General features: G+C 49.0%; 12 protein-coding genes across 12 annotated transcripts; 7 read left to right on the top strand and 5 right to left on the bottom strand.

Moving 5' to 3' along the window:
- Positions 1–761: 761 nt before the first annotated feature.
- Positions 762–2,037, bottom strand: UCRPA7_3588 (putative cytoplasm protein; the record flags this gene model as incomplete). Its single annotated transcript, XM_007916104.1, has 4 exons — positions 762–1,453; positions 1,529–1,715; positions 1,773–1,846; positions 1,920–2,037. The coding sequence occupies 4 exons, from the start codon at positions 2,035–2,037 to the stop codon at positions 762–764; spliced, it is 1,071 nt and encodes a 356-aa protein (XP_007914295.1).
- Positions 2,038–3,974: 1,937 nt separating this feature from the next.
- UCRPA7_3589 (putative 7alpha-cephem-methoxylase p8 chain related protein) lies at positions 3,975–5,228 on the top strand (the record flags this gene model as incomplete). Its single annotated transcript, XM_007916129.1, has 4 exons — positions 3,975–3,988; positions 4,390–4,587; positions 4,646–4,847; positions 4,902–5,228. The coding sequence occupies 4 exons, from the start codon at positions 3,975–3,977 to the stop codon at positions 5,226–5,228; spliced, it is 741 nt and encodes a 246-aa protein (XP_007914320.1).
- A 5,601-nt stretch (positions 5,229–10,829) lies between these two features.
- Positions 10,830–12,869, bottom strand: UCRPA7_3590 (putative tat pathway signal sequence domain-containing protein; the record flags this gene model as incomplete). Its single annotated transcript, XM_007916136.1, has 1 exon — positions 10,830–12,869. The coding sequence occupies one exon, from the start codon at positions 12,867–12,869 to the stop codon at positions 10,830–10,832; it is 2,040 nt and encodes a 679-aa protein (XP_007914327.1).
- A 4,969-nt stretch (positions 12,870–17,838) lies between these two features.
- Positions 17,839–19,602, bottom strand: UCRPA7_3591 (putative tannase subunit protein; the record flags this gene model as incomplete). The annotated part of the gene is made up of 1 exon (XM_007916080.1): positions 17,839–19,602. The coding sequence occupies one exon, from the start codon at positions 19,600–19,602 to the stop codon at positions 17,839–17,841; it is 1,764 nt and encodes a 587-aa protein (XP_007914271.1).
- Positions 19,603–29,243: 9,641 nt separating this feature from the next.
- UCRPA7_3592 (hypothetical protein) lies at positions 29,244–30,392 on the top strand (the record flags this gene model as incomplete). The annotated part of the gene is made up of 5 exons (XM_007916059.1): positions 29,244–29,263; positions 29,313–29,543; positions 29,591–29,648; positions 30,254–30,277; positions 30,327–30,392. 5 exons carry the CDS (start codon positions 29,244–29,246, stop codon positions 30,390–30,392), a joined length of 399 nt encoding a protein of 132 aa, XP_007914250.1.
- A 2,909-nt stretch (positions 30,393–33,301) lies between these two features.
- On the top strand, positions 33,302–34,592 carry UCRPA7_3593 (putative integral membrane protein; the record flags this gene model as incomplete). The annotated part of the gene is made up of 3 exons (XM_007916160.1): positions 33,302–33,469; positions 33,528–34,006; positions 34,067–34,592. 3 exons carry the CDS (start codon positions 33,302–33,304, stop codon positions 34,590–34,592), a joined length of 1,173 nt encoding a protein of 390 aa, XP_007914351.1.
- A 1,614-nt stretch (positions 34,593–36,206) lies between these two features.
- Positions 36,207–37,229, top strand: UCRPA7_3594 (hypothetical protein; the record flags this gene model as incomplete). Its single annotated transcript, XM_007916058.1, has 1 exon — positions 36,207–37,229. One exon carries the CDS (start codon positions 36,207–36,209, stop codon positions 37,227–37,229), a length of 1,023 nt encoding a protein of 340 aa, XP_007914249.1.
- A 771-nt stretch (positions 37,230–38,000) lies between these two features.
- On the bottom strand, positions 38,001–39,391 carry UCRPA7_3595 (hypothetical protein; the record flags this gene model as incomplete). Its single annotated transcript, XM_007916157.1, has 2 exons — positions 38,001–38,879; positions 38,936–39,391. The coding sequence occupies 2 exons, from the start codon at positions 39,389–39,391 to the stop codon at positions 38,001–38,003; spliced, it is 1,335 nt and encodes a 444-aa protein (XP_007914348.1).
- Positions 39,392–48,535: 9,144 nt separating this feature from the next.
- UCRPA7_3596 (putative rhamnogalacturonase b protein) lies at positions 48,536–49,537 on the top strand (the record flags this gene model as incomplete). The annotated part of the gene is made up of 2 exons (XM_007916172.1): positions 48,536–48,582; positions 48,646–49,537. The coding sequence occupies 2 exons, from the start codon at positions 48,536–48,538 to the stop codon at positions 49,535–49,537; spliced, it is 939 nt and encodes a 312-aa protein (XP_007914363.1).
- A 2,478-nt stretch (positions 49,538–52,015) lies between these two features.
- On the top strand, positions 52,016–52,411 carry UCRPA7_3597 (putative cytochrome p450 protein; the record flags this gene model as incomplete). Its single annotated transcript, XM_007916176.1, has 1 exon — positions 52,016–52,411. The coding sequence occupies one exon, from the start codon at positions 52,016–52,018 to the stop codon at positions 52,409–52,411; it is 396 nt and encodes a 131-aa protein (XP_007914367.1).
- Positions 52,412–52,813: 402 nt separating this feature from the next.
- Positions 52,814–53,604, top strand: UCRPA7_3598 (putative cytochrome p450 protein; the record flags this gene model as incomplete). Its single annotated transcript, XM_007916155.1, has 3 exons — positions 52,814–53,137; positions 53,194–53,360; positions 53,445–53,604. 3 exons carry the CDS (start codon positions 52,814–52,816, stop codon positions 53,602–53,604), a joined length of 651 nt encoding a protein of 216 aa, XP_007914346.1.
- A 1,398-nt stretch (positions 53,605–55,002) lies between these two features.
- UCRPA7_3599 (putative alpha beta-hydrolase protein) lies at positions 55,003–56,284 on the bottom strand (the record flags this gene model as incomplete). The annotated part of the gene is made up of 4 exons (XM_007916057.1): positions 55,003–55,081; positions 55,148–55,729; positions 55,785–55,898; positions 55,959–56,284. 4 exons carry the CDS (start codon positions 56,282–56,284, stop codon positions 55,003–55,005), a joined length of 1,101 nt encoding a protein of 366 aa, XP_007914248.1.
- Between the last annotated feature and the right edge of the window lie 1,836 nt (positions 56,285–58,120).

Consider the following 58,120-nt stretch of genomic DNA (forward strand, 5'->3'; position numbering starts at 1 on the left):
ATTCGTACGAACTATATCTCAATATCTTTAGCACACAAGTCGGTTGTATGGCTGACACGCAGTTTGTAAGTGTACCATAAGGCTAGTATGTGATACGCTGTGATGGCAGGTGTTACGGGCCGAAACGAAGGCAAGATGGATGTGGGCTTTGCCCCAAGGGAAGACAATAAGAACTTTACTGCTGGTTGTTTGGCCATCATAAGCTCTCTCCTGCGTTGGCGGGGATTGTCTATCGGCTACTTTCCTCACAGAGCCTTGCCCTATTCCCGCCTGGCCTCGTCACCTCTGTGATTCCGGGGAGATGGAGGCTGGAACGGTGGTAGACAAATCAGACGCAGACGGCTCATACGCTCGGTGGTCACGGCTAGGGCACACGCTCTAATAGAAAATAGCATTCGAAGCACCTCAGCTCAGGTGTTTAACAGAGGTATTGTAACAAGGTCTTCCTGATCTCGCAGCTGTGGTTCGAGTTGCTGCTCTATGTCTATATCCCGTCTGGAAGTAATATCTATTCCATGATAATCCCAGCTTTCCTGTTTAATCGTCCATACATATCCCTTGACGAGCCAGCGGCTTGTCCCAATACTCGTAGCCGAGGAGTCCATCCCTTAACTGTAGTAACGCCAGTCGTTATTTGATCGACGATGATTCCGAATATTCTGCCCATTATCATATTTGTCCATCGAGGATCAAATCATTTGCCTAATCCAAAACACAGAACTCCAAACGCCAAGCAAATACACTAATAAAACAGCTGAGAATCAAATGAAATTCTGTGGATGGTGCGTCGGTCCAAGGTTCGGAGCTTCGTCGTATCGCCTATGATTTGGAGGGTACGACGGCATGTCGAAGTGACCCCGCCCATCGTAGGGCATCGGGTCTTGCGGATACGGTGGAGCTCTCAAGCTGGCAGACTCGTCATACGACTCTTCGTTCTGGGAATATTGAGGCGGTCCGGGATTCGGCGCTTGTTCACCATACGCAAAGTCTCTTTGGGGTCTCTGCGCGGCCGCTTCGGCCTCCTTCAGACGCTCCATCTCGAGGTTGGCTTTTCTGGCCGCCTGCTCGTCGAGCAGGATCTTCTTGATGGTCTTCATCTTGAACCAAATCCAGACTGCCAGGACAATGGTGATGAGGAAGGTGATGCCGAGGACGACGTCTTTGATCAAATCGCTTCCGCTCTCCTGTACTAGCAATACTCCGAAATAGACAAGAATAATCTGCTTGGGCAATGTCAAAAACGTGGCAATAGCGAAGTACCAGAAGTTGACGTCGCAGGTCGAGAAGACGGCCGTGGAGAAATGCGAGGGAATGACTGAGAAGCGAATGACCAGCACAATCCAAAATCCGCCGTCACGGGTCAGTCGCGCAAGTGCACCGTAGTTAAGATTCGTCCTCTCGAGTTTCTGTGCTCTCCTCCGCAACGCATACTTGAATGCAAACCATGTCCCAACTGCCGAAATGTTAGCATATTACACAAGGTAGGGGTTGTGATGGCAGGGGTGTTGGGGCAGGGGAAGAGTGTTACCTTCGCCAAAGAAAGTGCCGGCAGCGACGATGCCGAATCCAATCCATAGCCCATAAATCACACCGCAAAGTAGCGCGATGATTTCGTGGCCGAACAGAGGCGGGAATGATATGACAATTAGGATGGCGATCGGAATCAACCAGCCTGCTGGGATATCTCGAACCTTTTCGCCAAATGGCCGTAATTTCTGCAATCGCATGAGCTTCCTGCAACAAAAACTCCCCAAAAGGCCTTCCAAACTCACATCGACGACCTGATCGTGGTGTATTGTGATTAGAACGGTGATCACGGCAATGGCGATTCCGAGAATATGCCATGCTGTTTGCCTTTGTCAGCCAAATATCCCTCGCACATGGGTCTCCCCACAAGGAAAAAGAGATGGTATGCATACGTATGTATTTCGGTGATAGCAATAACTTCTTCCAGTTAACCGGTCGATATTCTGTGTCCTGCAAACTCTCTTCCTTCTTTTTCTTCTGATTCCTGTCTCCCATTTCGAGGTCCCCCATCTTGTCCGGCAGCTGAAACCCGTTTGTATGGCGGGGATGCTTTAATCAAGGGGCAAGTGTGCTGCAAATGCTCCCTAGCAAAAAGTGGCGGCGGCGACACCTTAAATGGAGTGAAGGGAGCCGTTTCTGCAGCGCTCTTCTCTTCACTTTTTGGCGATGGAATGTCGTCGCGAGAAATGCTGTGTTGAATGGGAAAGAAGGTAGGCTGGTAGGTAATCAAGGAAGCGGCAGATTGGATGGGCAAAAGACAGGAGGCAAGAGGCGGCAGATCCCAATGACATATGTGCTTGTCTCTGCGCTGCGGATCTGAGATCAACATGAAACCGGGTCGCGGGGCTCATTCGCTGGTGGTGACGGGCTCTCAGGGGCAGCGCACTTCAAGACGCCCAACTCGGCCACTTGGCAGCGCCTTCTGGCCCGCTTCGGAATGTTCCTGGCGCCTCTTTGGGTCTAAGTCTTGCCATCCCTTTATTCGTGGCACTGTATCGCAAAGTGATCCTCGCTTTTTCTTTCATTCTTTTTACCATACTGCCTCTTCATTAGGCACCTCATGCAGGTCCTTTTACACGGGCCCTACGTAGGCGCGGGCCTTAACTGTTGCTAATAAAAGGAATGGTGTTAGGTGGTAAGGTCGGTGGCGAAGACGCCTCAAAGACGCCCCCTCGTCGTGCCTTGATTCGACGGCAGGCCTCAAAAGGCTGCAGTCATCGAACAAATGCTTTGGTCGCTGTCGTAACTGACGCCAGCACTGCCACTGCCCCGCCAAGTACGAGGGTGTTTGACAGGGCGTTTCGAGGACCCGATTTGCTCACCGATTACACTCGCTCTCATTGGATGCATCTTCTGTAACAGATCGACCAGACATTAGGTACCGGCACTACCCGGAGACCAGGGTTATCACTCCCTAATTCAAAGGCTCTTTAGTGTTAGGGACAGGGTCGTAGATGCAGTAAGCCTTAACGTGCCTTGGGGGTTTGAGTGAACATCTTTCTATAAGTCATCCGACTGATATAAAGGTACTTAGTCGCAAGCAACTTAAGCAGGTGAAATAAGACTTTGTCCTACCTTGCAAGATACCTCATCTGCTTCTGTAGGACCCGAGGGAGGATTGGGTTCGATATTGAGTCCGAAGCATCTGTGCGGACCGACCGATGCGGATCGTGTGGAGCAGCAACACTCCGCCACGGATCCGGCTTCCTTCTCGGGCTCTACCGAAAACGGGTGACCGGGCCGGCGTTTTTACTTCGTTGAACTTATCACTTGCTACACCACGATACTACAACTTACGTCCTAGTCTCCAAAACATAGCCAAACATTGCTCTCTCGGCTTGAAGCATCCATCATAATGATTAATCAATTAGAATACATCTCGATGGTCGAATGCATTTATGCCTACTAGGCGCGCAGGAAACTATATAATTGTCGACAAGATCCAGGAATATGACTCGTTAATCTCAAGCATGAGAGCGAAATCATATCCTTATAAAGTCAAGGTAGTGCTGGAGGATAGACTACACCAACCGAGGCCAGTAAATTTGCAAGGACTTGGAAAACAATCTTACGAAAATCAAAGACCCGTGTAAGTGATGTAAGACGTAATGACAATAAGAAACGCAATCTACATACTGTCTATTGGATAAACAAGTGAAAGTAGTTCTTGTTTTTAAACATAATCATCCGAATTAGACCCATGTGATGTCACGTCATACTTGCCGACGGTTATGCTGCATAAGTTACCATCTTATTTCGCCATGAAGTCTATAGATATTGCCACAGATACTAAGTCTTGGTACCTTGCGCCGAACTACTTGTGGAGCGGCTGTTTCCTTCGAAGATGAACCAGACGAGAACTGGATTTGACTCTGTTCAAGGTAAATCCTATATTTCAATCGGCCCAGAGTTTGAAGTATAATTGATCAGCCGAAAGGCGTCAAATGATGCTTCTTCAATCGTAAGCTGACAAATGTCGTAATGGCATGCTCGCCGAAATCCATTGCGTGCTCGACCACGATAGGATGATCACCAACCCACCCCGCACTACTCGGGAGGTGAGGAAGTATAAATCAACGGTACGCAACCCGCGTGGCAATTGGAGGTTTTATGCGACCTGCATGCAAACTTCATAGATAACAATCACGGACATGGCTACTGCAGCAGTACAAACCCCTTCCACATCTACACACGGGACTTTTGTCGAGGCGGTTCCTCAACAGTCGACCCAGAAGCACGACGTCGCCGCAACCTTCAACTATTATAAGGATCCCGGCGACGGGTCGCCTCCTGCACCTTCAATTGTTGGGTGAGTTTGGCACAGAATATTTGGGCCTGCACAACTAACTGATGGCGAGATAGTCAGCCCGAGACCTATGACCGTCCTTTCGTTCCACAAAATGTTATTGTCACAGACATCACCGGAGACGAAGATAAATACGGTCTTGACAGCCATGGCTTCAAGATTTATAAGCACGAGAGCTCAGAGAAGGATTTCCTTGATGATGAGAAAATCAAGGCGGAATATTACCCAGAGACAGAGCAGCTCTTGAAAGATGCGTAAGTCGTTAGGCTGGCGACTCTTAGCCTCTCAGCTATTTACTGACACCCACTCCAGGACCGGTGCTGTCCGTGTCTTTATCTTTGACCATACGATTCGAAGGCAGCCCAAGGATGAGCGGACCCCTGGTGCTCAACTGAGAGGCCCTGTATTCCGCGTGCATATCGACCAATCATACTCTGCCTCAACGAACCGAGTATCTTACCATCTCCCAGACGAGGCAGAGGAGCTTCTAAAAAAGAGATATCAGATTATCAATGTAAGCCAGAACATACTTTCCCATGAGAATTCATATACCAACAAAGCTTTCTAGGTCTGGCGCCCAATTAAAACAATCTACAAGGATCCTCTGGCCATTGCAGAAGCCCACTCTGTTCCAGACTCTGATTTAGTGCCAGCAGCACTGGTCTACCCAACTAGACGAGGAGAAACATACGCGGTCAGGCCGAACCCCAACCACCGATGGTATTTCAAATATGCTCAGCGCCCAGACGAGGTCACTCTCATCAAATGCTTCGACTCTCTAGAAGACGGCCGAGCAAGACGCGTACCTCACTCTGCTTTTGTCAACCCTAACGAAGAGAAGAACGAGCCAAGAGAGAGTATCGAGGTTAGGGCTCTTGTATTTTATGACCATTAGAGAGGAGGTCCTAGCCGATCATATCTTGCCAGGACAAGTTTTGTTGGCAAATGTGCACTTATTGTAAGCTTGACTTAGAGGAATCAGATTGAGCAGATAGCACACAACAGTAACAGAAACATAAGTATTCACCGTACACCTCTGCCAAACATGGTTGGCAAGAGTTTGAAACCAGGATTGGCTGCCCAATTCTACTGCATTTCCTATGCCGTCTTGGCTATTCTCGTGACTTCATAAGAGAAATGACTATGGTATCTCATAAATGCTTGTTTATAGAAAGGTAATGGCTCTTTGGACAGAACGTAGCCTTACTGATTGCTCTAAAGAGCTAGACTAGCACATGAGCCTGTCCACTGTATGAGTGCCTATCATGTAATTCCTTGAATTAAGCATTGATTCTTGTGCAAGGTGACACGTCGGGTTCAAATGGAAGTAAGACGCCTTTGTCCCAAGTTTGAACATGCGGGAGCTGATGTGACTAATTACTTTTCCGATCTAAGTTTTTTGTACAGAATTCGGGCTCCTTTCTAGTTTACAGCCTCGAAATGCCCATCTCTTGTAATCTAATATTACTTGCAGAATTCAAGCAGGATATTGAAGGTCAATACATCAAGCGGAATTATCTTTTAAACTACTAGGACTGTATCTTCCGATCAAACCTTGACTTTCAGTGTCAGCCCAGATCTCATTATTCGAACACAGGTGTAAATCAGCCCAGCTACGCAGACTGTTACACCCGCATAAACCCATAGACCTGTCCAATTTAGTGGTTCTGCAGTCCCAAGGACACCGCCAGCACCAGCACCGCCAGCCAATAGGCCAAGTCCGCCGATAGCGAAACCCTGTCCGATACGAGTGCCAATCATGGATTTATTCTCCGTAAGTACTCGGAAACATACAGGTGGTAGAGCCACAACTACCCCACTGAAGAAGCCTGTTACAATGGACTCCACGATCATCCCGGCCTTATTTTGTACGCCAAGGAGGCAAAGGATCGTGATGCCCAGCAGCATCGTGAATGGCGCCATTGTGTTAAACACGCCAATGCGGTCGGATAGCGCGTTGGGCAAAATTCGACCAAAAACTGAAGCTGCATTGAAGATAGCCGCCGTATAGAACGCCAATGATGTGTCGGTGTAGCCGCGGTCGGCTGGATAGAATGAGATATAGAAGAGAAGAGCGGTTTGTCCAATGAACGTGACGAGGACACCCAATGTGAACACCATAAAAGGCGCATCACGGAATGCGGACCAGTCCACCACAGCTCGAGGTTTCGGTACACGCACTCGGACGCGGAACACGGCAAGGGGAATCATAAAAGTTGCAAGGGCAATGAAGCCTACACACCGCACTGCCCAGGGGAAACCGACTTGTGAGATGAGTCGGTAGACCACAATTGGGTAAATGACGCCGCCGAGTGATGAACCCGATGATGCAATGCCAACGGCAAGGCCGATGCGTGTGCTAAACCAAGTCGGGATGAGCGACACCGTGGGTACAAACAGTAGACCAGCACCAATACCGACACAGAACGCCTGTGCGAGCAACGCCTGCCAATACTCTGTACACAAAGAGAGCATCATGTGGCCAAACACGATCATAAAGCTGCCGGTGACGAGTAGAAGACGGACGTGACCCCTGTCGTAGATCGGACCAGCGACGAGACCGGTAATTTGAAGTAGGAAAGACTGAATAGAACCGATCCAAGATATGTTCGCCGAGGACGTTTCGAAGAGCTCGCCGGACTCATAGTATGTCTGAAAGACCGAGAAAGCGCTGATCATTCCCCAGGTGTTGAAGAAAAGTGTGAAGCCCGCGGCCACTTGTAACCATGCAAGGAGTCCACCATTGGGAGGTGGAGGTCCGCTTCTGGGAACTTGGAGATTTGTCGGCTTTTCGAAGTCGGTCTGGTCTTTTGCCTCCGTCTCGGATGCGCTCGCGTTCGCCGTACTATTTGGGAGAGTTGTAGGTGCCGGATCTTTTACGCCTACATCGTCAATCTCTAAGGGAGACATATCGTTAATTTAGAACAGAGATTCTTGGAAACAATTAACGATTGACTGTTGACAGGCTTGTGCAAGTCGTCCTCCTATAGGAAATGCTTTTATTTTAAATATACAACAGAGAAGGATCTATTCTCTTCATGAGCACGGAGATAAATCATTCATAACGGGCAGAGGACCCATATTAGGGTGATGGATCGTGATTGGCCGGTCAGTCCGCCTTCACGGAAGTCAGCCAATTAGAACAAGACTTTCAGACCAATCAAGAGTTTGTAAGCGGACTTAAGGTCAAACCTAGCTCGGTTAGACAAGAATTATGTTCCGCCGTGAAGGGCGAAACCTCACATATCATGTCATGTTCACGCGTCATCATTTATGCCCTCGAACCAAATACCAACAGGTGCATGTCAGATCCGGGGATCTGATTGATCAAATCGTGATTCTGGCGAAGAGCCTTGACAAAGCATCTCGGTGATTCGACTAGCATCGGAAAGAATTCTGACGGGTACGGAGCTATATCACAAAGACCGCAAAATAAAGTTCTTCGCCCGTCACGGCGGTATCAGCGTTGCCAACCCCTTTCAACTTCATTGCTTTTGATAAGAATCTTCAACCTGACCAGGCTAATTCCTCCGCCGTATAGGAGATTCAACAGTAACTAGCATAAAACTAGACACGTGTTGAGTCTACTGTAACCAGTGATGATCGACTCGTTGGGTGATGAGTCGGCCGAGGTAGGACCTCCGGCGACAGAAATCTGCCACGATGGCGTCCTTCTTAACAAACAGCCATCGACTAAGCGCAGGAAGGTTCGCAAGGGAACTAAATCTTGCTGGGAATGTAAACGACGCAAGATCAGATGCATTTTCCCGTCGTCTGATGATGGCAACTGTCTCAGCTGCCAGCGGCGGCGAGCTCCATGTGTTAGCCAGGATCTGCCAGAAGACCTATCCCCCGCAAGGATAGGAAACCGACACCTCGGAGCGCGGATTTCGAAGGTCGAGGACTTGATGAAGGAGATTCTTGCCAGCAAAGATGGCGAGACCGCATTGCTTGAAGGGGCCCCACATGAGGGGCCGAGGCATACAAGACCTAGCAGTGCAACACTACGTTCAAATATCCCGGAGGTATCTCCAGTTCAAACAACTTCTACTCCTTCTACGGTAAGTTAATGAGCCTGGCGAGTAAGCTTGAAATAATTTCCTGACTTCACACTTAGGGCTATGCGAAGTTCGGTGTATCGTTATCAGTTCTCACGCCAGAGTCTCAGAGCACATCGAATTCGACAAACACTGATCTGACTCTTGCTCATCTGCTTGCTGCATTTCCTGTCGACGGCGATGCCAAACTATTGGCGAAGGAGAGTTCGAAAACCGTGCTTTATAATGAGACTGTATACACTCAACCTCACAACAAGCTCACTCATGAGACATTCGAGAAGCTCTGCTCCGAATTCAAGCTTCCTAGCCGCAATGCACATCCAGTAATCATTGCTAGATGCATGCTCATATTTGCGATTACTCTACAGAATCCGGCTAGAGACAGGTTTCTTGGCCTTTCCGAGCCACAAGATGCGATCATGCATCGGCTAGTCTTCGCCGCAACGACCTGGGTGACGACCAAAGAGGAGATGCAGGGAACTGTCGAGGGTCTAATCTGCATCATTTTAGAAGGCATATTTGAGATAAATTGTGGAAATCTTCGACGTGGGTGGGCCGTGTATCGCAGGGCAATGACTGCTGCTCAATTATTGGGGCTTCACCGGTCAATAAGGCCTGTCTTAAAGTATCTCGACTCACGGACCACTGCGCAACCAGAGGCCTTGTGGTTCCGTATAATTCATATGGATCGATATCTCAGTCTCCTTCTTGGCCTTCCTCAAGGTATATCTGAAAAGAATGTGCCGCCGTGGTCGGTTTGGGAAAACGAGCCGCCTCTTGGAAGGTTCGAACGTATCTTGACAATCATGGCATCTCGTATACTCGACCGTAACGAGAGTGCCTATCACCATAGGGACCACACGACAACTCAATCAATTGACTCTGAGCTCCTGAAACTCTCGAGAAGCATGCCTGCGAGCTTCTGGCGTCCGGTAAACTTCCATGGCTTTGCTTTAGGAGAGCCAGATACCTACTTGGAAACTCTACGACTGGGAGCACAAGTTTACTACTACAGTCTATTGATTCAGCTTCATCTACCGTTCATGATCCGAACTGGTGATAATAATGGGCACGCTTATGCCAAGAATGCATGCGTCAATGCTAGTCGAGAAATATTGGCACGTTTTATCGCTCATAGGAGTTTCAATCCTGCGTCATCCTGCTCTCGTCCAGTCGACTTCTTCGCACTCCTAGCGGCAATGACACTTTCACTTGCTCATCTAGATTCTCATTATCATCGCACAACAACCAACTCCCTAGCCCATCAACGCTCAAGCGACCGCGCCATCCTTGATCAGGCCTTGGAGACAATGGATGCAATCAGTCACATGAACGAAGACAAGATAACCGAGAAAAGTGCCATTGTTGTCCGACGATTACTAGAAATGGAAGCAGATGCATCTGATGGAGGCGATTATATCACGAGTGTTGTTGGAGGAGATGTTAACAGGACTGAAGGCGAGAAAGAAGGCAACGAGCTTCGCCTAAATATCCCCTATCTCGGTACCATCAAGATTTCTCGACAAGGTTTTATCTCCTGTGAGCCTACACATCGACCTTCGTATATCGAATCCATCATCGAAGTGTCGACTCTCGGTCGCGCATCAACCTTTCATGAACGACCGATTTGCCCTTTGAACGACTCGGATCCAAATTCAATGATTCCGGCCAGTTCTATGTACTCGAAACGACCAACAGCACAGCAGACGCTCAGGGATGAGAAGGCCATCTTGGATTATCCCAACCTTAGCCAAGATATGACTATTCAGCAGCCAGATGCGCTTGCTCCCATTGTGACTGATGTCGACGACTGGACCTTTCAAGGCGTCGACGTGGCATTCTTCGATAGTTTGATGAGAGGGACGTCTGGTATCGATGCTGAATTGGAGCAACAATGGATCGAAAATCCATTATAGGCTTACGGACATGCCACAAAACAACTCCGCGAATCGAATATGACTGTGCAAGTTGATTATTGTGTATCACTTCAATGCAATTTTCAAGGCTCGTAGTGGATCGGGTTGAAGAAATTTGTTCTTTATTGTAAAGCGTATACAGAAAACTTCCACTGCTATGATGTACATTTCCTGCTTCCGGATTCCTGCTCCCAGTCAACGGTGCTTATTGGCTTGTCGTCAGCCACATTGCTGGGTTCTTCGATTATTGGTTCCATGCTGCTCTCATCCTTGCCGCCTGTCGAATCAGACTATTCTCCAGGAAACTCGTCGCCTCAACCCAATCCATGTTGGACAAATCAACCACATCACTCCCTACAGTCTCGACAGCCACGTCTCGGGATCGTGTCGTATACAAAGTAAGGCCACTTTCGCTCTCAGGAAGATATCTGCTGAGGCCTGAAATGGTAGACATACGAGCCGTACTCGTCACTGACCTAGAAGCTCCCGTGTCCTCGTCATCCTCTTCCAAGGCGGTAGCAACTACTCAAAACCAGATCTCCAGACATATATGGGCATTGAATCTTCCCACATGCTATCCGTCAACATAGTCTTATTAGAACCATCGGCGTTCATCACGATAATCTGCCCATAGGGCTGGAACGTGTTGTCGTACAGACTGCTCTCATCCCGAAAACCGTACATCCCACTGCTATACATGATTCGGCCGTCAAGAGACCACACAGCGTGTGCGTCATTGGCTTGCGACTCGGTCAGAACCTTTAAGTCAGTACCATCGGGTTTGATAGTGCAGATGTCAAATCGATCAAGTTCCCAACTGTTTCCCCATGTCCAATTTGTCTGCCGTGTAAAGACGATGAGCTTCCCATCGGGGGACCAGCCAGGCGTATTATCCCAGCCGTCAGTCAGACGTGTTGTGTTGCCTGTTGCCAAGTCCATGATGTACAACCCAAGTGGGCCGTTGTTCCAGTCCCAAAGCCGATAGACAAGCTTGGTGCCATCTGGAGAGAATGATGGAAATCCAGCGTTGAGGCTTCCATCGGTCAGGTTCTTGTAGGTGCCATCACTGTTGGCGTCAAATAGATATAGCCTTCCAGGATATAATACGCGGTTAAAGAACCAGGTGCCATAACCAACCGCTAGTTGTGAGCCATCAGGTGCCCAAGTCGGCTGGAAAGCGCCTGCTAGACCAGATGCATACATGGCTTGTTCCGCAGCGGTGCTGTTGATGTCATAGACGTCGAAAGCCCTGACAAGGTTGCTGTAGTCAGCATCCGTTAGGACAATTGATGACGAGGAGTTACCGAGTTGCTTTTCCGTTGTAGCAAGTCGCTTAGTCGCGTTGTTGAACTGTGGGAATACATCCATGAAACGGTATTCCCATTCATTATCCCAACTGAATAGGGGTTTCTCGGCTTGTCGTTGACCCCATATATACTCCTCGTACACCACTCGGGTCCCGTCAGGAGACCACGACGGGTTCCGCAACGTACTATTGTAATATTGATGCGTGCCATCGGGGAGAGTGTAATTGATACCTTGCTTCTGGCCAGCCTTTACAACAAAGCCGATGTTTTCATTGCTAACATAGTGGCCTGCAACTTTCAAAGAAGCATCGAAAGTGTGCTGGATGATATCTTTTCCACTTGCTACATCAACACTGAATATCTGCGACACAATGGATGCTTGCTGCCCACTAGTTCCGTGAGCATTGTATGTAGCCTCCGTGGTCATATTGTAGTATGCCAGGCGTTCCCCATCGGGCGACCATTGAGGCGAACCGAAGCAGAAACCATCTGCTCCCAGAACTTTACGGAACTCGGTCCCATCCGACCGCACCACATAGAGCGCAAGCGTTTGAGTATGCTCCCACCCCGTACCATTACTGTGACCGGTCCACTCAGTGTTGGCATCAGAACTGAAGGCAAGCCACTTGCCATCAGGCGACCAAGATGGCCGGTAGAAACTATGTGGACCCACAAAGCTGCCAACCGTCTCATCACTTCCGGTTACATTGACAACTGCGCCAGTGGAGAGGTCTTTGACAAAGACGTTGGTGGTATAGTTTATGGCGGTTGAAACAAAAGCAAGTTTTGCACCATCTGGAGACAAGCTGCCGATATCTTCGAAAGAGTCGGTAGACATAAGTGTCTCCAGACAAGTTCCGTCAGGTCTGACCCGGAATATATCAGACTGGCCGTCTGCACGCCGCTCGCTGGTGAATACAATCCACTCGCCATCTTGAGACCAGCTGGGATGGTAGTCGAAGGGCTCAGACTGGTTGGCCATCAGCGGCGTAGCATTGCTACCATCGGCATTGGCGATATATAACTGCGACCCCGATGGCGCAATGCGGTTCAGGTACATGACACCAAGTTTGTCAGCAGCTGGTGGCTCACGCTTGATGACAGCACCAGAATCGCCGGCGTTGTTCTGCGTATCACGAGCAAGCTTGTTGGCGTACGGGCATGCGCGAGTGCCTCTGTTAATGTCGGCATAAGGGCAACCAGCCAGCGCAACGCTTGCTGTCAAGCCTAGCACTGATGCGATAGTCGCACGCATTTTGGCGGATTTGCTTGGTCGTCTCGGCTCATGTGCTATCAGCTTTTTGTAACTTACGATACCAGAAGGGTCGTGACAACAACGACAAAGGAGAATAGCTCTGAAAGACAACACAAAAGACAGAGCTGCAGCCGAATTATACTCTATTCATTATAAGCATTGCATTTGACTGGTCCATCACAGTAGTTCAAAGTGACCGCTTCCTACACGCCCAGGCGAGATGGATAGTCGCATCGCATCTCATCAAGCGGATCCTTCTACTGTGACCCATCTTCTAACCCAGAAGCATGGATATAGTCCTGTGCTATTCGTCAAGGATGGCTATGATCGCCGGTGCTATACACAGAGGTGGAACAGAGTCACATAAGGACGCAGGTCATATTCGGCCGAGCAAATACTGCTCCACAAACGACACCTACGGGGAATAGCATTCGGGAGCCATGTCCTATCGGGAAGGTAGCCTTCCGTGTTACTCTCTCATGGCAGGCACAGCGTAGCATTCATCATGTATGTAAAACTCCCCTATATTAGACAGCACGAGGACATCGTAAGGTCAATGGTAGTGTTATTAGAGTTAATCGAACTGAGTGAAAGTGTTAGAAGGATTGATATGTGACATATGTGCCAATCAAACGGACTGCAGTCAAATATCAAGTTGTTTCATGGAAAACTCGCAATCTCGAATGTGGGTGGGCTCGGCGGAGTGGGTAGGGGCTGTGTGTTTCTTAGGTGCCCCTTAAAGGGCCCATTTTTCGCTACTCTCGGTTCGCTCGCTCCGGTCGCCTCGCTCAGTCTACCGATATGAACACTTCGAACTTGGACTTACGATTCATTTTCATTGCAAAGAAAATTCTGCTCGGCTTGGATTGCGAGGCTCTCCACTCAATTGCGTAGGGGGATTGATGAGGGAGTTATGTTTTCAAAGCAGGTTCACTTTCGCACGGGGTGAGTGCACAGCTGGACATGCCTAGTGTTCGAGGCGGTCCCTTTGTCCACTTCCAAAATGTTATAACATATTTCCTCTATACTGATTTGGCGAACCTGCTTGGTAGATGTACGGGGAGTTTAGCGCCTAGAGCGTCGTCTTATTCTGGGAAGAAGATGTGGCAGATGCGGCAGATGTGCCGACTGCCGGGACCTTAGGCTACGTTGCTCCATTAATGGGTGATATTCTAGTCCGCAGGCACTTCGGGCGCTATCTCGCCTTTACCTCGCCTTTACCAAGCCGGCTTTGATGGTTCCCGTAGTCCCATATGCCACTTATGCACCAGAGAAGATAGTGCGGGGGGATCTTGCTAAGGCAAAATGGTGCTGCGTAAATGAACAGCTCCGAACGACGGACTCTACGGAGCGTGGCTGGTTTGTATTCCCACTGATGACTTCTTGTCCTTTAGCACGAGCTTCTTCAAAGAGGACAGGGTATCGAGGACTGACCACTACCAACGGCCCTTTTCAGGAGAGTCCGTAGGATTGAGTCTTGCAACGTAGTACGTATTGGATTGACTGACAGCACACTGTGAATGACTATTGCTTAGATCCTGTATAAGGCCTAGAAACCATTTATTCATGGCATCTATCAAGGCCAGACGCCACAAAGGTTAAAGAGTGCGATCAATAGAGCAATTGTCCCTTCGACCGAGCTAGCGCAACTACTTGCAACATACATTCATAATGTTTTTATTCTTTATCATCGCCCATCCATTTGAGCGAAGCCACGTAGTTCATCCTCTAGCCCATCGGCTACCCAACCGCCCATCATGCCAAAGTTGGCAAGTCCTGGAATCACTTGAGCTTCGCCCCACCCGTTTGGTGGAAGTACAAGGTCATTCGCATATTGTACATCGTCTCCTTGATTGAAGTCAAAGTCCATACCCTGTGGAAGTGAATACAGAGAGGCATCATTGACAGGGAGGTTTGCGAGATTCATGCCCGCGTGGTTGTTGATCTGGTTGGTATCGGTGGATAATGGCATTTGTTGTGTATGCGGTGCGATCTCTCCAGCAATTCTGCTCATTTGATTGCTCGTGGTTTGGCCGCTCCCGGCTTTCGCGTTTTTGAGGCCTTGGATGCGCCGTTGCCATGGATGGCTTCCGGCATCTGTGCCGCCTAAGTCACTGCGAGACTTTAGTATTTACCTCATAGTAAGGGGGGCAGTGATGTAGGAAAAGACCAATGTGGTCTACAGGCACATAACCTACTTCAATTTCATGTCAGCTAGTCCGGGAATGGTGATGTTGTGACGGTGCAAAAGCTTCTGCATTTCTCTGAGCTGAAGCCTATTATCAGCATTTTTCTGGGCACGCGAGTTGTATAACCTTACCAGCCACTGTGCTTGCCGAAAGTACCTTGACATTCTTTCGATGTAGCCTATCAAGATCTTGAAGCTTGACTTACAATCCTCTTTGCGTTGCTCAAGTGATTCTTGTGGTAACATGAAGAGCCCTTGAAGTCGCACGCACATACTCTCGAATACACACATAGGTAGACTCGTGTCGAGGAAGACGAAGTTCTGCATGTCGACCAGACTACCGACTCTCTCGAACAACGAAGCGATGTTGCTAGCATGGCTCACGCACGCTGACTGGTGTTGTTGGACCCAGCCCGCAGGTGCATTTGACAACATGGAAGCTGGCAAAGTCTCGGGAAACCCTGGCATGACGATCCTGTAGAGATCTGACATGCATTGCTCGAACCAAACATGCAGCATGATTAGTGGCGAGAGCTGGTCCTGTGACTGGCGAATGTAGATAGTGTCGGGGATCAATTGGAACTGGGGAAGTAAAGTCTGTTTCCAAGTTGACATTTTCTCTGCGCATTGTGCGAAGGTTGATATCGGGTCCCACGGCGGCTTCTCCTTCGGGTCTCCAGGTTGATTGCGCACGTATCTTGCAAGTGAAAACATTGTCAGCACAATCATCTGTGCTAATTGCATTCCGAGAACCGAAACTTACTTCAATATAGAGTAACGCATCTGCATGACCTGGACGTATTGGCCAAACATGCCAATGTCACGCTGGGCTTGCGACTGTTCTTGTCCCACGTTGGGCATCTCAATTTCCAGATTTACCACAGGTGTCCAGCACGGAATACCAAATAGGTACTGATGCTCCTCGCACGGAAGCTGGAGACGAATGTGTTCACTGCGCAGAACAACGAGTTCAGGCGATCCCGTCGACATCATGCGATCGAGGCAGTAGCATGCCCAGAAAAGCCGACGCTTGGTCTCTTGTTCGCTGAAGGGTAAGTTGTCCGTAGCACTACTCTCCTTGTTCAGACCCAGGGCTAGTGCGGCTCTTGTCGCAATTGACGATAGCATCCACGCCGATGAATAATTTCCAGAGTTGACTTCATGTCGAGCTAGTAGCAAGGCTGCTGCCACTGTGTCCGCTGTCATATCCTCTAACACCAGAAGAGACTTTGCCTCCTTTGCCCATGCTTCTGCTTGGGCTTGCGTTGTACTGGATGCGGAGTTCGTAGTATCTTTAACGAAGCGCGAAGCCGCAGTACATATCGCCAGCAGTAATTTTCGGTCGACGCGTCCGGTCTGGAAGTTTCGCAGTAAGGTTCCGCGATGAATGAACCCATTTGCCTGGCAGGGGTAGATGTTGGTGAAGAAAGCTTGAATGTGATCATATTGGATGCTTTTCGGAACTAGATCGATGTCACTATCACCCGTAAGTCTCGTCCATAAGAGTACAATGCCTCAAGTTATTTACTTCTCAACAGCAGAGGTATCAAGGCGGTCGGCGCCAGTGGATGTCTGTGGGGACAACGTCTCTGACGGGTTTTCGTGCACTGACTGGTCGACTGTGCTACTGATGGGCTGGTATGTGCAGGTGATACCGAGCTCACGACACCTTGCGCAGAAAGGGCGTTCTTGCGTGCAGCGACATCTCGCAGCACGACAGCCCGTGCAAGCAATTTTGCCGTTCCTCCGTGTCGGATTTGAAGAAGGATTGTTGGATACTATGGGAGCATGATCCCGCGGGCGGCCGCCCGCATTGCTGGGAGAGACAACTAGAGCAGAATGGTTTTCCCTCAGTCGAGTCCTCGAGACCAATGCATCCTGGACCACTGGCCATTTGCATTCGTGGGAGCATCTCTTGCAGTTCTCGCATGTCGGCCGTGACTCGTCGCACTTGACCTGGTCGTTCAATCAGCTTTTCCGCCTTCGACACAAGAAGCATCTGCTTGTCTCCCGAAGACGGTGCCCCTTACCCTTCTCGCCCGACAAGTGAGGCAGCCTGGTATGCATTAGAATACTGTAATTACGAAGCAGGCCAGGGCATAGCCCATGAAGGTGACGCACCTGTCCGGGTCCGCTTTACCGTCCGAGGCGAGGCAAGCGAGGAGCCATCGTTCTTTCGCCTATCCCGAGAACTCATGACATCACCCCTCTAGTCCTGGATGACGACGCAATCTCGCAGGGAATGTTGATATCCTCAAATCGAATCAGTTCAGCGACTGTAGCCCGGAGACGCACATGAGAACGCTGGCCTTCTCAAGGCTGGTCAGAATAGGTATTGATTGAAGTTCAAAGAACCGCAAGCGAGCGAGCCGCAAACCATGCTGAAGAGCAGTGGAAATTAGTGGGGCGGGACCCCACAGAGTTTCGTACCGTAATGCGTTATATAGCACTGCCAAGCTTAAGCTAACACCGCGATGTAGCACTCCTCGCCGTAGGAGCCCCTGATCAAGAGAATGCCCATCCCATCGAAGGCAAAGGCATGCTAGTTGTATCGCCAGGAACAGGCCGCCGAAGGCCGGAATTACAACATGAGATAAGCCATAAGACTTCCCGGCAAGGAAAGAGTGGTCTCAGACACCAGGAGCGGAGTAAATTGTTTTGGGTTTATTTGCTCGAAGTGTCTTAGCTATCAATTATGTACATACAAACATTGCCCCTTATTAGAATGTCCCTCGCTACCTTGCAACGTCAAGCCAAGTCTGTCCAGAGTGTAATATTTATCTAGTATACTGGCAACTTAAATGCAGGGAAAGTGTAGGTCCAACTTTCAATCGATGCTTCGTCGTTGACGCAATCGAATGAAGAACTGTTCCCTTGCCAGAGAGGGCGTGTTGGCCACTGGCAAAGCATTTGAGTCTCGCCGGCATAAGTGCCCGAAGACACCGTCGTGTTCAGGCGGGTGGGCTTCACGCCGTTTTCAACCCAGTCAATCATGATATCCATGTTATTCTGGGGGTACGGCCCTGGCTGGAGCGAGTTTGTGCCGCAGTGAGCTGCGCCAGGGATCAGGTAAAACTGGTACCAGTCCTCCAGCGCAGACAGACTCTCCTCGTCGGTCAAATTACCGTACATGATCGATCGGACAGATTGCCAATAGTGCACTGACGATGCGGAAGGAATGCTGGGGTCGGACTCGCCATGATAGTGAAGAAGCTTGCCACCGGAAGATTGGAAGGGAGTGAGGTCGGGAAGGGTCGTCTGCAAGCTGTCCAGATATCTGATCATGCCCGTATTCATCCAATCGACCAGAGTGTCGTACGTAACATTATCGAGGTTGTCAAGGTTGTCGAGATCCAAAAGCTGCACGAATTTCGTAACATATTCTCCACCAGTAGACGGAATGCTGAGTTCCCATGCTCCTGTGTCAGAGTTATAGACTGTAGCAGCATCCCCTAGCTCAGACGCGATTTGCCAGGAGAGATATGCTCTCTGCCCTTGAGAGTTGAAGACGCCGTCGTAGATAGCCTGCGCAACTGCGATTCCTTCGGCACTCACAGTGCCATTTTGCGCGGGCTGGTAGCTAGTTGTGCTTCCCTCAGCTTGGCGCTTACTGAAACCAAATCCAAGAGAAGTGCTGTTCTCCGCCGCGCAGTAGTAAGGCTCACCGATAATCGAAGTCAGGTTGAAGTTGAGTTTACAGAGATCAGTGCGAGACACAACGCCATCCGTTCGTCCATCGAGAGGATCACAAGCCGCGATTGTGGCGTTGACAATCTTGTCCAGTTCGCACGGAGGTGGGTAGTAATCCAATGTGTGCTCTACAGCAGACGAGTACACATGAAGAACTTGTTGTTGCGCGAAGCGGAATGCAGGGGCACCAGCAATTACACCGTCATACTCCTCACCCCATCTCTGGACTTGACTCATGCCCTCTCGTCCACCATCGGAGCACCCCTCGTAGTAAGTGTAGACCTTGCTTTCGCTTGATAGTCCGTAAAGCCCCTTTGTTATAGCCTTGCCGACAAGAGTCATCTCGCCAAGGGCTTGATAACCAAACATATAAGTGGCGTCCCAGTTGATAGATCCATTTCCATAAAGCACTACCTCGTCGTAACTGTTATCGAAAGCGTCGTATCCCGCATCGGTAGCTCCTCCAGCGGCACCATAGGCAAGACCTCCAGTCGCATCAGTCGACAGAGAAAAGCCTCCGCCACCGGCGACATAGAAGCGATTCTGGAAGTCAGAAGGGCTGGGGAACGCGTACTTGACAACGACCTCATCACCCTTGCCAGTGTGCGTGTAAGTGACGGTCACGTTACAGTAGGTATAACTTGTCGTGCTACCGCCACCCATCATGCCGCCGCCAGTTGTTGCATTGTAGACAGCACTTGCAGTAACCGTTGATGGGACCAAGTCAATGCCTAGTAAGGTACCATTCGCGGGCAAGGCAGCCTGCACGTTGGTTACAGTGCATAAATCGGATAGAGATGCAGCAGTTGCTGTGGTCGCTAAAGCTGCGATGGTTGCTCGCGAATATCGAGGCATCCTCACTGGATTAATAGGTTGATGAAAGGCACTAAAGTATAAGAACTCCTGAAGATAAGATTATTTGCAAGCGCAGTTGTCCGTGATGAGACCAGAGTCAACCGTTTGTCAGGGACCATCGTTTGTATAATTATGTATCTGCAGGCTTATATGCGGTTGAGTATGTAGACCCATTCTCGATGATGGGCTGACTCGACCACTCAGCTCAGGAGTCAAGTTCCAGGAACCAGGATAACGTCATGCCTTCAGGTTCAGCCTCGGGCCTTTGGTCCTGTATCAATCAAACGGTCCACAGTCCCGGTATTCAAGCCCCGCCACTAACGTCGTCACAACTACCGCAGCACGGCATCTGTCCCCAAAATAGGACGGCCTCATGACACTGCGGTTTTTTCCGTGCTCGCTCCGGCAAGGTATGCATAAGGCTGCTACTGCTAGCCCTATCACTGAGGCTACTCCTCGGTGCATAATGTGTGGTGCGGTGCCAATTGGGGGCTTACAGTGCGGAATATGCCGCGTCATTTTGCCTTTCCAAATTACGATGGCCTGGCGCGGTGACGCGTCGCTGAGGAGTGGATACACTTCGAGCATGAAACACCGCTTGACCCGTTGTGGCTTTCCCCGGACTCTTGCATTGATTAAGCTTCACTCATCGGAACTTGGAATTCCACAACATCAGATAAACCCCTCCCCACAAACAAAAAAATGAGTTTGGCAGAGTTGCTCCATATTATTCCTATATTGATTTGTAGCGACAATTGAAATAAAATTTGTAGTTATATCTGGTGACTTAGCGTTTGTGGGATCTTGCTAAATGCAGCTGGATTTGGACCAACCTTAGGAGTGACGTCTATTATACAACTTACGAGCTCAATCAACTAGCTCAATTAACTAGAGGGCTTTAAGGCTGGTCTCCACAAGATCCTGTCTATTAGTTAGACCTGTATTCCCGCTCGGTTGAATGTATGTCGATATGTAGCTAGCCGCAATCGCTTCTCAAGGGCAGACGATGTATGTCAGTCACAAAACAATGAAGTGAATATCTGGCTCAGATACGACCACTTCGAGTGCTTCTAACCCTCTCTGCCTTGAGTGATTATATCCATTTTCTCCTTTTTCCCAGCTAAGGAGCCATCTTAGCAATAAACGCCGGTTGAACGCTTAGCAGAGAAGTTTGTCTCCGGCGGGTGCACCGATTCTTTACCATAGGTGAGACTTTTGATTAGATGTAGGCGGTTGATAGGTTTCAAGTCAAATCACAGAAGCTACGCAAATAAGCAGCTCGACAACGTTACGAAGCGTGTCCATGACTCTGCCATCAGTCATATAATGGAACCGCTACTATGGCAGGGTACGCACTGCGTAAGACACTTGCAATTCGTCCTGGAAGGGTCTCTCGGAGCATAGAAATAGCAGCCGAGAGCTGGATTCTAGACTTGTGTAGTCGTATGCCTAGGATGATAGATTTCTCCTTGAAATGCAGGGGTTGATTCTCACCTGCGCGTTCAGAGTACTTCATCTGCCCTCTACGATTTACCAAGTCTGGCCAATTTGATCCAATTTACCAGAGAACCAGCTCTTCGCAGATCACGTCTTCACATAAGTGCGCAATTATAACCAGGTCTTCTTAAGCGTGCGTATCTCATCACGATAGGTACTGGCTGTGTGCTCATATGCCTGGGAAAATGTGCTCAAGCATCAGAGACTCCGCAAATGGTTCAACGACATCAACACGTGCGCTTCTTTTAAAATTCGAGGCTGAGTGCTGATAATGGTAATGATCAATAGCTAGTTTCCACTTCAAGGAACATGCTGCGGGAGTGCAAGCTATCTATATTTGCATCCATTTCCATTTCCTGGCGATGACTCAGCTTCATCGAAAAAGCTGACGGGCTCAGCTCATGGATTCAACATTTCATTGGCTCGCAGGGAAAACTTCTCGTAACCTATTATCCCTATTAACGAAGCTCTCATTTGTGTGCCGATGCAGAAAGCCTCTTGAGTGGCTAGATTTTTGACCGATCGCCATAGGGGATCGCCGACGTTGCAATTCAGCTAGATATAATTTGACTGCACGACAGGCATCAAATATAGATTGGATAGCCTCCTCTTCTTCGTCTGTAAATAGATGCTATAATTCTCGTATCAAAGGCACCCATGACCTCGACAAAAACGTTACACTTGTGTAGATCTTTTTCGAGACAAATGATGAGAATGTAGATATAAATGGAAAGAGAAGAACCCCATGTCCTCAGTGTACAGTGCTCACAAAGTTTCAGCGAATACCTGTAGCTATCTAAAAGAGCACTCCAGTTTGTCATCGACTTAGAACTCACTCTTGATTCATAATTCAATTTGATCGAATTACTTTCATTTTTGGCGTTTTCGCTCTGTTTTTTCCATCATGCAGACTATCGCTATCCTCACAGCAATCCTCGCGACCGCCCCTTCCGTCCTTGGCTGGACCTTTACGGCCTGCAATGGCGGTTGCACCGGCAGCGGCTGTAAAGGCACAGAAACGACCTACAACCCAGCACCAGGCGACTCTCAGAATATCCCAGGCACCATGTGCATCATCTGGGCTGCGGGGCTCGAAGCCAGCGACTGGATCGTTTGTAACAAGGAGAATGGTGGTGGGTCCTGCACTGACAAGGTCAATATGCACTGCTTCGCAGCACAAGATGGCTCTGGTAGAACGATCTGCGACACTCCGGGAACGAGATATATCAAGATTGTTGCCTAAATGCTGAATGGGGAATAGTCTTTCGAACGGGTGTTAGGAATAGAAAAGTGGTACCGATGGGATTGAGAATAGTCTGGGGGCCACATACTGTGTTTTCATTTCTTGTCTCTTTTGAACTTTCAACATGGTCCTAACATGTTACCTATCGAGAATGCTATCATTTTATCAATTAACCACACCAAATCAAACTGTCGTTAATCTACACATTGAATCAAAGAGTTTTGAGAATTTCCAGCCTCTGATAGGCTGGTATTGCCATATGATGTAACTGAAATATGATAAGATATTGTTGTAGAAGTGAGACTGGTATTGGATGACATTTGTAATATGGCCCCTGAGGCTATCGCCTGAGGCAGACCTTGTGCCTCTTCTCACGCTCACAATTCTGATCTTCACAAATGCGGCCAGAGTGTATGCGTTGAGAAGTTGACTCGTCTGGGATAGCCAGGGTACATGCCCAATTACAACTTGTTGTCTTTTCATTTATGGCAAGAGCTTGTCTCTCATGTGTTAAAGCTTCTCCTTAGCCGTAGCCAACCATGTCCTACTCAATTTTCATCGTACCTCTATCTACGGGTGAGTGTAAGACCTCCGCAGAAAATCTGCCTAAAACAGGTCGTCAAGCACCAGTCCTGTCATGCCTTAATCCTCAAAGTCTTCAGGCATTCCGGATGCTAGTTCCCCAAGTTGCGGGCCCCAAAGAGGACTCTTCGAATATGACGCGTACTCATACATGATCTCGGCAGCGAAAACTGTCGGTCAAAAATTACCCCAATCTTTCCAGAAAGACCTCTTAGATGTTGTATATTGGGATTTTATGTACATTTTATATGTGGCCAGAAGTTACTGATGTTCACAATTAGTAGGAGCTTCAAGCTTGCTAGTCGTGGGACTTCGAACTTCTTTGTGGTGAAGGTTCGCTTTGACGACTATCAATTTCGATAGCTGCCTCAGATACGACCTCAGCTGTGCTTTGATCCTTTTTCCGAGGCAAGTCATCTCTCCAAATACCCCATCCGCCAGACCACCCAAGCCAGCGTGTTTCTCGCGGTCCTCTGGCAAAACTCACGACAAGAGCGAATGCGATGAAGGCAACTGTGATGTCGTTAGTGCAAGATCAACATATATCATAGAATGGAACGTACTGCTGCAACTTCCGCTCCATACCCAGCCTCCCTGAGCATACAATCGATTGCCAACCGCCGTACCTGTTAGCTGCCCACAGAATGCCGCCAGCATATAACACGTATTCACACGATTGCGAGCTTTCGGTTGAATGTGATAGATCGCTGTTCGATTTGCAATATTGCAAGCCTGGTTGCCAAGATCAATGACAATCGCTTGGATCACTGGTCCTGCGACAGTGAAGTTGCCGATGAAAGTACCAACAATTACACCAGCTAGTTCTATGGTAAGCCCAATGACACTGGAATACAACGGCTGGATTTTATCGATGATGAGTCGACTGTAAATTGGGCCCCAGCAGATGATGAATATTCCAATCAAGGAGAAGAGGCCAATGGTCAAAGACGAATATGAATAAGGAGGCGATGATAAGAGAAACGATAAGGTGGTCCAGTATGAGGTGAAGACCGCACTAGCGAGGAATGAGATCAGGCATGCTTGCACCAACACCGGCTCCGTGAAGAGTAGCTGTACAATGGACCACATCATGCGGAAGTAGTTTAAGCCATCGGGATTCTTAGACGGATAATCCGGCATGAAGAAGTAGAGCAGGAAGAATACTAGATATTGAGCGGCGAATGCGAACCAGTATATATTGCGCCAATCGGTATAGTTGGCGATGATGCCGGATAGCAAACGGGCGATGAGCATGCCGAGGGAAAGACCCGACACGACTATCGCTAGCGAAGAGGCTCTCCGTTGTGGCGGAGCGAGATCGCCCACCAGAGGTAACATCAGCTGTGGCGTCACTGTTGTCATACCACAGATGAAGGAAATGCCTGCAAAGACGTTGAAAGATTGGGTAGTACACAGGGCTATCCACTGTGACAATAGATTAGCTCAAGTAACCCAAGCACGATGAAAGACTTGCCAAAGTCGCTGTAAATGCCACCAAAAGCAGAATAAATGGTCGCCGTCGGAATAAGTCACCTAGAGGACAGATGAGGAGAAGGCCAGACGCGTATCCTGCCTGCATCAGGGTGGCGACTGAAGATGCTCGTTCAAAGCTGACATCGAATGTATCCGCCATTCTATTCAAGATAGATTGATTGTAGTACAAATTTGCAACGGTTATTGTGGTGGCCTGAAATGTTAGCTGACCAATAATCTAGTATATTTGAAATACACCTTTGGACCTACAAAGGCAAACAAGAAATTCATCGCCAGCGAAAATTTCGGTGGATTTTCGGGATCATATCGACAAGTTCTAGGAGTCCAAGAGAGACCTTGATAGATCGTGCCGATGATTGCCCACCGCTTGCTTTGCTGGCTGGCTTCGGATCCCTCAAGCGCTACAGAGTCAGGAGATTCCGTGTCAGTCGCGTTCTCAACTCTCGATGCGTCAAACTTGTCATCGGTCTCCATTTTCTCGACATCCTGATCGGCGCTTTCTGTCGCGAAGGCAATCTCTGGTTCGGAGGTCGAATATGCCCTGCCATCGATTTTGCGAAATTCTTGTTCGATGTCATTTTCGGGCTGTGTTGACTCTTCCCGGTAACCCATCATGTCGTGATCGAGGCGGCGGGGGACTTCCGATCGCGGGTGGTAGGGGTTCTCCGCTCGGTGGCTAGAAGAAAGGAGCGCGAGTCTTCCTGAGCTCAAAGCTTCAATGCCGTCAATTCCTTCACCTGTGAAGAACCAGCTGCTCCCTGCTCAAGCTAATGACCCCCATCGCGAACATTGACAAAAGTAAATAAGTTGGGGGCAGAAGGAAAAAAAGTACATGGAATTGCAGTGGTGTCCCCGGTTCGGTCATTAGGATGGGTCTAGCCGTTGACGCAAGAGATCTTTCGGATATAACATCGCACCCCTGGGAAGCTATCAAGAATCGGGCTAGTTCGATGCAAGGAAAACGGACAAAAAGTAGCAAATCGGCGAATACCGATATTCACATGCTGCAGCCTATCAGAGCCCGATAGACCTTTACGTACATACACAAAAATACCAAGAGACATTAAAATAAATTCGATGTAGAGTCGCGTGTACCAATTGGCATGGATCTTTTCTCCATCAACATAGTGTCTAGCGGTCCTCCTGAATGATTTGTCTTCTAGGTATCAGGGATATTAATTCCCTCTCACGGCAAATTTGAAATTGTTGCTTGAGATCAGGTTCCCCGTCAAAAAGTATAGAATTGTAGAGCTAGAGCAAAAGTTCTAATAGAGACATAGAAAGTCCAACCTAATGTCGCCTTTCAGATCCCTGACAAATTAAACTACACAGATCATGCGTAGGGCTTAGCAGCAGGGCAGTGATTCTCTCGTATTGAGGCGAGATGGGATTCAGTGCTTCCATGATTGGCTTCGGCAATATCTTGGCAATCCTTCGATAACATCGTGTTGGTGCAACCTCGATATCTACCCCTGCAAATCTTGGCACGGCTCGCCAAGAAGAGGGCTGCCTAATTATATATTGCCGGCGCATAACCCTCTCAACTTCATGTCGCGATGGAATAGCAAGGACACGATACTAAGAGTTCACCGCTCTGGTCGATCGATGCCATGACTAGCGAGCCATCAATATCTGGTCTTCCAGAGGACCCTGCTTCTTCTCCTGATCTGACATCCGCTTCGAGAACGTCGACAATCACTCAACCGCCGGTTCCTCATTTCACGCCGGCCGAATCATGTGTTGGTTCAACTGACCTGTTTCGCGAGCCAAGCGTAAATTGCTATCCTCGATCTACTGGGTCGCCTCCGTGTACTGCGATTCATCTTGGCGCAAGTAATCATGTTGACGTTGATCACGATGCCTGTTTCCCAGATGAATACGCCCCGGCAACACAATGCCCAATCTCATACACTGAAGCCAGCAGACTATCCTACCTAGAGTCTTCATCAAGTGAATTTACTATCTACTGCTGCCCCACGTAATAATTCACTTCCTTCGTAAATGTAAGGTACTCACGCGTGCTAGAGTCTTCGATTTCGTCGTTTCAACTCCAACATTCGTTATCGCCGGAGAAACTGCAACATACCCGGAATTGTACTGCGTTGCGACTAGCCCTTCGTTTGAGGGTACACCACCATGGACTGTCTCTGTCTCGGATGTGCGCTGGAATAGATGGAAGTCAACATGGACTGTAGCGGCAACCCCCACGAGTGTCATTTTTGACCCAGCCACCGACTTGCTTCTGGCACAAATGCCGACCGCAAAGTATGTAGTTCTGCAGGGTACGACCTGTGTCCCGAATTGTTGGACGCCGTGGACAGGGGGTCCTTTCCCAACGCCGACCCCTAGCCGCAGTGATGACCCCGGACTAGAGCAACTTGGCAAAGCTGTTGCGATCGGTGGTTCAATTGGTGGGTTTGTTGGGTTGCTCATATTAGGATGCTGTATTTGGTGTTGCGTCAAGGGGTGTTCTCCCACGCCCCGACGACCAGCTCCTATCATACTTGTCCCTATCGAGAATCCGGAACCGAAAACGCAAGAGCAACCGAGAAGCAAGCAACAGTCTGTTTGACCTTGGCGCGCATATATCCAAAGTTGTTCCACCTGATGATGCCATAATTGTTCAAATACCCTTGTTAATCTGCAAACTGGGCTCTAAGTGTCTGAATCATCAGCTATACCTAATATCAAGCTCTGCGCTCTGTAATCAATTGAAGATTTCGCAATTACTAAGTGAGTGATTTTCCACTGCAAAAAGTTCTGGCCGTCCGGAGGTGGGGACGGCGGCTGGTGGATGGAACCTGGTATCTGAGTTGACAAAGAAGGCTCTTTTAACCTTAACATTAAGCTCATTTTCTCGTTGTCAACAGCACATATGAATTATTGGCCACTAACTCATCGAACCATAGCTTCCGAACCTGTTCAACTTATTTGGCTCGGTATATCTCAGTGCGCACACAGCGACTCTTTGTAGTGCGTACCATCGATTTGCCCTGCTAAATGCTGCCAAGACTGAAGGATCAGTGAGGGGCTCGCTAGCACAGTGCTCGCTTGGGGAATTTCTACGCTTGTAGGGCGCCGGAAGAGGTCCTCGCCATGATACTCTACCGAGGCAGGATGTCCAGTGGTTCAGGCCCTCTATATAGTGGAGAATCTCCCCTCACTCTTGGGTCACTCAACCCCAGATTCCCCAGGAAGCAGAAGACAGGCTATGGTGATCACAGGTACCAAGTGGGCCACTTCCCCAGAAGTTGGCACTATCGGGAGTGTTTGTCCCGGATATGGCTTACAATGTTGCTCAATACAAGATTTGATTATTTCCGGAACAATAATAAGATGGCCAAATTACGTCGCGAATGTTGGACTTTGTCAATAGAGGGCTTGAGTGATTCAGCAAGCCTTAGTCGCCCGTCATGGCGTTCACTTCATTGTTTGCGGCTCTTCTGCTGTGTGATTTGGCTCGAGCAGCAATTGATAGGTAACTAATCGCCCTGTACACCAGAAGTATATGGATCGAAAAAATCTGATTGTCCCGGTAGACAAGGTGTAGTCTCTAGGTTCAACGTAATCCGCACAAGCCTGCCAGAGGTAATTGGAAACGAAACAACGCCTCTTCAAGTAGGGAATGGAGACTTCGCCTTCAACTTGGACAATACTGGCATGCAAACCTTTATACCGTTCAACACACTTTCAAGTTGGGGATGGCATAACGACTCATTGCCAGCAAATGGGTAAGCATTGAGCTGGACTCTCTTATACATTCTTAGTATGCTAATGGGATCCTTTAAGCGAGAAACTCAGCGACTATCACGGAGTGGATGTCTTAACTCATGGAAGAAACGTGACCTATGACCTTGAGGATCCAGATTTACCTGAAGTCTCGAAATGGTTGACGGCGAATCCCAATCGAGTTAACCTCGGCCGCATTGGTCTGAAGTACAAAGGCAATACTCTTGCCCAATCCCTCATAAAGGAACCTCGGCAAGAGTTGGACCTATGGAATGGAATCATTAATTCCACTTTCAATATCGATGGTGAAACTGTGGAAGTCATCACTCAGGGTGATTTCGAGTCGGATGCTGTGACATTCCAGATTCGGTCCATTCTTATCTCATCAGGCGACCTGCAGGTCGAATTCGACTTTCCTTACCCACCGAAGCATGTCGTGACTTCTAGTTCTGATTTCGAGATTTTTGCCGGGTCATACGATTACCCCCTGAACCACACTACATCAGTTGTGAACAAGACTACGGCTCGTGGAACTGCTCATATATATCATGAGATGGACGAAACAAAATATTTCGTGAATTTACGATGGCCATGCAATCTTCCCCTATCATTGCAGCGCAACGAACCGGCAGGCTCAAGTGCAGTAACAGCACATCGTTACACACTTGCTCCAGCGACTTCCAAAGATAGTTGCAATCAAGCTGATTCTTTGTCATTCACTGCTCATTTCTCATTGGAGGATCAAGTACCGGCCTTGCCATCTGCAATTCAGAGGCGTAATAGCGCCGGCTGGAACCAATACTGGAGTGAAGGCGGCTTTGTTGATGTCACTGAGTCAACCAATCCAAATGCTACTGAACTACAACGGCGCATTATCCTGACGCAGTATTATATGCGAATCAACAGTGCGGCCACCGGTCAGCCACCACAAGAGAGCGGACTTGTCAATAACGGATGGTGGGGGAAATTCCACCTCGAAATGGTGGTATGGCACTGCGGACACTGGGCAACATGGGGGCGGCAGCAATATTTCGACAGAATCTTTCCAGCGGTCTACGAGACATTGATGCCTACTTCTGTGGCGCGGGCAAAGCGAATGGGTTGGGAGGGCGCGAGGTACGATCTTCCCGGCAAAATTGATAGGACATGCTGACAACAATCTTAGATGGCCTAAAATGACAGAACTCGGCACAGGCGGCATCGGGCCAGGCGAGACAAGAGCATATTTGATGTGGCAGCAACCGCACCCCCTATATTTGGCGAAGCTGGCTTATCAAGCATCGCCGACTCGCGAGACACTCGAGCGATGGGATCGTGTTCTCACAGCTACGGCTGATTACATGGCTTCTTTCGCTTGGAAGAACGAGAGCTCGGGATACTATGACCTCGGACCACCGTGAGTGAGAAGCCGCCAAGCCTTACAGCGTGTTCTAACAGTTACAGATCGAAGGGTGTTACGGAGAACTCGTTTCCCCTGGAGACCCGAAATCTTGCATATGAAGTAGGTCCCCCGTGAAGTCACCATATCGATATGAAATAGCTGACCTGTAGATTGCCTATTGGCGTTGGGCTCTCGATGCGGCTCGCGAGTGGAAGGTTAAGCTAAGCCAACCGGTACCCGAATTATGGACCGAGGTTGCAGAAAACCTGGCGCCTCCACCAATAATTGACGGAATGTTTGCACCTTGGGAAGGATTGAATAGTTCGTGGTGGAAGGACCCGAGTCTGAGCAAAGACCCACGGAGTGTTATCATGCTTCAAGGAAGTGAGTGCACCAACTGAACTGTCTCATCGTGTCACCAGCGCCAACTTGGCTTGACAACACCTCTTGCTGACATGAAACAAATCAGTCCTTCCAGATACTCCGGCTGTTGATGCGGAAGTTGGACTAAGGACTTCAAACAAGATGTGGGAGGTATGGACTGATACAAACATACGTGGTTGGGGACGACCAGTTCTAGCAATAAATGCAGCTAGGGTCGGTAATCCCGATCGCGCTATCTACCATTTGACGAACTATGGGTATTGGAAGTTCGATGATGCTGGTATGTGCACTCGTTCTCAACCATGACCGTAACTGTAGTACTAATATTATTACCGCAACAGGCTATGCGCATCGTTCGGGGCCAAGTGAGTTGCATCTGCCTCTTTATATAACGTGCTGACTCATATCTTACAGGTCCTTCACCACCGCCGTACTTCCCTGGTGCTGCCAGTTTTCTTTATGCAGGTTAGTGGTCTCTAATGCATATTCTAGGCCAGTAATATCTAACTTGAAGTCATAGTCGGGTACATGGCTGCCGGTTGGGAGGGCTCGGAAGGTCATGCACCTGGATTCCCAAGTGATGGTACATGGGTCGTTAAACACGAAGGTCTTCTCAAGGCACTATAGACAACTGCTCTACAAAGCTCATGATACAGTGATGACCAATAAAATAAAACTTAAGACTGGCCATAATGCATGTCATAGAGTTGGCCAAGCTTTACTTATTGTTGAGTCAACCGCCCGTGTTGCTATTCCGTTGTGACAATTAGACAAGATACGAGCTTTCTTCTGCGCTCTCATGTTATCTACGTATCGCAACTGGAAAGCAGCACAACTTAGGGATAATTGAATTGATTTTATTCACTATGGGGCTATCTTGAGGAAAGTTTTGGCAAATTGCATTTCATTGTTGACCCCCTTTATTATAGGTCTATTGCTGTTCAATTCAGCTTAGTGCTAATGATTCGCTTAAATGTATCGATAAAAATAGCTCATCCCAGATACCAGTTACATCGACCGTATTTCGGGAGCTGCAGCTCAGCAGCGTTATTTGGCCATTTCATTTCATGCATCTTTCCACGGCCTTTATCTTGCTTATTTGTACTTAGTCACCATCTTCAACAAGGCTTCGCCAACCTCTTTCGGGTTTGTGGCGTTCAGATAATGTCCACCTTCTTCGATGAAAGAAAGCGTTGCTTCCTTTGACGAGGTGAACAGTTTGATCTGCTCTTTTGGAACAGTTGTGCCAAACGGCGCATCTTGAGTTCCCTGCTGTTGTTAGCGAATAATGCTAATACTTAACGCGATCTGAGCAAATCTGTACCTGTAGCCAGTATACGGGACAGGTGATGTCTCTAATTCTGAGAAGAAGACCATCTCTCTCCAATAAGCATCCAAGTGCCATCTTCGCCTTCTTCCGTCCTTCATCACCCTTATAGACGGACTTGAGTGTGTCTGTCCAGAACTGGATTGTCTCGGTAGTGACGCCTCCGCCAAAGCCAATGCTACCAACCATGCCGCACCAAACGTCATCGATAAGGAAGTCGGGAGTCGGAGTCGAGCTGCACCACTTGTCGTGGAAAGGTGATAGAAGGGTTTTCGGGTCCCAGCAGCCCTTGCTTCTCGAATCAGCAGATTCGTAGTCCATTGAGGTTCCTAGAAGGATAAGGCCGAGTATCTTTCATGCAGCCATGTCAGCTATTGTAATTATAGCGATGCTGTCGTTCATTGGGGACCAACCCTCTCCGGTGCAAGCAATGCCATACGAGTCACCATCCAGCCACCCTGGCTAGTCCCCAGTGCGAAAGCCTTCTCGATACCCAGCTTGTCCAATACTTGTAGGGCCATGATGGCCGTATCCCAGTATGTGAAATGCTCTGTTGGGCAGCTTGTCGCGCCGTGGCCAAGAGGCTCAATGGCGAGAAGATTTACAGCATCGGTAAGCTCTTTGCTATCGAATTGGGCTTTGTACAAGGAGACTGTTGTACACATCGAATTGATGAGCACGCATGTTGGCTTCTTGGGGTCGTACTCCCCTGAGAGGGCGTAGCCGGCCTTGATGCCGCCCAAGTGCGGGACCTCAACAGTGGTGGTAGCAGCCATCTTGGACGAGTTCTTGAGTGCTAATGCTGTACTCTAGAGTTTCAACGGAACGATCATCGGCATTGAGGGAATTTTCACACGGTGGCACAGAATGTTCTATATGGGAAGACAAAACCGCCTCAATGGAACCATGGCTTGATTCTGAGACACCGGTTGCGATTATCATCTACATTAGTTCATACATCCTGGTCCGGCCAAGAATTCCCCTCGTGCATTCGACTACCGATAACGTCGAAGACCGAGGCTACTCTGAGTAGCGCAGCGGCGAAGTCAGGAGGTGATAGGTAGAGTGGGGAAGCCAACGTCGTGCTGCGGCACTGGTGCCCCAAATTGGACCCGCTACGTACTCTAGTTTTCATGCCGACCGACGCAGTGGCTCCAGACACACCATTTGTGAAGATTCTACACTACGACCATTGCACACCGAATAGGAGCTAAATATAATGGACAAAAAACCCACCGGGAGGTGCGGGCCGTCGCCGTTTGTCTCGGCTAGTCACGAGTGGAGATGTTCCGAACGGTCTAGAGATGAAGAAAACGTGAAAAACGTCAAATGCTACGGTGGGCTCTAACACCACCAATCCATCCATTTGTAAAAGTCGCGCGATATGAGGTTGGGCTGCGATCTTATCATATGCATCCATCTCGAGAATGCTTGCTGCATTGGGACATCACTTACATATTACTACACGGATCCTCCGGGTCAGAACCCTGCTAAAATTTGCAGCACCCCGGCGTACCTTGCACCGCCAAGCAAAAACTCAGAGATCTTACCAATGCCTACCTGCGGTTTTGGTTGGGTAAGAACTGCCGTCCCAGACCCAGGATTTCCCCTGGTAAACCTGGACTTTTATCAAGTGGAGATGGTCCGCTTCGCTGAACTTAGACCACTAGCTCGGCATCGGTCCACCTTGATGTCCATAATAGCGCAACGGTCCACATGCTGAAGGCGGAAAGAATCTGCAGTGGACAGGCCACTTCCAGAATGCGAGTCGTTGGGAGACCTTGCCATTCTTGCAGAGATCTGCTAATGTCCATGCACTGCTCATACTTGCTAGGAGAATCTTCTTCTTCAACCCCTGATCTCGGAGATGTTTGGAGGCCCGTTTCCTGATGCTTGGTGCCCGGCAGTCGTTTCAGGAGACAAGGACTAGAGTGGGCGAGTCTGATATTCTTATATTCAAAGTCTCAATGCCGCCAGCGTCGACGAGCCGCCGTCTTCCTTCCAACAGGTACTAGCCGTTCCGTGACATCTTCCAGTAGTCAATTCGTGTCTCTCGACAAACATGGAAGGAATTAAAGGATATGACCCCAACAACCTCCAGCCATGGACTGTGGAAGTCGTCGTCTCGATGACTGTTCTTGCTGTCATCTCTGTCGGCCTACGGCTGCTCAGTCGACATTTGAAGGCTCAACAGCTTTGGTGGGATGACTGGATGATAATCTTTTCATTGGTATGCACCCACATCCACCGACATACGTTCAGTACTGAACTAATGTGTATATCTGTAGGCATGGAATCTTGTTGTCGTTGGCTTCATCTTCGCCATGTACGGTGCCGGGATGGGCATACATGCAGACAAGGTGCCCTTAGACCAAATAGTCCTCATGGCCAAGTTCCTCCTCGTTGCGGAGATTCTTTACGCTTGGAACCTGTGTTGGACGAAGATCAGCCTCCTCCTGATGTACTATCGCATCTTCCGTTTCCCGTTCTTCAAGAGAATGGCTTACGCCATCGGTGCATTCATCATTGCATGGGGCATCACGATCACCTTCCTCTTCATCTTCATCTGTGTCCCTGTTCAAAAGCTCTGGTATACAGATCTTCCAGGACATTGCATCAACCAGGTCGGCACGTGGATTGCTAATGCTGCATCGACGATTGTGACGGATCTTGCCATCCTGGTGCTCCCTATCCCTCAAGTCTGGAAGTTACAGCTACGCAAGCCCGAGAAAATTGCCCTCACCTTTGCCTTCTGCCTAGGCTTCTTGTAAGTATCTCCTCTGAATCTGTCTAATGGGTATGGATTGAAGATGCTGACTCTCTGCAGCGTTGTGTTTGCATCAGCCTATCGATTTAGTGTCCTCTTTTCCTATAGCAATGCCGACCCGACATACACACTCGCGCCTACCGTAGGCTGGACGTCAATCGAGATGTCCGCCGGCATCGTCTCAGCCTGTCTGCCCACACTCCGACCTGTGCTGCTCCTTTTCGGCCGTACTCTGGGAGTCAAGGGAAGCATTTTCCGCAGTGGCGCGGCCTCGGCGGCGTTTTCAAAGAATCACGGCCAGTCAGCCAGCCGTGGGACTCGATCGACTGGTGATCGAACAGACGCGGAGCTCGTGAACTCTAAAAAGGGCAAGTCGGGAGCGTTCTACCGCTTGGACGATGACAATCTCTCCGGCGAGACAACTGCAGACGGTCTGCCCGTTGACGCAAAACTGCGCCCTGATCACGGGTACGGCTATACCGTCACCAGCAAGCCGGGCAAAGGAGAGGGGGACAGTCTGAGTGGTGATGAAATCCCGCTTCAAGGCATCCGTGTTCACACAGACTTTAAACACTCCACAAGTTAAAAGATATCTACCTGGAGATGATGCACATGTATGAGTCCAAGAATTGTACTATACTATGATCCTGTTCTGTACAATAGCGTTCGTCTTGGTCGAGCAGCAACGTTTAGCACTTCTGAGTCAAAGATCGATAAGCAACCAGTGTATCTTCTCTAGAAATTTCTTTGATGTCATAAATGTGAATGGAGCTCATGAATTCCTCAATATGAAGGCCCACAGTAGATGTTCAGGTGATATTGTCTCAATCGATAGGTCGACCTCGCATCTAGGAGGGTTTGTAAAGCATGCCGTATGGAATACTTTCGAGCATGCCTCTCGATGCAGCGGTGCGTCTTTGATAGATATGATATAATAAATGCATGAAAGTCAATTGGAGCCTAGATTCTTAGATGATGTTAGAGACTTGCCTTAGGATCTCGGAGAGCACCGAGGTAGATATGAGAGACTTCAAGGAGACGAACGTGTCATCGACATTAAGCATCCTCGACACGGAGCCTAATTAGGTAGGCTCCCAACTGCCTAGAGAGAACCTACACGAAGGACGCGGGGTACTGTACAAACGTGAGTACCTAACTAGATACCTCGCCCAGGAGGTAGATATCTGTCTGGTATCCAAGCAGCCGGTTCGCGCCCCACCAAGATTTCTCTAACCCGATTCGCATTAGCCCCACGGCAATCATATATCCTTGATAGCAAACCTTCAACCTCTTACTCCGTCACTCACGAACATCATTCATCAACAACGATTCTATCGCCACCAAGAGCCCCAAGTACGCGCAAAGTCTATCACCGGAGATGCCAGGCGCTGGTGATGACGCGTCCTCGCAAACGAGCTCAAGCTCAGCTGAGGACCGAGGATTTTCCGTTGCGATGGAAGGCAACAGCTCCCCGTCTGAATCTGATTCTTACGATGACGAGTCACGCCTCGCGAATGAGATCTACCAAGCAAATCTTCTTCACTTAGAAGCTTCCGAGGATGATGGTAGCTCGGATTCAGAATCGGAGGATGTCGTGCACTATTCATTTCCCCAGTTCATGCGCTTGCCCGTTGAACTCCGCAGACAGGTCTGGAAGGCCTTTTGCCCGGATGTGGTACAGCCCGGACGCGTCTTCCGCTTCATGGTCTCCAGGCTCCCACGTTCAGGTCCGATGATGGTGTGGGAACATCCCCAACTTGATAAGCAGCTTGAGCCAACGCGGGCTTTGCTGGCTGTTCATCATGAGTCCAGAGAACTCGCTTTGAAGGCACTCCCTGACACATTAGCCATTCGTGAAGGGCGCAAGATAATACATTTCAATAAAGAAACTGACGTCGCACTGTTCAATCAGTATGACCGAGGTTTTGGCGGAATGAGCCTTGCAGAGGACCTCGCGATCCCGGGGTTTTCTGAGCACATCAAGTACATTGCCCTGCAGGCTTTCGATTTCAACAGCTGTCTGGCACATGGGTTTGAAGAAGAGCCATTATTTTGGACTAGCCTCGAGACGGTGTTCTTTGCGCTCGAAGACTCGGAATGTCAGACTCGCCAACTGTGGTGGTGCCCATCCAAATCGGCCACCCAGTATTTGATACAGGACGTCGAGGAGGATACCATATTCAATCTTACATTTGACATCATGTACTGCTGGCCCAACTTCAAAGACCACCCCGACTTTGCTGTGGACAAGATTCCACGGAGTGATGTGCTCTCATCCGCAATGGAAGTCAGCGCAGAATTTGGCGAGACCCTTTCCTTCGCTGAAATTGATGAAGAGGCGAATCGGCAAGGTGTTAGTATCTGGCCCATGATCATCTTCGAGGGCGATAAAGCGATGAATCGATTCCACGCCTTGGCTATGATGGATGAGACTCAGGAGTACGTGGACAGCGATGAGGGCCATACAGATGCCTCTGACCAGGAACCTGGGACGGACTTAGACGAGTACGAAAGCGACGGAATTGATGACGATGACATCAATGAATATTCGTCAGGCGATGATGACGAAGACGACTTGGCAGTTCTGCCCATGAGCGACGATCTGTCTACTGCAGGAGACTTCTCGCCCTCCGGCGAGCATGCTATTGAGGGTGCAGATGCTGGTCTCAATGCCTACCCGCAAGCTCAGTTTTCCAGCCCCGAAGCCGAGTCAGACACCGCGCGCGACATCGACAGCTCGGAATCTGATGAAGCGCCCGCTCGAGCTCCTAAGCGACGCAAACGCCGTGCAGTGGCCTCCAGCTCAGAAGACGACTCAGGCGAGGACGTGCCTAGAAAGCGGGCTCGCACTGGAAGCCGTAGAGCTGCTATCGTTTCAGACGAGGACGATGATCGGAATTCTGTAGATGACGTCGCCAACCCTCCACGGGCGCAGAAACAAACATCTGAGGAGGGTTCCGATTCGGACTCGGACGATGAACCAGTTCCTTCGCGTCCGATGTCTCTGGCTGAACGACTTCAGCTCAACCGCATTCAGAACCCAGTCTCAGGCTCTGATGACGAATCCAGCTCCTCGGCTGTTCCTAGCATTAGAGACTACGGTGACTTTCAGGATGATGACCAGAGCGTTGACACGGGCGATCCAGGTAGTGAGGAAGAGGCACTGTCGGAAGATGCATTGATCGATGGTCAAGCGGAAGAGTCAGATGATGATAGTTGGTGAGACACAGGACACCGGTTCTCAGCTATGGAGGCATGGTCCATCTTGCAGAGTAATTTGTATCATTATGGATCAAGGAAACAACTGGGTCGCATTTCACTCTCGAGGACGAGATGAAAGTTAATAGGAAAGGCAACGTATTAGAGATCTAGGAAAAGTACGCAAGCAGCTTGCCTGCCGGATTTGCTCATTCAGGCAAAGTTTCTGTGACGTGATGCATCTACCAAGCTTGATCCTGCTATAACGAAACCCGTGACCTAGCTTTGACAAGCCCGAGACTGCACGAGGTCATTGTCGAAGCATAACCCGAACTCCTCAAGGAGCAAGCAAGGTGATCAGGTGAGCCATTGCTAGTCCAGCCCCACGCGTTCCTATTGCGATGTCCCAAAAGGGGTCAAAAGCCTTCTATAAAGTCCGCATTCGCCATTGTCGCTTCCTTTACGACTCATGCGCGTGTTTTAGAGTATTCCGACCAGCACTCAGCCGTGGAGAGTGCAGCACCTGCTTTAGATAATGGGTCCAACCACCAAGGCCTAAGAGGCGCTTTAGAATGATGGTCTGTCGATTCTTGGAGCTAGAAAAGAAAAGAAAACTATCGTCGCTTCGTTTCAGGGTATCTTCTAAGAAACAAGAAAAACAAATGTTTGTAGAGTCTTGCCGAGATTGAGGCAAGCTGTAGGCATGAAGGACGGCCGAAATGCAGAGTGACCGTAGGACTGATCGTCTTTCACCTACGGCACGCCGGCATAGGAATCGAGCACTGAGAAGGTGAACTTATGAGTCTGAATCGTCTCTAGCTCGATAGCAGCCGCGGATGGACTTCAGCGCTGCCCAAGCGTTCTTTGCTGTCTTTGAAGCACGGCCGGGCTTGTTGTGGTTCTCCTGAACAGGGTCCTGCTCCTGCCCGGGCTCGACAAGTTCAACGACCCCTACATCGCGGAGACGAAGTTGAGGCTGGTAGTAATCGGCCTCGGTACGAAGGCCTATGTCTCGGAGTATATCGATAGCATCATAGCGGCCGAGTCCCAAGGTGGCGTTTACGGCCTTGAGCGCAGCGTTCTCTGCCCGGTACGGATTGTCTCGGCAGGCTTCGACCAGGCTGCAAACCACTCTTGTCCACATGCAGATTGCCTCAATGTCGACTGTTCCTTCATGCTGACGGAACTCGATCGTACGTGGGACCAGTGACTCGTCATCGTTCTGGAAGCGGAGGTTCCTGAAGTTGTAGGCGAGCCTCTTGCCTTCGAAGCCGGGATTCACATGAAACATGTACCCGAGCAGTTCATCGATGGTCTTCGTCTCCTTGAGCTGCTGTAATCCGCACCAGATCATGAGCGGATCTTGAATCCAGCTATCATAGAAAGCCTCTCTCCGCATGTAATAGGCCGGATCGTTTGACCAGCGAGAGCCCGGTGTTTCGCGAAAGAACGGTCTAGCAACAGACTGGAGCGTTGGAGCAAATGGTCCCTTGTAGCGCATGATTTCTCTGGTGTGTGCCAGAGTTGCAAAGTGGTGTAAGCCAAGCGAGTAAAGGTGAGCAGGACCGCGGTGGACGGGGTGTAAACAGTCAAGGAGAGCGGAGCCCGACCAGAGGAGAGATGCAATGGATTGAAGCCATGCGAGGTCATATCCCTTGTCACCGTTTCCGACGTGCTTCGATCGTGAGTTAGTATAGTGCTTCAAAGAATAGCTATGATCTTCCGACATACCACATGAAGCCCGCAAGAGGCGTTGACACTGACATCGAACGCCTCGAACAGAGCTGATAGTACTTCATTGATCAAGCCCAAGGAAGACGGAATGAAAGGAAGCACAGGGGTGCTCAGTTCGATGCCGATTGGAGTGTCCTTGTCATTGGGAGCTTGCTCGACTTCAATGGAAGCATCTCCTTTCACAAGAAAGTAATCATCGTATGCGCCTCGATCCTTGTAGTGTCCCTTGGCAGGGAATCTGTCTCTGAGCGCTCCTGTAGTATCAATCTGAACTCGTTCCCACATCGTCATAGCCTTGATGTTCTTCTCTCTGAGGAAGACGGCGATGTGTCTATCTGGGATCCTCAATGGCGTGCGTTGATTCTGACAGACCTTAGGGTCCCATTCGACGCTCATAGAAGCCGGCAACTCTTTGAGATGTCCATAAGGGCCCTTGGTGGCAGACACAATCATCTCAATCTCAATACCGAAAGTTACGGCTTCTGTAGAGTGTGGTGCCCTACCGGCCGACGATCGTGAGGCTGAAGGCCGTACGTACGTCAGAACGTATTGACTGCTTCCTGATGACCTCAGCGGCCAGTCCGAAGACGGTGCTTCGGCCATGATTGGGGATGGAAACGCTGTAGACGATGTTCTAAGAGGCGCTGACAAGGAGCTGAGGGTAGGGCAAGTGAGCTTCGTTATAGTTGAACGTAATCTTGGTCGTTGACTATGTAGTGACAGTCGATACCACGGCGGCGGTACTTTCATTCCAGTTGCTATCAAAGAGTCGCGATATAGCAGGGGAGAAGGAGGACAAAAAGCAACGAAGAAAACTTCGAGGGATCAAGGTTGGTTGCCTTGGGAAGTTTTCTGGGGAGAAATCTGCCACAAGAACTACCTCACATCTTTGGATCCTTAGGCTGCTTCAATGGTCCTACAGAAGTCCGGACCGGGCTGTATGATGTGAATATGGCTTACTCTACTGTTAACAAGTGATATTTTGACAGCTCAAACAATCATCTCGAGCACTATTCTGCTTCTAGTGAGTTCTATCAGCAAATTACATTGTTCGCAACAACATCTTGTTGTGAGCATGAGGTAGAGTTTTGTCTTCATTGAGCTCCTAAAGGGAGCTACAAAGGTGATAGAGGCTTGGATAGAGCTCTGGATATCCATATTTCCAACACAAGCTAACGTATTATAGACTAGAAAGAAGAGACTTGATATCACGTTTCAAGATTTACCCACACGGGTCCCGATTAATCTACATAAACGTTCTATTGGGGTTACATTCATGGCTATCTCATAAGTCATAGACATTGTACAGCCCCCGGCAAGCCCACGATCATATTTCACAAATAAGCTATTCCCAAGAAGCATTGAACATATCTGACATCCAGAAGTCACCGAACATCTCGTTTTGAAAATGGCCCATGGCCTGATCTCCAACGCTGATTTCCTGGGGACTATTCACCTCTGCAAGCCAAGCGATCCTTAAAGTTGTCAGTACTTTGATACTGAAGCTCCAGCACTCGTCTGTAATTTCGAGTGATCCCGTTACCGGCATCGTCCTCAAACCTTCAAACAAATTGATAATTCTGTCGCAAGTGGGGATCAGGTCAAGCGGCGCGGAGATGGCCTTTCTGTCCCATGCTGGATCCTCGGTTGTAGATGGACGGTGTAAACATGCCATTACACGAATGAGATTTTGGAATGTAGTTAGGGACAAGTTTGCAAAAGAGCTCATGGGAACTGAAAAGAAGACATCAAGCCATGCCTTGATAGAGTTGAGGCAGCGTTGATAGGTATCAAAGCGCTGTAGGTCGGGCTCGTTCCAGGGCAAAGCTGGTTTGTGTATTGCGGATTCATTGATTAGAAGTTCGACAAAGTGGAATAAACCCCGGATCACGGCTATGAATGTTAGCGAGTGTGCATTGTTCGTAATGAGGATGAGTATTGCCCTGACGTACGGTTGTTGGTTTCTGCCCCTTTATTTAGATCTTAGAGATGTGATCGACTCGCGGAAAGGTAAAGGGCAGGAGGAGTCGCGCCCGTTGCCGACCAGCCGGCATGATGGATTTGATTAATGACCAACTGCATCTTGACTTGGGCAATTAAGACCTTGTCTTGAGATGGCGTACTATTATTTGCGAGCTGAACCAAATAGTCGTCGAAAGCCGAAGACCAATGCAGGCTATCGTTGAGCTTGAAGCCGAAGGAAAGCCTACAATATAGTCAGAATCGTAGATACAAATGAGACTGGTAAGAGCAGAGAGCTTACATGGAATTCAGAACAAATGCGCCCAACACAGCTCATCGCTCTTCATCGGTGCGCCGCTTCCGGGAAGCTGGGAATCGAACTGGGCCATTCTCCTTGATGATAAGGCAGACTGGCGTAGAATTGGTGAAGTTATCTTCCGGCTTCTGGAGACCTAAGTCGCAGACAACTGTGGCAATGAGTCGTATAAAGAGGGAGATATACTTCCTATCTCCCAATCGTAGGTGCGACCTGTATGGAGTCACCGGTGTCAATGCCGGGTTCTGTAGACGACATACTCAAGCAGGATGAATGCTCACCAAGCAACTAAGGTGAGGAGCCCAAGCAGGAGATCCAAGCTCTTCTCTCTGTTGATTATGATCTTCTGTATGACAATGTTTCTCGCCTGATCTCCTTGGGCAGCCCGTCTCTTCGGCGAGGAAGACATTGTGCTCATGATGTTCAGCAACAAAAACGGACGGGTATCTCGAAGCTGCAAGGAGGTTACATGTGAAGGGACATGTATGAAGGGAAAGACGAGCTATCGTTACTGTAAGCCTTTGCTCATCTGCCTGCAGTGACGGTTTCGTAGATGGAGAAGGTCCAATGGAGGGGGAAAACTCACGATCCTCTCGTCCCGAAACCTCTTCAGCATCTCTTCTGCTTCTGATAGGGACGATTCGTCGTCATAAGAGAAGACCGAGATTGGTGTCGCATTGATTGTGAATAATGTGTTTGAAACCCAATCCCCGTGCCTCTCATCGTCGGCATGCGCAGGTTCCAAAACCGCTGATGTCAGGGAATTTGGCCCAGCAAGTGATATTGGATCACGAGGTTCACTGTCTTCGACTTCTGAGTCTGCATTGGTGAGATCTATATCTTGAGCCTTCGATCTGCTTTGGGTTTTCAAAATAGACACCATTTCGTTCAGTCTTTCCTCAATTCGAGCCACGCGTGTTCCAGCATGCCGTTTCCCGCCGCGCGGTCTTGCGGACGTAGATGGAGAACAGGCCTTGTTCAGTCGTTGGCATCTAGATTCATTAGCTTATATCACTATACCATGATATGCCTGCCTCTTGCTCGTGTTGAAAAATCAGCGTAATTTAGGAGAGGAAGAGCCCCGTCTCTCTCTTGCCCCCTTTCATCGCCGGCTTGTGGTCATGGCAGGAGCAGGAAGCAGTAAGATCGATTGTAACGAAGGATAGGCATGAAAAGACAAAAGGCAAAGCAGGGCAGGTACCTTTCATAGACGCCAGGATCGGTACGGAAAGTGCATTTCGACTTGACATGGGCGCAATTAGTGCAAGCTCGCCTCGAGCCGGTCAGGGCCAGCTCCGCTGGGGTAAGATTGTGTCTGTCCACTGGTTAAAGTTAGATACATAATCTCTCCGGTGTGAAAATGCCTCAGCTCACCTGGTCATTATCCTTCAGAGCATTTTAGCGCAAAACAGTTGGAGCATACAATGTGGAAGGAAGGTAGGAGGCTCCGGTGGTCGATCGAGTCGGAAATGTACCTCACTGCGGCGTATGACTTATGTCAGTTGGCGCTGGAAAGAATTGTCTTGCGGCGGAAATTGGGGGCCATGTGAAGAGCGGGTCCGAAGACTAGACATTCTTCTTGACCTAGATCATCACCCCATAAATCCTTAGTGACACCTGAACAGTCATCCTTCTTTGATAGGCCGGCGGATAGTACCAGAATTTGCACTCCTATTCCGTGTTTGTGGATAGGCTTGTAAAATGAACATTTGACTGATTGACAAAGGTTGAGTGATTATTTGTAAATATCCTCAAATTCGGAGGCTGTGACAATGCTGTGAATTAATGGACAAGACTTGTCTTTTCTCTATAAAAATCTCCATATTGCATATATCGATTCACACTTGGTAATAAGGTGCTTTTCTACACTTCGAATTATGGAGGAAAAGCCAAAGATTACCAGCCGGCCATGGACACCAAAGATCAGCCCAGAACAACCTCCAGTAGGTTGCAACAACATATGAATAGTGTTGGTGCGGATACTACTCCCCCACGAGCCAGCAGTGAGAAGGTCCATCAAATAGAGTGTCATCTGGCACCTGAAAATGCAGACCATTCAAAGGAAAATACAGACAATGAACAACAATTCGTTTCAGGCGCCAAGTTAGCCCTCGCACTTGTCGTAGTATACCTTGCCTGCTTTTTGATGCTTCTGGATACCTCCATTGTTGGAACGGTCAGTAATCCGCCTACCTTGACACGAACGCATAAGCAAGAAAGCCCACCTCTGTGCTTGTCTCAATCAGGCCGTCTAACGACTGAATTATACCAGGCAATCCCAAGATTACGGATGAATTCCAGTCCATCGACGATATTGAATGGTACGGAAGCGCTTACGACTTGGGAAGGTATGTAGCGGCAATTCTATCGGGGATCCCCTAAACATCAACTGAAAAGTATATGCCATGAAGGGATCGCTAACCCCAGCTCAGATAGCGCAGCTCTCCAGCCCCTGACAGGAAAAATATACCATCATTTTCGCCTTAAGGTTGGACCATGCCTTCCAAGATACGAGTGATCTTTACTAATGCATTTAGAGGTCATTTCTGGTATACTTTGCAGTATCGAGCTCGGCTCAGTGCTCTGCGGTGCAGCGCAATTGTCCACGATGCTAATTGTCGGTCGAGCGGTGGCTGGTGCCGGGACTTCAGGTTTGCTAAACGGTGGTGTCAACATAGTATTGGCCTCAGTGCCATTGCAACGACGTCCTCGTAAGTCTCCCAGAAGCGGCAACAGCCCCTACTGGCCGATGCTTTTCCTAACACGATTGTAGCTCTGATAGGGATGATGATGAGAAGTAAGTCATTACACATGACCTGAAAGTCCTGTTTGTCATCATCCTGCTGACATTTTACAAGTCACTCAGCTTGGCAACGTCGTCGCACCCCTAATAGGAGGAGCATTCACGAGCGGTTATACATGGCGTTGGTGTAAGTGTTGTGTCAAGAGATGAGCTATAGACCTTGAAATCAATAATCTGACATGCGATTCAGGCTTCTACATCAACCTTCCACTAGAAGTCTTAGTTGCGGTTCCCATTATGCTTACACGCATCGCGGAACTAGTCCCGAAGAAACCTACTGTGTAAATTCTGCCGAAGATACATCATCATCTGGATTTGATTGGATTTCTTTTGCTTGCTGGTGCTACAATAGAGTTTCTTCTAGCTCTTCAATATGGCGGAAATCGGTTTTCTTGGAACTCCTCCCAAGTTATTGGACTTTTTGTTGGGGCAGGTGTGACAATCCTCTTCTGGATTGTATGGAATCACAAGAAGGGAGAGGAAGCTTTGCTCCCGTTCTACATAATCAAGCGAAAAGTCATTTGGGCCAATGCCTTGAATTACTCATTTTTAATGGCGACACTCTTCGGTTCTTCGTTTTATCTCCCTATCTACTTTCAGGCGGTAAAAGGGGTGAATGCAATCATGGGTGGAGTGTTCCTTCTCCGAACGATTCTTCCACAGCTTCTCCTCGCCGTACTCTCTGGCGTGCTTGGTAAGGATTTTCTGTTTGATAATGCTTCATCGCGAAATTTGCTCACAATTTTCTTCTCTTGTTTAGTCACCCGTGTTGGCCGTGTCCCGCCATCTGCGATCTACGCAGCTACTCTCACGGCCGTGGGCAGCGGCCTATTTGCTCTATTTCAACCGCACACTCCTACAGGGAAATGGGTGGGATATCATATATTAACTGGTGCAGGGCGTGGTGTTAGCTTTCAGATGGTGGGTCACTTCACATGATCCTTGAATGGCCATGACTGACGTATTCAAACCTCGTCTTAGCCAATTGCGGCCACTCAATATGCCGTCTCACAACAAGAATTGTCTATCGCTATGGCCTTCTTAGTTTGGGCACAGTATATGGACCAACGATTTTTCTAACTGTATACAACACTATCTTCACCAATAGTCTGAAGACTCAACTGGCTGAAAACGCACCCGATGAGAATGCGACGACTATCATTACGCGGGCGCCACGAAATTCCGAGATGTTGTCGATGCTTCGGACCTGCCAGGGGTTCTCGTTGCCTACTCCAACAGTCTCGATCGTGTCTTCTATTTGGTTGCTGACGCCGGGTGTGTAGCGTTCGTAGCTGCATTTAGTATGCGCTGGAAGGATATCCGAAAGAATGGCAGTAACCTCGTCGTATGAAAGAGTATTCGACATGAATCCATGATGTAAGTGCTATACCTGCTTCTAGCTCCGGATACTCAGATCTCTTATACAGATTCTACTCAATGCATCATATATGGATTACAACGGACAGAAGCATAGGAGTTGAATTTGGACCAGACTAGGTCAAATTTAGATTATATTCGGCCACGCCCGTTACAGTGATATTCAAGAGGGCGTCTAGGGCTCTACAACGTACAAGTCTAGTTCATCATGCAGATAGTCACATCAGGGGCTTCTGTGTCTTGAATCGTCAAGCTAAAAGGACAGCAGCTCACGAAATACGCGTGCTTCGTCTATATTAAGAAGCGCACAACAGATCGAAGCTACGAGTCTGTGATGATGTAATCAACTCTCCATGTCGAATGAGATTCGATATCAAACTACGGCGCCGGCGGAAAGTCTAACTTCCCAACTATACCAGGCTGGATTCAAATGTTGTCCCGCCCCGGCGCGTGGGCTCAAGAGCATCGGATATACCGCAGATAAATGTGACTGATCATTTTATGCCTTGAGAGGCAATAGGTTTCGGTCTAGTAGGTCCTCCGATCTTGATCCTAGCCCAGAATGTTGGAGATGCTGCGCCTCTGTTCTGTAAATCTTTCTCTTTGCACGGTATTCAACTGCTATTTTATAAAGACAAGATACTGTACGTCACCAACACTTACAGCATACTGCACAATTCCTCAGCATCTTCAGCTCAAGCTTATCTTACAACCAACAGCACACGATACACCGCACGAACCATGCCTACTAATACGGCTGTATACCTCCTCGCCGTTGGCCAGCCTTTGGAAGTGAAGGAGGCTCTTTACCCTGAACCCGGTGAAAATGAGATCATCGTCCACAATAAGGCAGTCGTTATTAACCTCATCGACATTGCCTATCAGAAAATGGGGCCATCTGTATTCCCCTGGTTAAAAATACCAGGCGTCATCGGCTCGGACGTTGCGGGTGAAGTCGTCGCAATCGGTCCTAGCGTGAGCCACTTCGCTGTTGGTGATCGTGTGGTGGGACACGTCTCTGGTGCTTTTCAAGCATATTCTACCATGTCGGATCATATGGCTACCATCATCCCAGCCACCATCCCCTATGAGCAAGCGGCTGTCATTCCACTAGGATATACGACAGCAGTGCTAGGCCTCTTCCATCAGAATTACTTGGCGCTCGAACGACCGGGCGTGGAAGTCAAACCCTCTGGGAAGACTATTCTGATCTGGGGTTGCTCAACCAGTGTTGGCAGCAATGCAATACAAGCCGCCGTGTTAGCGGGGAACGAGGTCATCACTACAGCATCACCAAAGAATTTCGATTACATGAAGGCGCTCGGGGCTGCTGAAGTGTTTGAATACAACAGCCCAACCATAAAAGACGAATTGCTCACTGCCTTCAAAGGCAAGATCTGCGCTGGTGCGGTGGCCATTGCCAGCGTTGATGCACAGAGCCGCAATGCCGCAGCGACTGCATATATTGAAGTTGTAGCTGGGTCTGAGGGAACCAAATTCGTCGCCTTGAACATGCCACCACCACCGAGTGGCTTGCCTAATGGCGTGAAGGCCAACTTCGTCAACGCCACAGTGTTACGCAGCGAGCGGGAGTTTGGCTATAAAGTTTACGGCCAGTACCTATCAGCAGCGCTGGCTGCGGGCAATTTCAAGCCAGCTCCCGAGGTCCAAGTCGTTGGCAAGGGACTTGAGGCTCTGCAACCGGCGATGGATCAATTAGGAAGGGGAGTTCGGCTAAGAAGCTTGTTATCACGCTATGACTCAAGGAGAATTGGTGACGTATTTTGTTTGTAGACTATTTCGATGCACAAACAATGAGAAACGCATCACATTTGTAATCGATGTTAATCATGGACTGAAGAAAGAGCTGGATGTGCACATATTCATTACTGGACGGGTGTACATTCGGAACGTACTGACGGCTCCGTCATCCCCTGGGCTACTATCCGGGTCCGGTCTAATCGACATTCTGAGCCCCTATGAATGCGACGCAATATATGAGCCCCGCCGGCAGTGATGCCTACAAGGAATGCAAAATTGACGACCGGAGCTAACAGATGCGGAGCGGACATGCGGCTCCGTGGCCGTTGAGTTGCTGATTGATGCTCAACATGAAAGGACAGTGAATGTTGCTGCAATCAGCATCGTGAATGTGACACTCTTGCGCGAGAGGCCGAGCAGCGTTGAGGGAAAGATTGTCATTAGGAGAATCCATGAGGAAGGCCTGGAAACCTGGAAACGCCTGGGATATTCGAAAGGGTATCCATGCGATCCCTAACGCAGATAAATGCCCGAGTAATTTTACTGGATAATTTCACCAGGTGCAGTGCTCACTCAGGCTGACATGCTAATATATCTCAAGCACCCCTCATTCCACCAGCGTTTCCAGGGAGGTGGGCCCGTGTCTAAGTAGTACCTGCAAATGGCAGTAACCTTCAAAATGGCGGCATACATGTGGTGGAATAAATCGGAGCCCCTCTGTTATGTAACTTCTGTGGAGATGAAATCGAACAATTGTGTAGTCCTTGAGAATACGAATAAAAGTGATCCAGATAACGAATACAAGCTCGCCACTGCTCCCTAGTTATTAAGCCATAATACCGTAACTCTGTTCATGGCGTGCCCGTACCTCGTCGCTGAGCTCAACCCATTCCTTTCGTCGCTATAGCGTTGCGCTGCTTCAAAATGAACAAACTTCTTTCCCATGTACTCCTAAGCTTTTTGGCATTGAGCCCACTGCCCACTTTCGCTCAGCTGAATGGAAGTGTTGGTCCTACGACCACTACCGCCGCGAAGAGGGCCAAAAAGGTCTGCAATGTGCTCGACTATGGTGCAAAAGCAGACAAAAGCACCGATCTCGGTCCAGCTCTGAGTAAAGCATGGACTGCATGTGCTTCGGGTGGCATTGGTGAGTGTTCACTGATTAGGATAGCAAATATGGATCGAACACTGATCAAGGGTAGTTTTTGTACCGGCTGGGGACTTCGCAATGTCAACTTGGGCGACGCTCGACAAAGGGACCGGTGTAGGTATACAACTCGACGGAATCATATACCGCACTGGGACGGCTGGTGGCCATATGATCATCATTCAAAACTCGAACGACATTGAATTTTTTTCCAGCACCGGAAAAGGGGCCATGCAGGGGTACGGCTATGTGATTCACAAAACTGGAAGTCTCAGTGGGTATGTATCTTCAGTGATTAGATCAACTTCGCTACAATCTTTTCGCTAAGTGACAATATTTAGGTGTCGCCTACTGCGAGTCGTCAAGTCACAGAATTTCTCTGTACATGATCTAGCGTTTGTTGACGCCCCAGCATTCCATATTATCCTGGACAACTCCAGCAATGGAGAGGTGTACAATCTTGCCATACGCGGAGGTGACCACGGAGGTTTGGACGGTCTGGATGTCACAGGAACTAACATCCACGTGCACGATGTAATGGTCACAAACAGAGACGAGTGTGTGACTGTCAAATCGCCCTCCTCCAACATACTCATCGAACAGATCTACTGCAACTGGTCTGGCGGCTGTGCCATCGGCTCCCTTGGCGCAAATACTGCGATCTCGAATGTGCTCTACCAGAAAGTCTACACATCCAATGCTAACCAGATGATGATGATCAAGTCGAACGGTGGAAGCGGATCCGTAAAGAACGCCCAGTTCAAGGACTTCATAGGTTACAAGACTGCGTATTCGCTCAATGTTGACCAGGCATGGTCTTCACAGTCTGTGGCAGCCGGGAGCGGCGTCCAGCTGACAAACATGACCTTCTCGAACTGGAAAGGAACTTGTGCTGATGGAATCGCGCGTGGACCAATCCAGTTCAAATGCGACGCCGATGTCCCATGCACATCCATGACAGTCTCAGACTTCGCCATGTGGACGGAGAAGGGCTCTAGCATCAAGTACATATGCCAAAATGCATACGGCTCAGGCGCATGTCTGAAGTCGGGATCTGGCGGAACATATTCAGCTACTCAAACAATATCGGCAGCCCCTGCAAGCTATACTGCAGCTAAAATGCCGAACGACCTTCAAACTGCATTTGGATTCACATCTGAGATCCCCATTCCCACGATCCCAGCAAGCTTTTACCCCGGCACATCGCCTTTGAAGGCACTAGCAAAGTCATAGCGTAGCATGAGTCCAAAACATTTCAAGTTGTATCAGCCGAGTCAATACGTTTTCGGATGCCTTATGTTGATGACAGTTCTCCGGATGTGACACAATCATAGAGCTCTCATGAGTTGTTTTCAGTAAAAGAAAACTCAGCATCATTAGTAGTATGCGATTACCAGACTACTGGATTGTCGCTCTTCAGATACTGTTTGAGTGGCGTTGTGCCATTCAAATCCTTGCTGATTGCCTGGACAAATGCTTGAGCACAGAGGTCAGCGCCTTCTGGACTTGTATGCGTGTGATCGCTTGGGTACAAGGCGTTTGTCTTTGCTGCCCCCAGTTTCTTATACATATTAGCCACCGACTGGAAATGATCCACGAAGCTTGCTCCGCTCCCAACATTTTGAGCCGCTGTCTTTGCATATGGGACAAATCGAGATGCAGCGTCGGAGAATGATCCGGTTTCCCATACGTTATTTGGTGTCTGGCTGCTCACGATGACAGATGCACCCTTGGAAATGTACATTTTGGCAGCAGCCTCCACATAATGACCGAAAGTGTAAACAGTTGCACCGTTCTTTCCCGATACACATGTCTCGCTACCAGTCCCTGGGCAATCGCTTCTCCCATTGTCAGAAACCGAATTAGGGGAACCGCCGTCATTGTGGCCGAACTCGATGATAACAATGTCACCCGAATTGATCAACCCTGCTATCTCGGTGAAGCGACCCTCATCCGAGAAGCTGCGGGCTGACCGGCCACCTATAGCCTTGTTCACAACGGGAACAGTCAAATACTTGGCAAGATACTAGCCCCATCCTATAGCTGGGTTAGTAGTCATATGAGGGATGCTGCGTGCTAGGACTACCGTCGGTCTTCCCGTTGTTTCCTCCAAGCCTAGCCATTGTGCTGTCCCCAGCTAAATATACAGCTGGACTTGCTCTCTTTGTGAGTTCCACAGGCGAAGCCGTGACAAGCTGAGTGGCAACACCCACGAGGGCGAATGACAACATGTCAAGCATTCTAAATTATAGCGCGCGAAGTTAGAAGTCAAAATTGATGGAAAACCGCAGTCGTATAGGAGTAGGAAGCTGCGTATGTTTCGGTGATGGGAGTTCTCCGACTTTCAGGGCTAGAATCAAGAAAACCTAGTCACTTTAGCTTTTATTTGCAGAATACCTGTCTAATACGGTCTTTTAATGGCAAAGACTTAGGGATGCTCCGTTTACGGCTAAATCAAGTTGGTAGAGTATTGATCTAATCTACAGCTAACTCTAATAACCTAGAGCCGGTAGCAGAGTACTACTTAACCACACTTGCGATGATTGGTCAGATGACACTTTTCGGATTTTTCTCATTTCGACAATACACTTGCACTGACAAAGGGGGATAGACAGAAGTACGATGGGCCCTGTATGACCGCATCACTTTAATCCAAAGAGAACTCGAGCAGTTCTCTCACAACATTATCAGCACCTCTTTTGCGTGAGAGAGGACCCCGATCTATTTGCGACCCTTCTTCCTTCTAAGTCGGTCGGCTTTCTTGCTAGGCAATGGTATACCACAGTAAGGTTATGACGAGATTCGGCGATGCGGACACTTAGCAGTTGTATATGAGACCTATCAAAACCGTGTCGTAGCCATGATTTGCAGTGTCCACTTGTCAGTGAATTGGTCTAGATAACGCACTGAGATTAGTCGAAGACAGCATATGGCTGTGCCTTGCTTAACCCATATACTGGCAATGATATTGTTGAAATAATAATTCGGTGTTATACATATATCGGAATTGCATAATCGGATTTAACAATCTACGAGTTTACTGTCCACGGAAGGTTAGTGGTGAAACTGGACGTCATACTCTGGGAGTGATCCTGCGTCAGCACTAACACCCCATTTAAGCTTCCTTCCTCAGCACCATGGTGAAAGATGCTGTTGAACTGGATGACCCTCGTCTAGCCTACCCAACCGGTCGCGAGGGTGAGATATTAGCTTGCGGCGGGGGATGTTGGAAATCCTTCCGACGTTTCCAATGCGAGCAGAGTGATTTGTTGTCCTCCTTTGATAAACGACGGCACAGCCAGAACCCCACCAGTCTTTCTCTACGACTCGAGGGTTTCCATGTTGATCTCAAATCAACAGCTGTTCTCGACGCTGTCACATTGTCGGCGATTAAACACAATATAGAGAACGAGTGTTAACGCAGCTTGTAACGCTACGTTAAAGTCTCTAGCCATGTACTTGTTTCTGGGAGCAGCAGCAGGTTTCATCCTGGTACGTTAGTCTCTAGAAGGCCGCTTGGTGTCGGTCAAAGTTTCCCTAGCAAGCAACGGTATTGTTGACATGTGGTAATAGATTTTGTTGCGGCTTACTTTTCAAGTAGTCTACAACATCTTCCTGCACCCACTGCGCAAATATCCAGGTCCGCTCGCGCACCGCGCGACCCGATTGACATACATATACCATGCAAGAAAAGGCACCTTGCACCATAGGATGCGCGATTTGCACGACCGCTACGGTCCCGTTGTGCGTATCGCCCCCAATGAGCTCGCCTTCAATGACACCACAGCCTGGAAGGATATCTATGGACACCGCATCGGTGAGCATGATAGCCAGGACGAGAACGAGAAGTGGATCGTGGCGTATGCTGGTAGCAAGAATGCCCCCCGAAGCATGCTGAGCGCGCCGAGGGCCGAGCACGCTTATTTGAGGCGGCTATTGAGCCATGGCTTCTCTGATCGAAGCCTGAGAGCTCAGGAGAGCATGATCAGGAGCCACGTAGACCTGCTCGTGTCACAGCTGCGCGAGGTAGGAGGGAACGGAGAGAAGCGCGTCAATATGAGAGACTGGGTCTCTTATACTACTTTTGATATTATCGGTGAGCTTTAATCTACTACCCTCTGCCAGATCTATTATGCTTAAGCTTTGCTTTCTTTGCACGATACAGGCGATTTGGGATTTGGCGCATCGTTTGACTGCCTCCGCAAGCCTGATCACCGCTTCTGGGTCAATGCTTTCACTGGCCCCGGTGCACGAGTTGCCATGGATGCGACATTGCGAAGAATGGTTCTACCAGGTTGGCTATGCGACTACATCAAGACATTCAATGGCAGAAGTCCGCAAAACAACCAATTTCAAACCTATGTCGGCGAGACAGTGGCTGCGAGGATGGAGTGGACGGTCCAGCGACCAGATCTGATTGAAGGTCTTTTGTTGAAGGAAAAAGACCAGGTGAATCTTTGAACTATTTCCACGGTATATTGTGCTGTCTAATAAATCATCGTACTGACAATGGCCAAGATTGTGCCCAAACAGACGGTGATGCTTACGGCAGGTCTTCTTCTCGGCGCTGGTTTCGAGACGACGTCGAGCCTGGTTGCCGTCACACTCTACCTATTACAACGCAACTCGCACTGTCTAGAAAGAGTGACAAACGAGATCCGCTCGTCATTCAAATCGCAGAATGACATCTCTTTCGCCGCGGTGGATAACCTACCGTATATGGTTGCCTGTCTCAACGAGGCTCTTCGATGGTACCCGCCTGTCGCAAGTGGTATGCCGCGCCAGGTGATGAAGGGAGGGACAAGTATTGCGGGCGAGTTTGTCCCTGAAAGTGTATGTAGTGACGTGCTCACCTCTTGCTGCCCCCTGCAGCTGCTAAATCTTCACAGACGATTGTCTCTATACACCACTGGGGAGTCTACCACTCCTCCGCCAACTTTGTCAAGCCCGACGAGTACCATCCGGAGCGCTGGCTTGGGGATCCGAGGTTCGCCTCAGACAAGCTCGATATTGTTCAGCCGTTTATGGTTGGCCCACGGAATTGCATTGGCAAAAAGTGAGTCGAAGACAGAGCCCCTATCTGCAAACCCTTCAAGGAAAGCCAAAGAACTAGCAATCACTGACAGCTTGGATGATCCAGCCTGGCGATTGCTGAGATGCGCACCATTCTCGCACTATTGCTGTTTAACTTTGACTTCAAGATGCCCCCCGAGTATATCGGTTGGGCTGAGAAGCAAAGGTTCTACAATCTTTGGGACAGAGGGCCTCTCGAAATGTACGTCGCCCCTGTTCAGAGGTGATGTCTCACCACAAACGCTAGGTAGCGCCCGGCAAGCCTGAACACTATGTATCGTGGTCGCACATGTAGAGTCTTGTGACTTTGAACTCGAGGTACGCCAGAACTATGATGAAGGGGTAGGGAGTATGCACCACAAGGGAGGATTACTCAATCTCATCACCATTTGATGAACACTCACGTCAAGAATTCCATTTTAAAAAAAGGCTGGTCAACCTCAGGGGTTATTTTAGACAATAATGTTGCCTAAATCTTGCCCTCGCCTATTTTCTTCTTCGTGAGTGAGGCGATGCTGCCCCTAATTTAATTTCTGTATTATAAGCGTCTTCTGTAGGTTTATGTTCGTTTATTGGTGTCTATTTAATGGCTTCCATATATCCTCAGTTGTGAATTGGAGTTGATAGTCTCCCAGATCTTTATCGACAGACCTATGCTTCAGTGAGTGCGTTAGTTCCCGACGAGTTAGGGACACCACTGGCGACAGGCAAAAGGGTCGGGTGAGGTCAATGTTCTCAAGTTCGTACCTAGCCAATACAGTAGGATTCCCAAGTATCTCTGAGGCGGCAAGCTCATTAGGTCCGCATTCTTCATACATCATCTTTAAGTGAGCGAAAGCAGCGGATTCACATCCCTTGGTTGGTATAACTTAAGGGGCTTCACGTAGAGATACTCCAACCTGTCACGGCGGAAGCAGAGAAGCATGGAGTTCCGCGTAGGCATTTATGAAGTTGCCATACAAGCAACACTGGTTCTCCCGTGCGCCAGTCTGCTCGTGCGCGGCTATAGTACACAACCGGGCCACCCCAAGCTCACCCATGCCTTTTCGTTTTGCGTCCGCAGTGGCCCACGCCAAGCACCATCAAGACATAGATCAAGCCCACGACGGCCGATTCAGCACATATTTCAGAAGCTCGCCAGCAGTAGAGGTAGCAGATTTCGGCTCTAGAGAACCTATCGTACTAATTAGACGTCAGGATTCAGTTTAATTGGGGAGACTCAAACATCCTCTAAATAGAAACACGTCCAAGGAACTGTCTCCAAAGGAGACAGTAAACCTAAACCGAAGATTACACTAGTGTCTTGTTTAGCTAAAAGATTAAGCTCTTCGGCTGGTCCTAGGCAATGTGAAACAAGCCATCAAACCCACAGGTAGGCGTGTCTTGCAGCTCAAGATAAGCCGAGACTGAGCCAAGGCTAAGCCGATACAGCAGCCTAAGCAGCCTATAATAACCAAGGACTAAGTAGGCATGATCTATGTCAAAATTTGTTACCCGACGACACCGCCCAACACTTCGTAAATACCAGCAGGCGCCGAGTAAGCTAGCTAGCAATACAGTTTGTACAACACGGTGCCCATGATATATAATACAACAAATCTACAAAATTACGAATCCGGTCATGCCTAAAGGCCTTGTGTCTTTAAGAAGTCAAATATCATTTCAAACGCTTTTGGGGCGATTTTGTGCAAGTTTAGATTGTGTCTACAATACTTAATATTAGTGATTGCCTTGCATTACGAGTAAGAAAGTGAATTTTGCGATACATACCCTGCAGGCAGGTTGTCCACAGTCTGAACAGTCTTGGCATTGGTAAAATTGGCCTTGATGGCTTCAAGTTGGCCGACACAATTGCCGCCACACGCAGACACATCAAACTGGCCTTGGAGCATCAACACCGGCGCCGTAATATTGGCATAGTCGAGAGGGGTAGCAAGCAGCGAAGGCAACTCTCCCACAGCAAACGGCTCACTGGCAACATCGTACGTCCACTCTGCAACGTGGTGCTCAAAATACGGCTCGGCGAAGTAGACATAAGCTTCAGCATAGAGGTCAGACGACGTGAGATAGCCGGAATCCATGGAGCCCCAACGTGATGGGTTCTCTAATCGCGCAACACGGAAACCGGCACCAGCAACAAAAGGGCCAAAGTTGCCGAATCCGCCGCTGAAGCCTGTCAAAACGAGAGCGTCGACATTTGTCTGGCTCGCGGATGCAGCAGAAAGATATGCGCCGTAGCTGTGACCTACTAGGGCAATCTTGGAGGCCTTGGCTTCCGTGCGAGCATAGTCGACAAGGGAATTGAGGACGGCGGTTTCTACTTGGAATTGGGCATCCCAGAAAGCGCTGACCCTACGACAAGATGTCAGTGTGTTGTGTGGTTGACACTGGGGGGGCTCAAACACACTTCGATGATGATCCAACACCGATGCGATCATAGCTAAGAACTGAGTAGCCAGCTGCAATGGCTGCGTCAACAAGACTGTAGTTTTCGGCCCTTGGAAAATTCGGTCGCCAGTATCTAAAACTTCAATTAGCCCTACCATTACAACTTTAGCCGTCCAACGTCTTGGCGACGCACAACTTGGACTCAATAATGCCGTGAGTAAGCACCAACATGGGCCCTCCAGTGCCACAGAGCGTGGCTCCAATCGTGTAAGTGCTCTCCTCCACTGTGGATGTAGCGCCAGCGATGGGCAGTGGGTCGGCGCTCATGCCCGAGTCGCGGCGAGTGAGGTTCAGGGTGAGTGCTGCTGCATCCCAATTGTCTTCGATTGTGGCGTTTATGATGAACCGAGGTGTCGAGACTGTGATTGGTATCTCGATCTCCTTGCAAATCGGGGCTGGAGGTTTCGGCCAGGCAGAGGCGACGGCGGCAAGGCCAAGAACGAAGACACTGCCAAGCATTGCGTTAAGAAAAAGTCGATGTCAGGGGAGCTTATTTTGAGATTTGCCTTGGCTCTCTACCGGTTATTTCATCATGGCCGTTGTGACCATCGACCTCAATGATATATCCATGGTCTAGTGGTTGCCGTCGCAAAAACTAGCCTCCAGTATACAGACTGACAAAGATGCGAAATGAAGCCTCATTCACCAACTCGGACAGTGGAGAAGGAACCAGGTTAGTTACTCAGCACAGTTAACTCAAGAAAGCTTTCAGTGGAGCACGGCAGCGCCCGTACAGTACAGGCTGTACAGCGTAGCAAGCGAAAGAAATCCACAAGCAACAGTAGAATGACAAATCAAGTTAATGTTAGAAAGAAACGAAAACCCCCAGGCTCCGTCCAAGTCCTGGATAATATACTCGTCATTCAAAGTAGCGGGGAATCGACTATCCACCACATTTCATTTTGGAAGTGAGAGCGAAGAACGGCAGCGCTTGAGTGTGACACCAAACTTACCATATTATAGACGGGTGTTGGTCTTCGGTCTCTTTGCAATGCCGTGACATGGCTCAAAACACATATCACACAGCCTAAGATGGTCTTACAGGCTTTATGCCAAGACTTGCGACTTCGATATGTATTATCGAAAGTCCAAGGATCCCAGCCAATTGATTTTCGGATGTGTTTGTAATATAGATGCGGGATCGATCCGCCAATGATTCCTCCTAAATGGAGCGCCCTTTCGGCCGTCGAATTTTCAGCATTCAATAAGTAACAGTGCCAACTCTCTCAAATCGTATATGAACGAATAATCTCAGTATCACTAGAGCCCAGAATAACATGCTGAACTGTGCTAATGAGAGATGTGCTGGTTTTTAATGTGGCTTGTTGATGTCCGGGATCCATGTGTAAGAGCACATGTGGCAATGGAAGTTGCCCTACCTGGCAATATTCATGAACAGATACATCGACAAAATGGAGATTTCATCTGTCCAACAATGACTTTGGTCTAAAGTTTTCATCTCGAAAATTTCCAGCCACTACTTGGATGCATCTACGGCCTTCTTTTTTGTTGCCTCGACAAACGCGCAAGGCTACCTTCGAGCTTTCGAAAACAACCGCCTACTCTTCTTGAGATACAAATTATTGATTGCCTACAAAAGAAGGGGTTGGTATCCGACATCTAGCCCTTCGAGGAAGCAGTCATAGATATCGTAAGTCAGGAGCCCTTCTCTGGTCATGATACCACCCAGGTTTTCATCCTAACGATTCTCTTCGTCGAGATACACATCCCGCAACCCCAACTTTACACCTCACACTTTCATCCTTCCTCTCAGAATGGCGTATCCACTCCAGAAATTTACGATTTCCTCGAGTCTTCCCCCTGAGCTTCGCTGGAAAATCTGGGAGTGCATGCCACAGCCTCGACGCATGGTCGGGCTGTTGTTGTGCGCATATTGCTGGGAGCATTTTTGGATCCTGGAATGGGATCCTAAACTTGATCGGAATCACCGCCGACATCCGGGCTGGACGTTTTGATTGATCGCGCAACCCCGGAATCAAGGCATCTTCCTGACGCTCCGTGCCTGCAGTGAATCCCGGAAAGTCTGGCTCAGCCGTCTTGGTGCGCTGCCTCGTCGCATTCCAATCTCACGGGACAGTACGTCCTCAATGACGTCCAATATGTCAACTATGACATACACTTTCTCCTGATCTTCTTGGGTCTTGAAAGCGCACCTTCCTGTTACGCGAGAAGACATCTTCCCACACACCTAGGATTGCCCAAGCTGCGGACCAGAAGCCCTCTGTTGTATCCTTTTCCCCCAGTCACACAATGGAGCCACTCGCCTCCTTTCCC

This window comes from Phaeoacremonium minimum, assembly GCF_000392275.1.
Source record: "Phaeoacremonium minimum UCRPA7 unplaced genomic scaffold PA7_03_scaffold_288, whole genome shotgun sequence".
In the NCBI taxonomy this organism is placed as follows: Eukaryota; Fungi; Ascomycota; class Sordariomycetes; order Togniniales; family Togniniaceae; genus Phaeoacremonium; species Phaeoacremonium minimum.